Source organism: Nannobrachium achirus (assembly GCF_963921795.1).
Source record: "Nannobrachium achirus genome assembly, chromosome: 24".
Taxonomy (NCBI): Eukaryota; Metazoa; Chordata; class Actinopteri; order Myctophiformes; family Myctophidae; genus Nannobrachium; species Nannobrachium achirus.
In genome coordinates, this window is record NC_137831.1 from 18,699,000 (window position 1) to 18,771,088 (window position 72,089).

The 72,089-nt window shown below is 41.7% G+C and overlaps 2 protein-coding genes across 2 annotated transcripts in view; one reads left to right on the forward strand and one right to left on the reverse strand.

Annotated features, from left to right (window-relative positions):
• Window positions 1–6,704: 6,704 nt before the first annotated feature.
• LOC308280381 (transmembrane protein 131-like) lies at window positions 6,705–56,650 on the reverse strand. The gene is made up of 41 exons (XM_080720643.1): window positions 56,382–56,650; window positions 53,441–53,502; window positions 51,516–51,550; window positions 46,476–46,544; window positions 45,331–45,451; window positions 43,482–43,598; window positions 43,123–43,245; window positions 42,424–42,504; window positions 41,655–41,805; window positions 39,380–39,436; window positions 38,640–38,701; window positions 38,378–38,486; window positions 38,114–38,222; window positions 37,096–37,249; window positions 35,962–36,132; window positions 35,194–35,304; window positions 33,652–33,786; window positions 33,400–33,504; window positions 32,532–32,618; window positions 31,668–31,820; window positions 31,131–31,206; window positions 30,771–30,885; window positions 30,248–30,398; window positions 28,738–28,847; window positions 27,451–27,517; window positions 26,447–26,598; window positions 24,816–24,958; window positions 24,185–24,371; window positions 21,626–21,811; window positions 20,658–20,819; window positions 19,693–20,027; window positions 18,852–19,024; window positions 18,624–18,748; window positions 17,953–18,083; window positions 17,100–17,258; window positions 15,699–15,837; window positions 13,813–13,931; window positions 12,577–12,658; window positions 11,913–12,019; window positions 9,255–9,421; window positions 6,705–8,383 (listed from the first exon to the last, which is right to left on the reverse strand). Exons 1-41 carry the CDS (start codon window positions 56,491–56,493, stop codon window positions 7,889–7,891), a joined length of 5,505 nt encoding a protein of 1,834 aa, XP_080576769.1. The 5' UTR covers window positions 56,494–56,650; the 3' UTR covers window positions 6,705–7,888.
• Window positions 56,651–70,815: 14,165 nt separating this feature from the next.
• LOC308280123 (cyclic nucleotide-gated channel alpha-3-like) overlaps window positions 70,816–72,089 on the forward strand; it is a gene marked incomplete at both ends in the record, with an annotated part of 6,719 nt that continues 5,445 nt past the window's right edge. The window contains 2 exons of the mRNA XM_080720386.1: window positions 70,816–70,907; window positions 71,500–71,670. Coding sequence (XP_080576512.1) covers window positions 70,816–70,907; window positions 71,500–71,670 — 263 coding nt within the window. The remainder of the gene's footprint in view (window positions 70,908–71,499; window positions 71,671–72,089) is intronic.

Sequence of the window (72,089 nt, forward strand, 5' to 3'; positions counted from 1 at the left end):
CAGCGCGGCACTCGGTGCCGCGCTGTGAGCTTGTATACCTGCTATTTTTCAACAGCTAAAGTATAAAATAATGAAGGCCCCTCCCTCCACCTTGGGCCCTAGTAACTCAGTCCCACTTTTTTCCCCCTGTGTGATGCCCCTGCCGGGGCGGGCCCACAGGTTGGTAATTGCTGACATAAATAACCCCACAAGGACAGAGCCACAGTGTGCTTATAGAAATAAGAGAGGTCCAAGTCATCACCATCCTCTGAATGGAGGCCATTTATTTATTATTCTGCTATGATTTATGGGAGACCCTGAGTCTCTTCCTATTCTCTGAGACCTCTCTCTCTCTCTCTCTCTCTCTCTCTCTCTCTCTCTCTCTCTCTCTCTCTCTCTCTCTCTCTCTCTCTCTCTCTGGAGAGGGATGTGATAAAGTGTATCAACAGTTCAACACTCCATACATCCTGCCATGCAGAATAAGGATGACAAGATTAATTCATTGGTCATTTAATCAATCGATTCTCCATACCCTCTTGATCCAAGCCTGGGCAGCAGGCACCGAGTTACAGTTCATGCTAGTCCCTATAGTGCAGTTCCTAAGCAAAATTGACTGATTTTCTGTAATCATTGTTGGAAAGTAACTTAGTAGTCAAGTACTTAACCACTTAAACCCTGTATGGTTGACCGGAGTCCAACAGAGTTCTATGCTAGTGTTTTTTCTGTTATTCTGGAAGGTTTTCACTGAAAATAGCCAATCGACAAGCTCACAATGTGTTGTCGATCTGTGAAAGCTTTTCCCACAATACGAATACTTATAGGTTTAAGTGGTTAAGTACAATCTTACTCAAGTTTTACTTGTACTTGTAAGTATCTGCGCAGCCTACAATTTTAATATAGGATGCAATCTTTCCTGATCAAGGCATACACTTCAGAGAGCTAGGTATGGTTCGGTACGGTGCAACAAGCAGTGTTCGGCACTTGAAGCATGTGCAAAATGTGCCAGTCTAGTCCAGCTGTCATGACGAAGGTGTCTTGTTTAATAACGTGACAACGAGGCAAGGGACAGGTAATCTAATACACACCAGGGACGCCCTGCGGAAAATATGTCTGCTCTGTATTCAGAGAGGGCCGGTGTGGAACACACACGGCATGACTCATCCCTACCGCAACAGTACTTCCGACACACACACGCGCACACAAGCATACACACACTGGCAACAACATAGCTGCAGTATTTCTGCCATCTCGCCATGACGCCATCTTTCTCCAGTTTTCTCTCTGGTAAGCTACATCACATGTCCACCATCTATTCTACAATGTCACCTGCACAAGCTCTTCTCAAACTGTTTCAGCAGACCCAAAATAAAAATAAAAATATTGTTAAAAAATAAAAACATCATAAATGAATCACTTAGCTAGCCTATCCCCGATTTAAACATTTTTTTGAAAATGGTAGATCTACAAGCTCGCAACGCGTCACATGCCATCGGGAGCTTGTTTTTTGTTTGTTTTGGTCATTTGTATTCCTGAAACCTTCCTTTTGATTTTTTTTTAGAATCTTTAATTACTGAAAATCTTTTTATTTCATTATTTTGAAAAACAATTGGGTAAAAAAACAAATGATCCCACTAGTGGCACTGTAGTAACATTTGGCACCACCACCACCAGAAGCTCAAGAGAGGCCAAATTGGGCCAGTGATTAAACATCTTAATTTGAAGGTATGCATTACAGAAAAGTAAAGCAAAGAGCATCAAGATCAGGGATGTCATTCTTGAAAGCATTCGCGGCCCTAGCATTTCACAACTTAACACAGTCAGATAGGTGGGCTATTTTTATGACCAAACAATCGATTGGGTCCCGGCTTGGCTAGGCTAATATGAAACTTTAAGTTCCTATATCACAATGAACCTATTTTTTCAAGGTTTTAAAGAAAAAATGCCTTCTTTTTTACGTGAATTTTATATTATCAATGGAATTGTGGCATTTGGCCAAACATTTGGGGGCCCACTTGACATAATCCTCGTGGTCCACGAGTGGGCCCTGACCCACCGATTTGGAATCGCTGCTCGAATGACAATATGACCGCTATGATGAGAGCATGGGATCCGACAATGTCACAGGCGGCACCAAGTCTAATGAGCTTGTTGGCGGCGTCCAAGGATGATTTCATGGCCAGGTCACCTTCTGCAAAGCCTCTGTCATATTAAAAGGGTCCCAACTCTCCCATCCACCCTCGCCTCACATAAATTGGCTCGATACACAACACCATTCTTGCTTATCAGGGGGCATAATGAACTGAAGGCTGTTCTCCCATCAAAGGCCCTCTGTGGAATAGGCTAATGGGATGATCTGAGGGTGGCGTGTGTAGTGATTCTGATGCATCCTGTTTCACACTGGGCTTATCTTCTGTTTTATTGGGGTGTGAGTGGCTTAAACCATTGGTTCTCAAAGTGGGGTCCGGGGACACCCAGTGGTCCTTAAGGGAGTTCCAGGGGGTCCTCGGTTAAATGATAGTTAGGAACCAAATGGACCCTTATGATTCTGTAACTCAGAGAGTGTACAAATGGAACCAAATGGACATTTGTACACTCTCAGAGTTAAATCAACATTGATTTTACAATATAAATTGGTGAACGTGTGAACCCGGCCTATGCTTTCCTTAAAGCTGTCCTTAAAGGCCATGTACACAGAAAGTAGAAAACAAATGTTGTTTAGTTGAAGGGCTGTGGGGGGCGTTCCACTAAAGACAGGGAAATAATTATTATAGTCAGAAGATACCGATGCCCACTTGGGTAGAGGCCTTCACGGGTCCAATTTTAACTACCCGAACCCAAATGGACTCGGGGAAAATGGAGCCGGACCCAAATGGCCCGTCTATTATTTGGAATTTGAGAACCGTTACCCGACTAGCCCCGAGACGTGATGGATCTGATCCGGACGGCCCCGCGTGTTATTATAAAAATGAGATCCGATACCCGGGCAGAGATGTGGGAACCGGAGCCGAGATCCGAAATGACCGAATGTCAAACGTTATTATGAAGAGGTTTTGATCTGGCCGCCAGCCACGTGTATCAGGGTAACCGATTTCGATAGGGCACGAGTTTTGGTGTAGCACACACATAGAGTAGCACATTCCCATAGAGTATGAGAACGGTCCATGCACTACATGAAAACGGGTGCCCCTATTTTTATTTCTCTTACTGTTGATGTTGCATGTTTCTGCTCGCCCCTGGACATATTTCCCAGTCAACGTATTTCCCAGTCAATAATGCGGACAGGAACAATAAATCCATGTTTTCTTTAGATGTCTATATCTTTCTTCTTAGCCATTGTTAATGATAATCCACTGTTAATTTGTATTTCCCAGTCGATCAATGCGGAAAGGAACAATAAATCCATGTTTTCTTTAGATGTGTAATCTTTCTTCTTAGCCATTGTTAATGATAATCCACTGTTAATTAATGTTGCAGGCTGCATACAGAGCATGTTTGTTTATCATTAAAACTAGTGCCAAGATAGTTCCTGACAAGTCACGTGACGCAGCAAGGCAGCCAATAGCACTGACCGGAGGAGAAAAAGGGAGGGTGCGGGGGTGACTGACAGATGTAACAGCCAATCGCCGGGTCCATTCGGGTATCAGGAACCGCTGTCCTAACGGTCAGAGAACCGGAGACCCAGGGCAGGCGATAACGGCCCCGCCCGCCCCGCGGTAAATGGTCGGAAATGGCCCCGTTACACGGCTCAGACCGGGTCGGATCCCGGGTAATTTCGGATCTCGGATAGACCCGAAGACCTCTACACTAGGGCATACATAGCCTGGTACACTGCCCACAAGATGGCGGTGTACTCTAGGGTATAGCATCAAAACACTGGTATAAGTAAAAGTCACATGCCAGTCTTCTGTCATGTGATTTGCCGCAGATTCTGATGACATCACTGAAACTCACCTTCACGTGTCATCAGGTGAGGTTTTTAGTGCCTACAAGAAAACCTGCGCTGAGCAGGAAATGCCCAAATAAGGCATTTCCTGTGTAGTAGTCCCTTTAAGCCACAGAGCAAGATTGTCTCTTCAAAACATGGGTGGGGGGGGGGGCAGCATAGCTCAGGGGTAGAGAAACCGTTATTAGAGCACGAAGGGTTCCCAGTTCGAATCCGGGCTCCCCCTGAGTTAATGTCAAAGAGTCCTTGGGCAAGACTCTGAACCTCTAATTGCTCCCGGTGAGTAGGTTGGTGCCTTGCATGGTTTCCTCCGCCACCGGTGTATGAATGTGTGTGTGAATGGGGGAATGTAATGCACAATCTATGTAAAGCGCTTTGGATAAAAGCGCTATATAAATGCACCATTTACCATTTACATGTGACTTCCATAGGGAATGAATTGGATGCTGCTTCTTTACCCCCCGCCTCCCCCCAGGGAAAGCATAAAGCATGTGCCTTAAATGTGTGTACACGGCCAAAGAGTAATTTTGCAACACTTCAGACATGTCCCACACTCGTTCCTGGAACGCTGCAATAGTCGTGACAACTTGACAGATGATCACAAAAGCGAGGACGAAATCAAACAGCCCCAAAACGCCAGGATAAGAACATATCGCTGACAGCAGTACCACTTACTGCTGGGGATCCTATTATAGCCAGCCACCTACCGCGCGGAAACTCATTTACGCCTGGGCGAAGATGAGCCCTCTAATCCCATTTCATAAAGGCACAGATTTGACAACACATTAACCAGGGGTCCATCAGGGCTCTATACTAGTACATTTTCTATTTTCGCTCTACATTAAATATCTTATCTGAAAATAGCCAATCGCTGCGCAGTGAGCTTCTTCTTCTTCTTTCGTGTATCATCCTTCGTCCTTGATGATTGGTTTTGACGACATTTTATTTCACAAGATTCCTTGTTACTTAAAGGAGGCCATGGGGCTGGCTGTCATCGTTTCCCCCTTGCTGACGTCAGCTTAGGCAGGGTTTGAATCACTCACCTTCCGCATGAAGGGCATCACTACACCAACGTCGTTGTCAATCTGCTATTATCGGCAAAAGCAGTCACCACAATACGGATGATGCTGGGGTTTAAGTGGTTAAGCTACTCTTTTCCAGGTCGATTATGGCAATAGGAGGGAGTCCCTCCTCATCATAAAATGTGTCTGATATCTGCACGTAGATAAATCAACACAATGTTATAATGATGACGCATTGGGTCTAATTTTGTTGAGACAATGAGTGGTTGGCAAAGGGCCTGGTTGACAAATTGAACAATATCTTCTGTACGTCACCCGTGCGTCATATCATACATAATGTATCTATGGAGGCCCAGCAGTGACACACAATGTGTGAGCATCAGACACATCATCAAAAACCAAGTACAGTAATACCAAGTAGCCTACTGTAGACAGTGACACATTATTTTAGGCACCGGCCTACTCGGGAACATGCAAGTTGGGAAGGATGCAAATAGGTAAATATAATTTATAACAGCACCCTGTTATGCAATTCCTGTTACACCGTTGTCAGAGTGCCAGTTGTGCCTCTGTCTGTGTCCCTTTTATGTCTATATATGGATATCTCTACATCCATTTGTCCTTGTCCCTTTTATGCCCATATATGGAGATCCCTGAAAATGTGACGTGGGAAATTTGCCAAATTAAGCTTGGGCTGGCGTTGCCATGGCAATCAATTGCTCATTTTAGACACGGCCAACAGGGGTGTCATACAGTACCAAATTCGGGGCCCTGTGTACTAGATATACAAGCTCGCAGCGTGGCACCGAGTGCCGCTCTGCGATCTTGTGGATCTGCTATTTTTGAAAAACCTGTTTCTATGTCAGTTGTGCTAAAACCTTTTCATGTGAAGGACCCCCAAAATGATATGTATTTGGCCACGGACCCCCATCTAAAAATATTTAATTCCAGGGTCCCTCCCAGAAGCAAAATTGGAGTTAGAAAATGTTTGCGTAAAAATATATATGTATTTTTATGTATAATATCTTGCACACATTTTCAAACTTTTCAAAAATAGCAGATCTACAAGCTCGCAGCGCGACACTCGATGTATATCTGCCATTTCTTATTTTTCAATAGCTAAAAGTATAAAATAATTCCCCCCCCCCCTTTTCTGCCGGTTCTGGACAACCAATACTACCAACAAATACTAGAAATTCAAATGGCATTAGGTTTTAGAGAAGATGGCAAACCAAGATAAGACATTTGCATAATCTACCCACACTCACACTTAAAAAGGCCAAAAAGGCTACATTATGACCCCAGCCATTTCATACTGTACTGGTGATCCATTGTCAGACATATACTGCCATCTTGTGGCCTTCAAGAGGAGTGACTGTTCAGGGAATCCAATGCATTGCACAAGGGCAGCACATGACTGATTGTATTACTACAGGGAAGTCGTACTGTATACAAAATGTCTTATTTATAGCGACAGCAGACTGGACTAGCAGTATTGTTGCTACATATGGTTGAGATTCTCATGCAAGCTTTTCATTTGTAAGCTTTATATGAAGGGTTGTGTGATTAGTCCTAAATGGATTCTAACATATCATGAATACATTAGTAGGCTTCATAAAAGTCTGAAAAAACAAAATGTGGAAGACTTGAAAGGGTCTGAAAACTATTCATATGCACCGTTATATACTGTATATAGGCTTCAGGGTCTATATTCAGAATACAAATAAATCTCAACATTTTCCTTGTTTGATGTGTTTTAATTTGAACTTGTTTTTTTGAACAACTTTAAGCCATGACAAGGAGCTGAGACTGTGGCAGAAATAATAACATTGGAAGGACTTAACAAAATCCTATGGAAATTTTAAAATAACCATGACATGAAACCAGGTCAATTTTAAACATTAAAACCAAGAGTCAGCTTTAAAATAATTTCTCCAACCAATTTGGACGAACATACAAAACTTAAAAATGCATTTTTGGCTTTTATAATATATTTTTAAATTATTTGAAACTTGAAATGCCAGCAACGTGGACATGAACAAAATAAAAAAACTTTTTAAGTGTTCCCTTTCCAAACTTTTGTCCAAATAACATTGACTTCAAAACATAAGTCCTTAAAAAGCAATCTTCATGTCAACATTTCTCTTACATTTTCTTTTACATTTTGCTTTAGCTTGCTGCCAACAGCACACATCCTCTAAACAAAACTTGGATTCACTTGTATCCCTTTTGATTTTGAATTTGAAAAACACTTTTTAAACTTTAGAATTTCAATGGAAATCCTTCTCAGAACTGGCTGCAACCAGAAGTGTAGCAGTCAAATAAGGTTTTCTGTGTAGCTATGAATTTGCCACGGTGTCAAAAGAATAAATAACTGTCTTGTGGTGAAATTACATTTCTTTCCTACCTGCTTTTGTAGGAGAAGTGATAGTCATTTACAAAAGTAGCCCATCGTACAAAATAAAAACAAAAGGCAGAGTTTCTCAAACTCTGTGGACCCAGAATGCTGAAGGTCTTCAATAATAGCTGGCTTATCAGGTACCCGTTTTTACCTGGGTTCCCAGGTTAAATGCTGTTAAACTCCCTGGGAGAATTAAATAATAGCAGGTTCAACTCATCACCTCCCAACCCCACAGAGGAGGCAGAACCACCTGAACCTGGATCAGAGGGGAGAGGAATTAACTTCCCCATATCCTGCATCTTTCACAAGTAAAACGCACTCGTCACCTCAACGGGGCGAGGGCCGGTTCACCACTTTATACTTGGGAGAAAACACACCTTTGGTTTTTTCTTTTTTCTTTTTTTTTAAATTGAAAAGGAGTGGAAAAAGCTCGTACACAAAGACCAGACGTGTAGCATGGAGACATTTGGCCACCATCGGCCTCATACACGCAAATGCAAACAGGCACACACACATACGCAGGAAGCACGAGAGCTTTTTTTTTTAATTGCCGTTGTCTGAGGAGTCGGGCCACGGCTCGGAGCTGCGCTGGCCGAAGGTGGGTCCCCATGTGCTCCAGGGGTTGTAGGTGGGGCTCAGCTTGCCGGCGGAGTCGCGCGCCACCAGCGAGGGGGCGGGACTCCTGCCGTCCACGACGCAGCCCATCAGGTCGGCCAGGTGGGAGGAGGAGGCGGCCGCGGAGGGTGGCGGCGGGAAAACCGACGCAGAGGGTGGCGGTGGGAAGACGGAGGAGGGTGACGACGGGAACGACGTGGTGGAGGGTGGTGATGGGAAGGAGGACACCGAGGGAGCTAGCGGGAAGGAGCTCGCAGAGGGTGGAGGTGCGAAGGTGGAAACGGAGCCCGGCGGTGGGAAAGAGCTGGCGGAAGGCGGCGACGGGAAGGAGGAGTGCAGCGGGGCGGAGTCCACACTCGTGGACCAGATGGAGGGGCTGAAGGGAGGACTGGACGACCACAGGCTACTGCTGCCCAGAATGGACTGCAAGATACCAGGATAACAGTTATGTTTCAGTTAAGAATGTTAACAAACCCTGCATACTTTGTCGACTGGGATGCCCCAGGGGGCTATAATTGGTACCCTCCTTTTTTCCGCCCTCTATACCAAATCTCTTCGGCAGATCTAGCACATCTAAAAGCTTGTGACGCACATTGCAAAAAATAGCTAATCTAACAAGATGCAGCATGTCGCATTGTGACGTGTAGTTTGATTGTAAAATACCTATTTATTTAAGTAAAGTGATCCAACTATATACCAAATGGTCATGGTAACACTGAGGCTATTCACGAGAAATGCACTGTCAATGTCTGTCAATACAGGAAATGACACTGCTCACTCACTGATGACGAAGTGTATGTTTTTTAAATGACTGTGTGTGTTACATCAGTGTTTCTCAAACTTTTAAATTTCAAATGTCTTCCCTTAACTCTGACAGTGTACAAATGGAACCAAATGGACCCATTAGGGTCCATTTGTACACTGTCAGAGTTACAGACTTGTATGGGTCAACTTAGACCCTCCTAAAGGAACCCACAGAGTCCCTGGAATCCACTTTTAGAACCACTGTGTTCCATAGTGTGTGTGTGTGTGTGTTAGTGATGGGACGATAATCGTTATTATCGTTTATCGAGAATAAAAAAACACTCACAATAATCATCAGATTTAAATTTATCGTGAAAGTATCCTCTGTCATGCACTGGGATCAATTCACCTTTTGTTTGCCGAGCTGCATATCCAGTACCAGTCTTTTTTTCCCCACTCTCTACCAAAAAATAGCCGATCTCCAAGCTCACTAGTGTGTGTGTGTGTGTGTGTGTGTGTGTGTGTGTGTGTGTGTGTGTCTCTCTCTTACAGTGGAGGCAGTGGTGGTGGCGGCCCTGGGGGGCCATGGTTCCTGGGGTTCGCTGGGCCACATGGAGGTGGGGGAGGTGGTGGTGGTTGTGGGACGAGAGCTGCTGCCGAAGTCGGGCCAACTCTGTCGGGGCTCGGCGCTCCTTGAAGATGTGATCCCACTGAACACTGTGGCAGAAGACATTCATTAATAATGAATAGTGAGAATAAGAAGCTAGCAGTCAAATTCATCTCAAGGTGCTCCATCTACAACACTGGAAATATACAATGTAAAGCTCTGACACCAAGTTGGCAAATTACATAATACTAGAAGCTGGGCCGCCCTTCGGGCGGCCCAGCGTCTAGTCGGCGACCTGGCCAACTCGGAACAATGTAAATAGGGAATGAATGCCCCGCCCTTTAATGCGAACCCCATTATACCTGTTTTCATAGGACCCGTTTTGACCATTTGTCTGCCTGTGTCCATTTATGCCCATATATGGAGATATCTGTATCTGTCTGTCTGTCGGTGTCCATTTTATGTCCATATATGGAGATCACTGCAGTTATAGTTCTGGGTCCATTTTATGCCCATATATGCCCATATATGGAGATATCTGTCTATCTGCGTCCATTTTATGCCAATATATGGAGATCTCTGTATCTGTCTGTCTGTGTCCCTTTTATGCCCGTATATGGAGATCTTTGTGATTCTGCATCCATTTTATGCCCATATATGCCATATATGGAGATATATGTTTATCTGCGTCCATTTTATGCCCATATATGAGATTTCTGTCGCTTTTTCAAACAGATGGTCAAAACGGGTCCTATGACAACAGGTATAATGGGGTTTGCATTAAAGGGGGAACCGGCACTGTGTCTGCAACACAGTCGGAGGCACAGACAGATACAGAGATCTCCATAATGGGAATAAAGGGACACAGACAAACAGATGGAGGAGGAGACAAACTTAATGCAAACCCCATTATACCTGTTGTCATAGGACCCGTTTTGACCATCTGTTTGCCTGTGTCCATTTATGCCCATATATGGAGATATCTGTATCTGTCTGTCTGCGTCCACTTTATATGGAGATATCTGTATCTGTCTGTCTGCGTCCACTTTATGCCCATATATGGAGATCTTTGACCATCTGTTTGCCTGTGTCCATTTATGCCCATATATGGAGATATCTGTATTTGTCTGTCTGCATCCATTTTATGCCCATATATGGAGATCTATGCAGATGTCAGACATCAGAATCCGAACCTTTCGTGCTGGTTCCAGAAAATCGTGTATCGGGTCGGGTCGAGCACTGCACTACCTGCTGCGGTGGGGAACGCACGTGCCGAATTTGAAATAGGGAATGAATGCCCCACCCTTTAATGCAAACCCCATGAATGCCCCAGCCTTTAATGCAAACCCCAATATACCTGTTGTCATAGGACCCGTTTTGACCATCTGTTTGTCTTTGTCCACTTATGCCCATATATGAAGATCTCTGCACACACAGTACCGGTTGCGGAAAACTCTGATGTCAGACTTTATGCCCATATCTGGAGAACGCGCGTGCCGGTGGGAAGAAGGGTTCTCGAGATCCGCGGATTACATACATACATACACATTCACAGAGATTTTGTGTTGACTCATGTGGCGTACGTGATGTCAGAGCCTTTTATGAAGTGATGTCACAATGACTCAGCGCTTGCGCCGATTTCCTCCGGAACAGCCTGATGTCAACAATCAGCTCCGCATAAGGAGATTCCGAACGTTTCGCGCCGGTTTCGGAAAACCGCGAGTCGGGTCGGGTCGAGGCCCGGCACTGCACTCCGCGCGGCGGCGGGGAACGCGCGTGCCGAATCTGAAGCCGGTGGGACGAACGGTTCTCGAGATACGCGGATTACAAACAAACAAACAAACAAACAAACAAACAGACAGAGATTTGTCGCATTTATAGATAGATGAGCTTGTGCACTCAACTCTATTAACAACATCCACATTGAAACATGTTGGTGATTCCCACTATGTTTGTGGATATGCTTCACTGAAAATTCATCATCTAATGGTTTTCAACTGGTGGTCCTTGAAGGTAGAGCATGTGGTCCCTGACTATGCTTTTCATTTAAAAATGGGAAAGTGAAGACTAGTTGAGAACCAGTAAAGCAATAAATGACTGGTGACCTATGATGATGCGTCAATGTGGTCAGTTACTGGGAAGTCACATGTCAAGAAATTCCACAGAAAAAGGAGTGGTACTGTTGCTCAAGAAGGGAAAGTGCATCGGATTCACTGGTTGAGTCGTCATTATTAGTAAATGTGCCCATATAATTGCATGTGTCTGCTCATAAGTTACAATCAGTTAACATTGAGTGTAATATACAAGTTTAAAGTCGAAATGAAATAAAAAATACCCTTGTCACACTTTTAGAGCATATCTATAGTGATAATATGGCCATACCTAACACTGGATGCCAAAAAAAGTGAAAATTCCAGTATTTGTGTAAATCAAAATAATATTATCACCCTTAGGAGAATAGCAAACATGTTTAATCAGTATCGGGTCCAAAATCGTTTTCATTTTGAGACGACACAGCGTCGTGTAATTCCACTTTGTGCCCACTAGATGGTAGTGCAAGCCCACCATAGAGCAGGTGCAATATTCAGTGATAAATCTTACCCGAACCCAGGTTGAAAAGGGGACTGGTCCCAAAAGCTGAGAAGGGGTTGCTCAGACTGGGGCCCCTTCCATTCTCAACAGGGCTGAGTAGTCCAGGACTAAGGAAACTGAGGAATTCAAGCAAAAACATACACGATCATTGACATCACAATATACAGGATATATACCGGTATATATATATTTTAGAATGTTCAAGGTTCAAGGTTGTGCTTTATTGTTACGTCTTTTGTACAGGTACATAAGAGTAAAATGTGTTTTTGTTTGGCATCCTTCAGACAACGCAGTGGTATATCAAAATAACAGCAAACGTCTTTGTCCTGTTTTTTTTTTTCTTTTTCCTGTTACGGGTCTGAGGGGAGGGTGGGTGGGATTTGTATGTTCTCTGTTGTTTGTTATTTGCATAAAGAAAATAATAATAATAAAAAGACCTTCATAAAAAAGGGGGGGGGGGGGGGGGAAGCAAACAATATAATAACAGCAAACCACATCTAAAAAAAACACATCTAAAAAAATAACAAGAAATAATCTGAAAGGGGTAATAATAATAATAATAAGACGTAGAAAGATGAAAAAAGAGAGTGCAAAAGGCAAAAAAGCAACGGGAAAAGAAAAGAGCATCTTCAAATGTACATGTGTTGAACTGTGAGGATGGCCTTGAACTCACCCGTCTGAACAGTCACTGTCCAGAGATGACACGTGGCTGAGCCCAGATCTACACACGGCCCCGCGATTGGAACTGCTTCCCCCTGTGGGACAACAAACAGCACACGGGAGCACACTTTGAAACACTTTGTGTACTCGTTACGTTTGACAGTGGGGACAGTTGAGAAGAAGAACTGGAAGAAGAGGAGAAACAGCACTAGGGCTGTTATTACATAATCGTCTAATGGCAATTATTTGACATAGTCGCAATTATTTTGTGATAATAGTTTTACATGTTGAAAAAATGTTTATATATGTTCAAACATTTAAAAAATAGTGGAAATATCAGATCTACAAGCTTACTGGACTCGCTGGACAACAAACTGACTTTGATGCTCGTGTTCACCACAAGACAGATAAACAATGTAGCTTTCAAAAGGATACTTTACAAAATGTTCAATTTAGGTAGGAAACGCACTCAACATGATTATTTAGGCCTAAAGGACACAGCCAATGAATGACTGTGAATGCAAGCAAAAGCATGTTTAAAAACAGGGTTCCCACACATTTTTACCAATTAATTTCCAAAACTTTTCCAAAATATTTAACCCAATTTCCAGGGAGTGCATCTCTCCACTCCGACATGTCTCCATTCCGACACTAACCCTACCTCTAACCCTAACCCTAAACCGAACCCCCATGGGAGTGTCGCCACTCCGACAATAAGAAGTCAATTTCGGAGTGGCAAGCTGTCGGAATGGAGAGAGCCTCCCATTTCCAGGACTATATAACATTAATTTAGCTCAATAACAAGTCGCTTACTCCTATGCACAATGCCCAAAGACAGGTAGTGTATGCCAGTGGTTCTCAACCTTTTCAGGCTGTGACCCCCGAAATAATCATATTTTAACTGGGTACCCAGCACCCTGACGACCACTAAGAGTTGAGGAATTTTGTATAACACGTTTCTATTGTGAAAATAGCAGATCTACAGGCTCACAATGCCTCACGTTGCGAGGCTTTGTGAGCATGTAGATCGCCTATTTTCACAATTTCTGCCTCTAATATTTGACAATTTGGCAATGCATAGCTATTTTTTCCAGGACCTTCTAGGACCCTTGATCAATTCCAAAACTTTTCCAGTACTGGAAAAATATTTTTCTAATTTCAAAATATTTCCAGGAATTTCATGACTGTGGGAACCCTGTAAAAAGAACAGGCCAGGAAAACAGATCCTATGGGCAGGCATGGCACTCACCTGGGCTTTTGTCGTATCCTGCAGCCACAGCAGCAAATGTGGGGTTCCCATTCTGACCGGGAAGTGAAACCGACTTGATGAGTTTGCTTTTACTGCCCACTGCTTTAGGCTCCATTTCACTGTAAACAAACCACAAGGTAGGGCATTCACCAAATATTCGAATATTCTAATATCAAAGTCGCTATTCGACGTTGTTCACCAAAGTTGTTTTTGTTTTTTTCAATGCCCCTGGTGTATGAATGTGTTAATGCCCTATACCAGGGGTTCTCAAACCTTTTTAGGCCGTGATACCCAAAATAAACATATTTGAACTGGGGACCCCCACCCTGACAAGCACTTGGAATTGTAGGTATTACATTTAATGTGACTCGGTTCCCCAGATAAATATTGTGAAAATAGCAGATCTACATGCTCACAACGCCTCGCAACGCGAGGCGTTGTGAGCATGTAGATCGGCTATTTTCACAATGTTCGCCTCTTGCTTACTTAATATTTGACAGTTTGGCCAGTCCTGTCGAATATTCGACTATTCGAATACTTTGAGGTCGAATAATTCGAATACTAAAAATCACTATTCGTGAATGCCCTACCACAAGGTAGATGACGACGACTCGAGACATCTTTTTGCACATTTGTCTTGAAAAAGCAATGATTGACATGGATTTGTTTTATCCATGTTGTCTGACCACAACATTAGCTGTGAACGAGTAGGACACATTTAGGAACATCTGGCCTCTTATTCCAAAAATAGCCCCCACTCTATCGTCAGTGTTCAGGGAAACTTGGAGGAGCTCCATTTAAAACAGACACAGATTTGGACAATCTGCTGAATGACATCACAAGTCCTAAAATATGTGACCCCAGCAGCTGTTTTAATCAAAGACTGTCGAGGAGCATATCAGGGCTTTTTCCATGATTTTAGCCCACTGACTACAAATCATGTATACTTTACATCAGTGTTTCTCCAACTTTCAAATGTCAAGGTTTCCCCTTAACTCTGACAGTGTACAAATGGAACCAAATGAACCCGTTAAGAGTTCATTTGTACACTGTCAGAGTTACAGACTTGTATGGGTCAATTTAGCCCCCCCCCCCAAAGGAACCCACAGAGCCCCTGGAATTCACTTTAAGAAACATTGCTTTACATTACTGTTGACCATTTTACCAAGCATACCACCGTTTATATTTTAGTTTTTTGGAATATGTTGATTTCCCCATTATTTTATTCAAGTGTGATAAACTCGCCTAATAAGAATGATTTGCTTTCCCAGCTAATAATAACGTCCTCATTTAGAAGCCATGGACATTCATTCAGGTTTCACAGACATCTGTGTCTGTGAAACCTTCTTTTCTCCATGGAATGCTTTTAACTTCGTTGTCACACAACAAGAATGTAATTTAGACCCCAAAAGATAAAGGCAGCATAAAGGTCAGCGTTGAATTGTCTGAAGCAAGTAGTTTCTGCAAGTTGGTTTTTCACATAGTACAGAAAAGAATGAAATCCAATGGCTTCCTGTACTGTGGGCAAATGCATAAAAGAAAAACAAAAAAACGATGGTATCCTTTGGGAAATTGTCAGCATGTGATGTATAATATCGTCACTGTCGGGCAGAAACCTCTCCAAGTTTCAAATCTGTAGAGAAAACTCCTACTTCATCATATAAGACTGTCGCACAAGACTAGTGAAAATAGCAGATCTACAAGCACACAACGCTGTGTGCTTGTAGATAGTCAATTTTCACTAGTTTAAATCATTTTCAAAATGATAAATACGAAACATTTTTTTTGGGACATGCTAGGTTTCCACCCGACAACGACGATATACAAAGTGATTTGTAGTCCTTGTAATCTAATTAGCATAGAGTAAACTATGGTTGTGGGCTTACATTGGGCTATAGCTTGAGGGGCTGCCTGAACCACAGGTGGAGGTCCTGGCAGAGCCTGGCGGAGGGGTCCCGATGGGTCTCTTCAGGAAGGGGTCTGCATTTATCGTCTGCATGGAGATCTGCTGCAGGCTGTCCAGGCCTGGGGAGAGAGATGTCGGTGACAGAGCTGAAGCTGCCATTAAAACAAATACAGTGCATCTAGGGCTGTCACGATTATGACATTTTGATTCTACATGATTGTCACTGAAATAATTGCGATTATTGATTTAATTGTGTATTTGTCATTGACAATTACATTTCCGTTTGGCGTGTAGGCTTTGTTGTACATTGCAGATATGACACATAACCTAATATACAACTTTATACTTAAATAGTATATAGTATTGATAGTGGAAATTGTATTTCCAGTGTTTTTGAAAATGTTTGAAAATATATGAACATTTTTCAACATGGAAACGATTATGACGATTATGTAAAATAATTGCGATTACCTCAAGTAGTTGCGATTAGACGATTATGTAATAATTGTGACAGCCCTAAGTGTATCTTAACCACATCATCCCATTCTAGGCGTGTCATAATAGGGTAGGTAACAACACTGTGCGACAACAGCAGTTCTACAAGCCAACAATGCAGCACGGCGCGCTGAGAGCTTGTAGATCGGCTATTTTCGTCAGAGATTTGGTGCAGAAGGAAAAAAGGAGGGGGCCGAATCCAGACCCTTGAGGGAAGAGGTATAGGGTTTAAGTCAGGGGTCTTCAACAGGGGGTCCGGGAACCCCAAGGGAGTCCTCAGAGTTACTACAGGAGGTCCTCCAAATCTTTGTGTGATAGAAAGTTTTTTTTCTAGCGTCCATATTAAGAACTTTAGCCAAAAATAGCAGATCTACAAGCTCACAACGCCTCGCACTGCGAGGCTTTGTGAGCTTGTAGATCAGCTATCTTCGGCAAAGAGGTTTGGTGTTGAGGGGAAAAAGAGCAGACTAAGTACAGAGTGAAAGGTCAAGTGTATTAAGTATTGACGGTTCAAGTGGTTAAATATCTGAAAACACAAATTGACATGAATCCAAAATACATTGTGCTGTCAAACGATGAAGCTATATGGAATCTATGATAAGGTTGTGGGGGTCCCTGCTTCATCTCTCTCAGGGGTCCTTGGCCTGAAAACGTTGAAGACCCCTGGTTTAAGTGATTCTAGATACTGCCTATTTATTTTCTCCCACAATCCTTTGGGTCATTCATTCATCCATTCCTTCAACTTTGTACAGTTTTTACGAACTGCGATAACCCGCCTTTCTTTGAATTCTCAGCTGAACCGATTGATTGGAATTCAAAGTGTGACGGCTGCAGCGGCGGGGTTTGATCTATTGATCAACTTGTGAGCGATGGAGCGTTCACTCACCACTGCTGCTTTTACACAGCGGCACACAGTCCCACTCCGGAGGCGGGGAGATGTTGTTCTCTCCTTCTGATCCGCTGCTGCTACTGCTGCTGCGGGGCCCCCCGGCCAGGAACTTGGACAGGGGCGAGGGACGAATGTCGTCCAACTTCCCGCGAGGCACTGGGGCATTGGGGTGAGGCAAACAGTCACCAACATTTACTGTTCAGGTTCTGCATGAGTGTCTACTTGATAGGACAGCACAAGCTGCAACACTGCGATGCATTTTGCATGGCAAATGTTAATTCTTGTAATCTTTGTTTTGTTTCGCTTTAATGAGTCATTTCATGGAGTTCGATCAGTGAATATTTCCAACTAATTTCCGCTAATAAAAAGCAGAATGAAGCTGGATTTCAGTTAACTACTGTATCACCTCTCCAAACACCCGGGAGGAGAGGAGGCTCCACTCACCGACAATAGAAGCGTCATCAACCCGTCCACTCGCATTCGGATAAAGAGCAGTTTGACCCAAATCGGACATTACCCGGACTTAAGTCAAGGGTCCTGCTCGCATTAAATCTGTTGCAAGTCCGATCCTACTGATCCACAATGATGCGTTCATACATACAGCCCCACCGTTTGAACTCTGGAAAACTTCCATAATACAGTGCATGACTGAAAGTGGCTTTACTCATCCTGAGTATAGGGAAACAAATCAAAAGACACGTCTGTACTGCATACACAGCTTTTCATTTCCCCACTACAAATTATCTAATGAGGATTAATGGTATAGACAGTTGGACTGCATTTTCTTTTCTCACAGAAACAACAGTGTTCAAGTATGGCTAAAACGAACAGAGACAGAAGAGAGACTGACCTCTTGGTATTGAAGGTAAAACTTTGGTATTTGCTGATGAAGTGCTGGCTAGTGCATTTATAACACTCTTGGAGGAAGTAAACGCTTTTCTCTTGTTCTCCAGTGGGGTGACGTATGGCAGCTCCAGTGAACTGGGGGTAAGAAAAGAAATTTAAGAAGACAGTCTTAATAACAGTGTGGAGTCCCTGTCCAGTCTTTAGCTATTGATAGAAACAGGGTTCGCACACCATTTCCAAAACGTTTCCAGAATATTTAAGCCAATTTCCAGGACTATATAACAATAATTCAGCGCAATAACTTGTCGCTTACTCCTATGTGCAATGCCCAAAGACAGGCAGTGTAGCAAAAATAAAGCGCGCACGCTGCAAACGGGCCGTGGCGTGCATGCGGATCGTGCACGATGGACACGCACGTGCCTGTGTCAAAAGGTTAGAAAATTGTGTCAGGGAACCCTCGAAGTCCATTTATGGTTGCAGTAAATGAGTTAACAAAATCAATAACCAAAAACAATGCATAGCTATTTTTTCCAGGACCTTCCAGGACCCTTGATCAATTCCAAAACTTTTCCAGTACTGGAAAAATATTTTTCTAATTTCAAAATATTTCTAGGAATTTCATGACCATGGGAACCCTGTAGAAAGCTTAATTCCATGAGTAAAATTGAGGCCAACCTTGACATTTGGCTCTTTTCCTTTGTATTGACTGGCTTCTTGTTCTTTGACTTTATTCTGTGCTCTGTCATTTCTTCTTTGTCCTTTTCCAGTGTGAGTGGTCTGCCCTTCTTGTTAGCCAGCTCCTATATGGAGGAAAGAGACATTTTAGAGTTGCATGCAAATGGCTGACTAGAACCCTATAGTCCCGACCCACTTTTATGGACCCGGGGTTCTAACCAGCGCTACCTCTTTGTGGCTGGACTCTGTGTCTGTGTGAGAGGCTTCTGTGGTGGTGGAGGAGCTGTCATCATTGTCATCCCGCTGCGCCTCCTCTCCCTGAGCCTTTCCCTTTGGTCTCCCGTCGCCCTCATCCGCCCTCTTTGGGGTTTTGGGCTTGCGTTGTACCTTCCCTTTAGCTCCTGAAGAGGTGGTGAAGTTTCATGGTTAAGCTTAACAAGTCTAATTCTGACACTAGTGTGAACACATGCTACACACAGACACAATGATATACACAGGTTAGGCTCACTTTAAATCAGGGGTCTTCAACATTTTCAGGCCAAGGACCCCTTAGTTGGGAGAGAGATGAAGTGGGGACCCCCCAAATATAGTTTCATCGTTTGACAGCACAATCATCAGTGTATTTTGGATTCATGTTAATGTGTGTTTTGAGGTATTTAACCACTTTAACCGTCAATACTTAAAAAACTTGACCTTTCACTCTGTACTTAGTCTGCTCTTTTTCCCCTCTACACCAAAGCTATTTGACGAAAATAGCCGATACGCCTCGCAGCGCAAGATGTTGTGAGCTTGTAGATCTGCTATTTTTGGCTAAAGTTCTCAGAATAAGGACACTAGGGTTCACGTACGTGTTTGATATAAAAAAGGAGAAAATAATTTTCTATCACACAAAGATTTAAAGGACCCCCTATGGTAACTCTTCGGACCCCCTAGGGGTCCCAGACGCCCTGTTGAAGACCCTTGCTTTAAATAAACAGCTCTGAGAGGAATGAATGTCTGAAAAGAAAAATACAAATAAATAATAACTATGAGAGAAAGTGTTAACCAGTGGCACCACTTCCTGCAATACCTTTGCCCTGAGCACCAGAAGCCGACTCCAGCTCTTCGGCTGTGATCTCGGGTCTGTCCAGGTCCTTGTCCATGGCCTCCACCAGGCTGGCGTACTCTTGCTCCTCCTGCCCAGGGCTGGAGCCCCTGGCCAGGAGAACGGGACCCTGTTGGCCGGCTGTGGAGCTGCTGGAGCTCTGCTGTGGCTGTTTAGAGGCTGCGCTTCGAGCCTTGCGGTTGGTGATGTGGTTTGGGGAGTGGGTGCCGTCGGGGGCTTTGAGCCCCGGCTGAGACGAGGACACCATGGGCTGGGCTGCCGAGCGGTTACCGCCTCCCCTGGAGTTTCTTGCGCTTGACCTAGAGAAGAGGGGGAAGAGGAGGGATAACACAATGAGGAAGTTTAAAACACCAAAATGCAGGTATTAAGAATCCTTTGACAGCTCAAGGCAACGTGCACCAGCTGCAACATCACTACAAAATGACTATTTCTCAACAAGGCATCGCTGCATGCAGTACAAGCATGATATTCTATTGTGCAAAACGTCCCAATTTCATACATGTTTGGGCTCATCAAACAAATACATTAAATGTATAATATATTGTCTCTTTCGGGTGGAAATGTCATATGTATAAAAATAGCAGATGGTAGATCTGCTATTTTTGATACTTTGTGTGACACTGTAGTGCCATCAAGTAGGGCGCTAATGTATGACAAAACAAACAAATTGACCGCCACAGATACAATATACAGATATGTACTGTATATTCTATAATAATGACAGTAAATAAATAAAAGATAATCCCCAATATTATTTAATCAGCGTAATACTATATATTTTGTGTGTGTGTGTGTGTGTGTGTGTGTGTGTGTGTGTGTGTGTGTGTGTGTGTGTGTGTGTGTGTGTGTGTGTGTGTTTTAATATATATATATGTTTTTTTTTAAAGAGATACCAGTTATTCATCTCTAAAAAGGGTTGGGACACCTACTGTGCATTGCTGTTCTGGAGCCGCACTATTTCCCTGAGGTCAAACGGTTTGCCGGTCTCCATGGAGGTGGCGGACGACTCAAAGCACAGGCGCTTCTGGAACAAATCCCAGATACCCAGGGCCTCCAGGTACGCCGTCACCACCACCAGCAAGAACATGGAGCTACGGGAAAGGAAGGGAGGGTTAGAGAGTCAGAGCTACGGGAATGGAAGGGAGGGTTAGAGAGTCAGAGCTACGGGAATGGAAGGGAGGGTTAGGGAACCAGATAAACTGCTATTCCAGGGCTGCCCAAAAGGTAGATTGTGATCTACCAGTAGATCACAAAGGCTGTGCAGGTAGACCACATGACATGGCCCTAAAAACTATAATTCAAATCTAAAGAAAGATATTTAAACAATTTCCCAAAACACCTCTTTTTTTGCAACTGTCACTTGAATTAAGGTGACTTGATTGATTGACATCAAGAAGGGCCTGTCAGCTCCCTTCATGGCTTATAAAGTAGGCAACTCATGCAACACCAATGCAATGCTTTGTTTTCAAGCGTCAGTAGCATTGCAAAGAATCTGAAAACATACCACTTCCATACATAATGGGATGAATACTTTTTTCCCCCCACTATTTGCCATTTCAAGTGAGTTTGTCTTATATGCAACTCCAGTGTGCCCCTGTTCCAAAGCCCCATCATGTACTCTTTCTTTGCGTGGGTAGATCATGTTGAGCCCTAACCCTTTTCTAAAATATGACACTTGATGCTTTACCGGTTTGAATGGGTTGACAGACACTACTATAATTCCCACCACCCACAGGTGAAAATTTAAATAAAAAATACACATACAGCATAACATTCTCAGTGTTCATTTAACTCTGAGCAAAACAAAAGTAAGCGTTGCAAATGGATAAATAAGTGAACAAATGTGGATTTAACGCTAATCTAGAAAACAAAGCTGTGTGTGTGTGCCTGTCCTGACCTCATGGTGAGAGAGATGAGGACGTAGAGCTCCAGCTCCCAGGTGGGTCTGGGCAGGGTGGTGGAGCAGGCTGCCAGCATGTGGTAGGGCAGCGAGGCGTTGAGGGAGAAGACGAACTGAGAGCCCCCCGCCGTGGTCAACCTCATCTCTCTGATCACCCTGGAGGCCGTGAAGTCCGGCGTGAAGCTGGGCGGGGGAGAAGAGGGAGCGCACCATCACACATCGAGAAATCAGAAAACAGATGAGTGGCGTTTGCGCATACGAGAGGTTATTACTTGGTAGGTTACAAGCGTGTTCACACAACGACCACAGAACTATATCGTCACTGTCGGGCAGAAACCTCGTATCTCCAAGTTTCAAATGTGTACATTTTTTCGCAAAGCAAAGCCCTGCTTCATCATACAAGGCCGTCGCACAAAAATAGTGAAAACAGCCGATCTACAAGCACACAACGCCTCGTTGTGTGCTTGTAGATCGGCTGTTTTCACTAGTTTAATTCATTTTTTAAATGATAAATACAAAACAAACGGTTTTGGACATACAAGGTTTCCACCCGACAACGACAATATACTGTATAAAGAAATATGAAATATATTAACCGCATTCCGTTTACTGGGGTCCTCTACTTCAGTGGTTCTCAACCTTTTCAGGCCGTGACCCCCAAAATAATCATATTTTTACCGGGGACCCCGACACCCTGACGAGCACTAAGAGTTGAGGCATTACATTTTCTATAACATGGTTCTATTGTTGCAAGGCGTTGTTGTGAGCATGTAGATCGACTATTTTCACAATTTCTACCTCTAATATTTGGCCAATGTTTAATTTGTCATTTTAGAGGTATTAACCAATCCGGTAGCACTTTACAATAATGACCTGTTATAAATCATTTATAAACATTTATAAGCAGTTTATAGATGAGTAATAAACATGAACAAACTGTTTATTGACATTTGTAAATGTTTACCTAAACATTTATAACTGTTTTAAACATCATTAACATGTTATTAGTAAGGTATTAGTAAGTAGTAAACTAATCATGAATAAACCATTTATATACATTTGTAAATGCTTACTAAATCATTTATAACCAATGCTAAAATTCACATAATGTGTAGGTAGGAATGCATTTACAAATGTCTGTTAAGGTGACCTCCATGTGTTGTTCATGTTTAATATATGCTTTGTAGATGTTATCAAGAGCCCTAATGTAAAGTGAAGGCTATTCATTAAGTTACTATACAAACCTCCACCGGATGTCCGTCACGTCACGTCACGTCACGTCACGTCACGCCACACTTTTGGCCCTACTCTTATCTCTGGCACCGTTGCCCCTATCCATGCCAAACTTTGCACACACTCCTTGGCTGCCAAACCACAACCTCCACCCCTGATTTCTCACATGCCCCTCTTCTAGCGCCACCATGAGGTTGCTTATCTCCTTACTGGTTATTTATATCTGTCTGTTAATGTGGCCTCCTTGTTTGTTCATGGTTATGCTTTGTAAAACATTCCTTAAATATCTATAAATCATTAGTAGATGTTATCAAGAGCCCTAATGTAAAGTGAAGACTATTCATTATTTACAACTGTCTGTTAATGTGGCCTCCATGTTTGTTCATGTTTAGCAGTTTGGCAAGTTTGGCATGGATAGGGGAAACGATGCCGGAGATAAGAGTAGGGCCAAAAGTGTGACGTGATGTGACGTGACGGACAGACTGACGGAGGGACTGACAGACAGCCGGGGGAGGTTTTCATAGTAACTTGCAACCTGATGGTCGCAATGAATAGTCTTCACTTTACATTAGGGCTCTTGATAACATCTACAAAGCGTATATTAAACATGAACAACACATGGAGGTCACCTTAACAGACATTTGTAAATGCATTCCTACCTACACATTATGTGAATTTTAGCATTGGTTATAATTGATTTGGTAAGCATTTACAAATGTATATAAATGGTTTATTCATGATTAGTTTACTACTTAATAATACCTTACTAATAACATGTAAATGATGTTTAAAACAGTTATAAATGTTTAGGTAAACATTTACAAATGTCAATAAACAGTTTGTTCATGTTTATTACTCATCTATAAACTGCTTATAAATGTTTATAAATGATTTATAACAGGTCATTATTGTAAAGTGCTACCAAAAATCCTAAAATTGACACTTTAGAAATGTGCAGATACCCTCTATACTGCTTACTGTTGAGTGAGAAAAGAATGTTAACATTAAGTTAAACATCTGGGGACCCCCCCAAAATAATTTGGGGACCCCTGTGGGAGTCCCGACCCACAGGTTGAGAACCACTGCCCTACTTCACGTGTAGTGAGCTTGTAGATCGGCTATTTCCACCAAATGTTTGCCCATTACAACATACCCAGAACAGCGATGGTAGGTAAACAACAACAACAAAGAATTTAACACCAGTGAGTCATAATCTCATTGGCTCCCTAAGGACTGATCAAGTTGCCCTGGTTGGCACGGTGTGGTGTATAAAATAAAAATCCCCAAGTACAAACGACGCATGATAACAAGCGTGTTACTTACAGAATGAGCAAGTCTCTTGAGGCATTTGGTTGTAGGGAGAATTCTTGGCAATTTATCACTTTGAAGCCGTATCCCTCACACGGCCGTCCATTTATTTCTATGGATAGGATATCTATTTGCAGCTGGCCCGTGTTCTCCATCTTGAACGATCTCCTGAGGGTGAGGTTGGGCTCCCTTGGTTTACTTTCTGAGGACGACAAACAAATTGTCTCACATGTCTCGCGTGCTCAGAGATGGCAACTCGATAATCAAATGACAGGCCTGCATTGGGGCCAAATTGTTTGAATGAAGGTTACTACAAGCCAATGTCGTCCACAGCTTGATTTCTGTTTTGGTACTGGTTATGCATCTAGTGCAGTGGTTTTCTAAGGTTTTGTGTCCAAGTCAAAATCTGAATTTGTCATTTTGACAACAAATGTCAAGAGCAAATACCTTAGCATTGGTTTAAAATTAACCCTGAGAATTCTAGGCATCTATGCCCGACTTTGTACATTATTACAGTCCAATACAATGAGGGGTCTGTTTTGTTGGAAATGTAGAATATAGAATAGAATGCAATATGTAGTGTATCACAAAAGTATTTACATGTGATGGATTGTGAGCATCAGCCCCTGAAGGTGGAGATACCTACTGTCTGTGCATTCTTTTAGATGGGACTCCACCATCTTAAACCTGAGGAATCCCCCAGGGCCAGGGGACTTGCCCCCCAGTTTTATGCTCTCATAGCAGCCGCTGCCCTGGACGACCACAAACTCAAGTACCGTCAGGTTGTTCCTGCAACACCACACACACACACACACACACACACACGATAAGAACACAGGAGTTTGACATCTTGACAACTCAACATTCTGTAGAGACACGTTTTTCCAGTTCACAGGTTTTCTACAGGTTTTTAAAAGCCCAAAACAACTACATTTCAAGCACCTCCAAGGAGCGTGGTGAATTTCTCCAGCACCTCACACCTTTAGACACACTATTCTCTAGTAATGAAATAGGAATTATGTACTCCGTCAACCTATTGACCTATTGTTTTAGTGTTGTGTGGGTGTGTTTTTGTCACATACGCAGTGTCTCATGGCCCATGTAGACTGCGAGCCGTCTTTGCACCCGTTAGTTTTATCCTTAGATTTAATAATGTTTCATATGCTTTTTAATCTGCCTTTTTTACAACCTTTTCTGCAACTTACACACTTCTAGGGTCTAACAGTTCAACTGTATTTTTCCTCATTCTCTTAACCACAAACGGTTTCAAATCCAGGGCTCTGGCAACAGGTTTCCTGCTCTGATGCACCTGCAGTTGGAGTCGTTGGCGAGGGGCAGGATGTAGGCTGTGACGTGCACGTGCTGTGTAGGCAGAGATCTAGAACTTATTTAAACTCCGACTTGTACTGTAAGCTTTGCTTTTTGACTCTCATCAACCTTTATGGCTTGATGCAAACTGGCGACATCAGCCGATTATAAAATCTCCCTTACCACCTTTCCCCTTGTCTCCGGGATTTGGTTATCACAGAGTTAAGTCACTGGAGTATAACAGTAATTTCAGCGCTGTGGCTCTGTGAGAGGACATGTGACAGAAAACAAGCAACTTCCCGTCTTTAAAAAGAAACACGTTTAAACTTGCAAGCATGTTCAAGGCTTTGCAGCATCTGTGTGAGCACTGTGTTCATTAACTTTAGTGGACATAAATGATCCCATCTGTGACCTATGATGGAAATTCTGCTTCAAGTTACCAAGACATAGTTGTGCAATCAGCTACTAAGACACAAGAAGAGACCATTTGCTCAAAGAACAAAGGCTACGCGAGTGCTCTCAGAATTCAAACAGTGACAACTTCAGTCCATATGGCAAAGGTGTGTTCACAGAGTCAATAACAGTTCATAGTGTTCCCCCACACTTGCGGAGATGAATGATAAAGCCATCACACGCTTAGCACTGTCAATAACAAGTGACACTGATCATCCTCTGTATCTCTACTTCGACCTGTTGCCTTCGGGTAGTAGATATAGAACCTTGACGTGGCACAAGGTACGGTTTAGTAGGAGTTTTGTCCCCTCAGCCATCGCTGCACTAAACAATCTGCTAAGTAAGCGCCCCCCGTCGCTAGGATGGTTTTCTGTGACTAGTGGGGACCTGATGATCTGTCCTGTGATGTTTTGTGTTATATGGTTTTGTGTTGTTTTTGTGTTGAACAGACTGTGAAGACCCTCGGGGATTATTATTAGATGAAAGCTCTATTGTTAGCAAGGGACTATTTGTTACCTGAACATGAGTAGAGAGGTGACCGTGTGGTTGCTGATGGGAGAGAACTTCACTGTCAGGGTTTTGACTTCATCTGGCTGCAGGGGCAGGTTATAAACGTAGGGCATACGTGACCCCTCCACAAAGCCTGCCTTGCTTCTGGGCACAGTTCCCTGGTGAATGAAGAGAATGCTGATGAAATGGTGCATATCGGTGGGACTATCGGTGCGCCTCTGCATATCTTCGCATAACCTTTAACGCTTTTCATTGGTTAAATATTGATCAAATCCGCAGACCAATTTAACTGCTTTCAACCTGGTGTCCCTATTTTTCATCTTCGTCAGGGGGACTGCCCCATAGGTCGAACTCTTGTCGGCAGGTTAGCTATTCACCAGCGTCGGCAGGTTAGCTACTCACCAGCGTCGACAGGTTATTTACTGAGGTTAGGGTTAGGTTTAGGCATAGTTTTACTGGGGTTAAGGTTAGGTTTTGGTGGTCGGACCAAAGGGTGTTCGACCTAAGGACATGTTACCCTTCGTCATCGTAGATGAAGATTTTCAAAATCTTTACAGTTTCCATTTTAAAACGGAAAAAATATTAGATTTTTGGATGACTTCCTTCTTCCAAAGTGTATCCACGAGGACCCTCGGATAATAACACAATGGTCTGACAAAAGGGCCTAGGCCTGTTTAGATAGGGTTGATCGGAAAGTATCAATGTGCATGTTGTGAATTAACGTGTTTCCTACTTAAGACTACCTCCACTCATGAAATCTATACAGCCTTGCACTCTGTTTAAGAAATCGATTTAAGCCAGAGTGATAGGTAGACACTGATCATAAAGGCAGGACTCTGTATATTTAACTACTTTCCCATACAGCTAAATGTGTCAAACTGACTGCAGCTGGGGAAAGTCACATAGATGCGTGCTGTCATAGTGTAATAGTGTGCTGTTGACATGGAAAGTAAAAACCCTAGAGCTACAGAGGGTGAATTTTAATAAGGGTGGGACTTCTATAGACAGACCTGGTTTCCGACGACTTGAAACTCCAGTGTTCTGGGGCTGAAGTGCGGTAGCCTCTCCAATGGGAACCTGGCATGGAGGAAGGTAGCGTAAAAAAGAACAAACGTTAAGAGCCACATACCTGACTTTCATCTGTCTAAAGCAGGCCCTGACAAGTCTGTTAGGGCCTCGGGCCAATATTTTCCTAAACCATTAAGATTGTGGGCCAGAACATAGACGGCTAGTTTAAGAATTATGACAGACCACTACCATATATACAATAATAACTAAATGGCTATGAAAGTTGATAAAGATCTGTGTGGTATAACTTCATACCGATAGAACTGTGTTTTTCCAGGTGCAGATAGAAATGATTGTGTAGTCCTTTTGTGCAGGCCACAAAAGGTCTACACAGTGTCAGTGTTGCACATACAGAAGGTAGAAGGACATTAAGTTAATTAAAAAGAGTGAAAAAGAACATTTTATCTGAAGCTCTTTCTTGGTTCAAGGTCTCTTCTGCGAAACCAGGTGCTACAAGTGAAACACAAGGGCCCGTTTCTCTGCCAAACACATTACTGGAAAATGTTTCCTTTAAAGTTATGGTACTAGGGAGGCGGCCCTTACTGTGCAACACATGCCGTACACACTGCTGGAAAGAGCTTTTTTCTTTTTCATCTTATCTTCCCCAGACAATTCTCAGTTTGTACTGTGGTTCCTGTCATGGGCAACCCCCACACTATTGGCCTGGGGAGGGTGTAGACCAGTGGTGTCAAGTAACTAAGTACATTTTCTTGAGTACAGCACTTGAGTTGTTTGTACTTTACTTGAGTATTTCCAATTTCCAATACTTTTACTTCTAACTCCAATCTCTCTCGGATCCAAATACTGTACTTTTACTCAACAATTTTTTTTCTTTAACTTTAGTTACTAGTTACTTTGCAGATATAAATGATATTACAAAACACAAATTAAGCCCTATTTTATACCTATGCTTTTTGAAAATGGCTGATCTACAAGCTTGCATCGCCATGCGTTGTGGGCTTGTATATCTGCTATTTTCAACATTGTGTACTTTTGCTTTTGGTACGTAAAGCACACTTTGATAACAATACTTTCATACTTTTAGTCAAGTACATTTTTAATTCCAGACTTGTAATTGAGTATTTCTATATTGCAGTATTGATACCTTTACTTAAGTAAAACATTTGAGTAATGTTTTCACCACTGGTGTAGACTACCATGTGCCCCCTCAAATACACCAGCAGCTTCTTCAAATGTACATCATAATCTCGCACTTCACTGCCACTTACATTTGTCCCAGCTTCGCAGTGACAGAGCAAAGGTTGGGGTAGTGGGCAAGAGGTAGGATCTGAATATAGAGAGGGCTATCAGCTGGATTCTCCAACACCACCTCAACCTCCTAGACAGCAGAGAAAGAAGAGAAAGAAAAATATATTTCACCAAACTGATTTTTACACCAATTTCCTTTGTTGCTTCCCCTTCAACCTGTGTTATTGTATTTCCTGTTTTTTTAGCAAATAAAGGACATATCAAACTTGGAGGTACGGTGTTGAATTTATGTAGTTAACACCAGCTCTATGTTGAGGTGACCTTGACAGATGAAGCCTGACGTGACTCATTAGAACACTCTCAGCATTGTTCAAACTCGGCTCTTCTCAACAGGGGCAGCGTAAAGGCCTATTATTTTAGTTAAAAGAATGCCAACAACTACTGTAGCTATCTCCTGAGACCACAAGATTAAAGAAAGACTATGTTTCCATATCGGGTACAGGATGTGTGTCCAGTCCACTTCAAATAAATTCAAATATATTTCATCCAATCAACCATAAAAACCGAGGCTATAATGTACAACATCCGAAATCCCCCTTGAAATTGTAACTTTCAAATGTTTCAAATTGATTTGATTGGCCTCCGAACAAAAAATTGTCAACATGTCTGTTTTCTCAGGGTTCTTCCCACGGGACCTGAAAACTGGCAACACCAAGCCACACTTATTAATCTAGACATCTAGATCAAGAACAATGGTATAGGCCCATATCAAAACGTACAGATTTTGAGTAAAATCATTGAAAAACTTTCAACAACTGAATAACAATCATAACAAGAACCATAATTATGCAGATGACACACACATTAACATAAGCATATCACAAGGGGAGGGGGCTATTATACAATACAAGCATTAAGTAAATGCATTGAACAAATCAATGCGTTCACATCGCATAGGATTAGCATACTATGACTCCCGCAACATACCAAGATTCCATCAAGATCAAAGATTGTGACTTCTATTGTGTTCTTAGCTCTGGGCTCTTCTTAGCACATACTACTTTACATATAGTTAAGCCAGGTACTACAAAAATGTGAATCTCATTAGAGCAGGGGTCTTCAACAGGTGGTCCGGGACCCCTAGGGGGTCCTCAGAGTTACTACAGGGGGGCCACCAAATCTTTGTGATAGGATCAGTTCTTTTAAACTTTAGCCAAAAATAGCAGATCTACAAGCTCGAGCTTGTAGATAGGCTATTTTTGGCAAATAGGTTTGGTTTAGAGGTAAAAAAGAGCAGACCATGTACAGAGTGAAAGGTCAAGTTAACTAAAAACACGAATCCAACATAGACTGATGACAGTGCTGTCAAACAAGTCTATGAACCTATCTATGAAATCGATGAAAATTTGCATCACACATTTCTACAATATGTTTCATCTGCTTCATCTCTCTCTCTCTCTCAGCTAAGGGGTCCCTGGCCTGAAAACGTTGAAGACCCCCCTGCATTAGAGGATCATTTGGTCCACTTACAGAGGAGCTGTTAACACTCGTGAGGGGGAAGAATACACCAAGTCTTCCATTATCAGAGGATTTGATAATGGAGGGCCACTTCAGCTGAGCAGACACTCTGGTCTGCACGCTTTTCTGGAGGTCTGCGTTGGCCTCGAACATCGCCTCGGCCCTGGTGAGAGGGTGGAAGGACAGACAAGTAGGGAAGGAAGGTCTAGGATGAGAATTAGTTATTCCCAACAAAGAGGTGTAGTCTGGTGATTTGCAGCATCTTGCAGAAAACTATAAAAATATTCTCTAGGTATTACTATGCTAGCACTAGTCTGTTCTTGTTAGAATATGTCACACTTAAATACATCTGATGGTTAAACCGACTTTGTCCAGCAACCCCTTCTGAACCCTTTTACCAGACCTGACATGTTGCAATGCTTTCTTGTCACCAAAATATAGAAACAGAATGCACTTTCAGTAATATACTTGTCTCACTCTTCCTGTTGCAAAGTGCCAATACAAATACATTTCGTGTTTGTGAATTTATACATACGTATATTGTTGGCTTTCGTCCAGCTCTGACCATCTTTTGCTCAGCGTTTGAAATAAATCCACATCTGTGTCCCACATATCCTCCTGCATGACCATCCCTGGTGGCCGTGCCTCCGCTGTAAACAAGACAGAGAAATGGTTAAGCTCTGTGATGAACATTCATATTTTGTGTAGTGATATTTTTTTCTTTCTGTGTCAATCTCAATGTTAAATGGAACTATATGCATTTGTTTATATACTATACAGGTATACTATACAGGTAGATATTATTGTTTAATACGTTTTAACTTATCTTACATGTGCAGAATAACGACAGTCACACAAATGTCATTAATTGTTTTTATTTAAGTTAAATACTCACATTTTGGAATAAACGGAACTCCTACATAACAGGAGTCACCGCAGCCAAGACTGGCATCAAAATATATTTTTGCCACCTACAAAAAAAAAAAAGCACAAAACAAATTGTTTAGGGTGTGTGTATTATGTACCTATATACAGTATACACAATTATATATTTTTAAATGTTTCTGTATTAGAAAACAATCAGAAAACAATACCATTTCACCTTGATATGGGTGGTAAAACTATGCTCACAACGCCTCGCGTTGCGAGGCGTTGTGAGCATGTAGATCGGCTATTTTCAAAATTTCTGCCTCTAATATTTGACAATTTGGCCCATGTTTAATTTGTCATTTCAGAGGTATTAACAAAATCAATAACCAAAGACAATGCATAGCTATTTTTTTCCAGGACCTTCCAGGACCCTTGATAAATTCCAAAACATTTCCAGTACTGGAAAAATATTTTTCTAATTTCAAAATATTTCCAGGAATTTCATGACCCTGGGAACCCTGCATAGGAGTTGTTAGCAAAACATTTTTCGTGCAGGTGTTACCTTTGACTTGCGTTTGGGATCAAGCTCATCTCGGCTGGTCTTGAGACGTCTGTAGTAGAAGCGCTTATCGTTGCTCGTCGAGTGGATGCGGAGAAGCCTGACACTCTGAGAGAAGGTGCTGATGATGCTAAAACTCTGGTGGACAATTTTACCCTGGGGGAGGGTGAAAGAAAGAGAGAGACAAGGCAGGCTAGTAAATACAAAAGTCCACATTGAAGGGAGGTTTGACTCTGCACATCATTCATGAACAGAGAAAATGGCTTGATTTGGACTTGGTGTCTCATTCAACAACATTGCAGTTGTTGAATGGCAAGGATGCTGGTGGATGAAACAAAGAGAAACTAAACTAACATAAATGTGATTTTGTATTCATTCTACTTTGACTGGGCTTCAAAAATAATTATTGATGTAATTCATGACTATGACAAACATGTAGCCTAAAACCTCTAGATTGTCTGACCTACCAAATAGACTAATTTCCTTTATTTGTTCCATTGTGCATTCTCATGGGGTCTAACTAAGGACATGTGCTTAGTTACTTTTCACTACTGGAATAAACTGCTCGTTTCGGTGCGTTTGGTGATCCTCATTGATTAACAAGACTTGGAGTTGCTGCGATTGAACTTAATTTTACAGTAAACTACAGCATTGGAGATGGAAAGTTGCAGGGAGGGGGGCAGCACATCAAGACTTTGCACTTGTGTATTGGCTGTTACTGGCTGCAAGGAAGAGCACTTCTTATTCACACAGGCTACAATAATTGCATATATACTGTATTACAAATAATATGTTGTGGCCAAACAGTTATGAACAAGTCCCCACATAATGCCTCATCCAGTTTGGCTACAGTGGCCTCGCTCTTACCGGGAAGGATGGCGGCAGCACCATGAGCTTTGGGAAGCTGGTCAGCGTACCAACCGCAATAACAGCTTTAACTGGTATGGTCAATATCTGTGGATTGGAAATAACACAATGCATAAACAAACGAGACATGCATCAACATACAATACAGTAAACAATGTATTGTATAGCTGTTTTTTTTTAATTACACTGTGGATCTGTTGCCTGGTTTTATAAAGCCCTTCACACACTCTTGGATAGAAGAACAGTTTTGAAAGGACAATTGGAAGACTGCTAAGAAGTACACTGTAAAGGAGTCCATGCTAATAACTAATGTATACTTTGTTGCAAAAATGGCTGATATTACATTTCAGTTAAAAGTATTGTTACTGAAAATAATACACTTTGGTATTATGACATAATAAAATTAGGTATAAATTAGCCTTAACTCATTTGCTGCCATTTAACAATACCTTCGTACTCTCATATGCCCCTGTCTCCATAGACTTCCATGTAATTCATAGTGCACGGATCATGCACACCCATGCCTAGATAATGCACCACGTGTGTCCACATTGCTCACAGCTTTCAAACAAAAAAATCAGAATGGAAATCCGTTCAGGCATTCATGAGATAGCAGCCATTATGTTTTCCTAAAATGTAAACAAAGATGGCTGCCATGTTTGAAAGATGGGGTTGCTATGGGGGTTAAACATGCAATTTCGCGATTGCTATCATGCCTACTACATTTTTGGGGGTCAATTTTTTTGACCCCCAAAATAGCTGATCTCGGGTTCCTCGGGCATGGCAGGGCCATACATCGGGATTTTTTCGGGCTCCTCGGCCATAGCAGCAAATGAGTTAATTGAAAAAAAAAAAAAAAACAACATACCTCAAAGTCTGTGGTGATGTGTATGGCTGCATTGTAGTGACCCTCCAGGTCTTTGGCTAACAGCGTGACACGGAACACAGCATAGTAACCTGAGGCCAGGATCACCTTGGGTGGGCAGAAAATTAACTTAAAGTCCAATTTGTTCATGTTTGTTAATGTGATAAAAGCGCAGTTTCACCAAACAATAAATCAATAATGATCTGTACTGATGGTGATTCATGGAAACCAGTAAAAAGGGGGTGGGGGTGGTACCGTTTTATGTGCGGAGGAGGTGATGTTATTGAACTCGCCGGCCCTGGCAATGACATCGGTCCTGTTGCCTCGCTCCGTCTTCAACAGCTCCACGCTCACACTTTCGCCTGTCACCTGCCACGGCTGCAGCACCAGCTGAGAAAATGGAACGGCAGAGAAGAGATGTGTGTGTGTGAGTGTGAGAGACATACAGTACATAGTGAAAGGGATAGTGAAAGTGAGAGAGAATCAATTTAACCCTATGGGGGTGTTAAATTGACCAGACTTGCTAGCTGTGTCCCACATTTTCAGGTGCTGCGTCCTTCAAAGACTACATTTGAAGGCTGATCACCTTCACAGCTGCAACCAAGGCTGTACTATTGAGAAGGCTCCCTAAAATGAGCCTTCAAATTTGGCCTTCTCTTCACGAATTTGAAGGCTGCAAATGATGCAAATAAAACAAATGACTAATGTTTTGACGTTACAACATCTTCCTCAGAGGCTGGCTACTCCAGGGTATTCTTTCACGTTTGCTAGTGGTATACTAACCCCTTCACTCACATAATCACAGTTCATTGTTCATTTATTTCTATATTTTTGATTTCATGTAATCCTATACTTTTTTTATTTGCACTACATATACAGACAAATGGACTGAAACATACACCCAGCCCATTAGATCAGTTTAACAAGGTCTGGTTCTGGCTTTTGCATCCTTCGAAGGAGGTGGCCTAAGCAGCCTTCGTAGGCTGCAACCTTCGAAGGACGAAGTCCCTGAACTGGGACACAGCTGCTGTCGGTGTAGACATCCTGTTGAGTGACTTTTTCGGCTCTCAACAGTATGACTCACTTCCTTTTAACCACTTATGCCCTGAATACTTTATTCTACAACATTGTACACTTTTTAAATACTGTAAATATGACTATTTTTTTTTATTTTTATGAAAATGTAAGTAAAAGGAAGTGGAAGAAGTTTGCTACAAATCACTGAGTCAACTGCAAAACGGTTATATCGGACAATAGAAACAGTGGATACGTTTTACTACTTAATTTGAACCATACAAACATTTTAAAGGACTCCCATCCATTTCAAGTGGCACTTCCCATCCTGTCTCTTGAGCAATTCTGAGGTCACGTGATTTTGCCAAACACAGCACAAGATCTGCCAATTGCACTCGTTTTTAGTTTGAAGCAGCTATCCATTTTTAAGTTAGCTTGTGGGCTTACTCATGATGCATCTCTGTGCAAAAAGACATCTGATCTTGACTTCCTGTAGCGCATGCCCTCGCGTGCCAAAACAAGTTAAGTCTCATATCGCTTAGCAAGAAATATGTGGCAGTTCTGCTGTAAGCCAGATGTATTCTCAAAGCGTCACATCACAATCACGTGTAGTGAATTTTAGCAAATCGGCTATTTTGGGTGCATTACACAGCAGGCAAGCTAGTATAAATTATTTGTGGGATGCAGTATCATTGCAGAACTACTTTTCAATGTAATTTCTTTAAGGACCCTCACTTCTGCAACATTGTGTAACAAAACTCTTATCTTGAGTCGGCTGCATACCTCGATGGGGTTACTGTTGAAAACCACGAACAGGATGCTGCTGGCATCTGTGGCGCTGAGGACACCGAAATCCAGAAAACGCTCACTCAGACTGGGAAGCAGAACCAAGGGCTGGCATGGGCGGAGAGAGAAACCAGACATTACATCCATGAATATCTATGCATTTTAAAAAGGGACAATATATGGCTTTTGGCGTGTGTTTCAGTTAACTGTTGATGCTACCATAGTCTACAGAAAGAAAACATTTACAATATAATATTGTTTACAGTGGGAATTCCAATTTTAGCCTTTCTTTTTGTTCCTACAAATCTCATAATGCATTTCACAGGTAATCACAGAGCAACCACACCCCTATGGTCCATGGCTGCCACTACATCAACCTGATTGAAGTCAAGATCGAATAACCTTTCGGCAGCCAGAATTTCAGACATAACAAAAGTCTGATCAGATTTATGGCTACTAATGCAACAAATACCTGTATATACAAATAAGGGAGTTGTATACAAGTTAGGTAGGTTCAGGAGTAGAGACCACACTCTGCTTATTCACAGCCACTCCCCCCTCACTATCAGCTTATCACAATCACCTGCCCTCTCTTGTCACTTACTTGTTCTTACTGCTTTCGTAGTCGAATTATATATTATTAATATTTTTATATTTTTACACTTCGAGAGAGACAGAAAAGGAAAGAAATGGTGTCATAGCATGATCAAAGGGTATTAGGCTCCCTAAAATGGAAGGTTTGGAAGGTTAGAACAAGGGAATTACCTCCAGAAAGCCTGTGTAGGCCCTGATGGGCAGGTGGAACTTTGAGGCATTCGTCACCAACAGGATGTTGCTGTCGATATTGGTGGAGGGCCGTAGCGGACTGAACTCCAGGGAGAAGATATAGCGCGACGCCTGGGGAGGGATCAGCACCGGCTCTGTGAAGTTCAGCACCTGAAGGGGGTAAATGTGCCGAACAGCAACTTTAGCATTGTTCAGACTCCCATTAGATGCAGTCACAAAACGGCTGCTGTTAACTCTTTTACTGCTTTGAATGAGCGCTCGTTCATTCGTTCTTTTCCCTGTCTGAGCAGATGAGGGGTGGTCGCGGGTCTCTGCGGCAGCTCAAGTAACGGTTACACCCCGCCTTTCCGAAACACCGCCATTCCGAACATTGACTTCTAACCCTAACCCTACCCCTAACCCTAACCCTAACCCTTACCCTAACCCTAACCCTAACTAACCCTAACCCTACCCCTAACCCTACCCCTAACCCTAACCCTAACTCTAACCCTAACCCTAGTCAATGTTCGGAATGGCGGTGTTTCGGAATGGCGGTCTGACACCCAAGTAACGCTAGTCTCAAATCTTGACCACACATAAACAATAATGGCGGCGGGATCACTTTTCTGGTTGTTTTCTATGGCTGGATCTAGTTTCTCCACTTCTATGCTTTAAACAACTGGTGCGAGCGAGGGACAAACGTCACGACTCGATGACAGATACGCTTGTCTTTTACAAAAGATTGCGGTTGGAAATCTTTGAGGCAGTAAGAGAGTTAATGGGTAATTAATGTGATTACTATCATGTCATGTGACAATAAGGTTAAAGGATGGGTAGGGTACAAATAAGTTAAAGCCTAATGAGGCAAGTTGTTCAAAGACTAATCGAGTAAAACCCATGTGACTACAGAATTCATACAAAATGGCCATACGGCATTAACATTCTCAGCTTTTCACAAATCGACTTTACACCTGCTTCTACACCTTATGGCTCAATGCACATGCATGAATCTAAGAGCAATTATTTATGGCATCTAATGAGGGAACTACTTTAGATCTAGATAACTCATCAAATGATAAAATAGTGAAAATAGCAGACAAGCTGGATGGAGTTGTGAGCTCAAACAAAGCCCACCTTAAACATGGCGTGGGCTTCTTCGGGCAGGGCCACATCATGGACGCTAATGTCAAAATGGAAGGTGTTGGTGAGGTGGATGGGCTTCACCACAGGTTCTGTCACACTGTCCCGGATGTGGAAGAGCGTGATCGTATGGTCAAAGCCCAGATACCTGCCACAAACAACAAAAGAAGAACCGCTGTCAAAACTGAGAAAAGGACAAGAGGGGTGTTACAGTGCTGCTCAATCCACTACTATTGCCCGTGTGTGTGTGTGTGTGTGTGTGTGTGTGTGTGTGTGTGTGTGTGTGTGTGTGTGTGTGTGTGTCAAGTTTATTATATCCAAACAAACGTATTTGTGTAGTATTTACAGTGGCCACTCCTGTAGTCTTAAATATGACACCCTGTGTGGTGGGTTGGCCTGTGAAAGCGTTCACAGCTAAAGTAGAAGAGGAAGTCATGTGAATGTCAAGTAACTGAGTAGATGCCTGCACAGTGCTGTGGTTTCGTTTTAACTATGATGGCTGTTGGGTTCTATTGCAATGTTGGTCCACTTTGGTCTTAAACATGACATTATGAAAACTACTGGCTGTATTGCCATGGAATAACTTGTACACCTTTATGCATGGGCAGTTAGCATGGTTATAACATACTGGCCACTAAATGTGATTAACATGGATGTTTTGAGGAAGCGCAACCAATTGACTTTGGAAAATGACACACTCCGTATAGTTCTAAGCCATGTGCTGCGAACCGTGCTGCGCAGAGGTTGCTGCCATGTTCCAAAAAACCTTTGCGCACCGAATTATGGTGAACTCTCCTCCAGTCATATAGAAACGAGAAGTCAAGTAGGGGAAGTGTGAAAAATCCAGGATAAACTCATTTTTAGTTTGATTTCCCTGGCCTATTAATATCTGAGGTGGAAAGCTATGAAATCTCAAATGTTTAAGCACACGTGTGTATATGCAGTCATATGCAGACAGATTGATAGACACTCAAGATTTACACATATGTATGTAAAAGTGAAAGAGACATACCCATCTAAAACCTCCGCTTGATATGGGATTTCAAGCTTGGAGTAGCTTTTCTCTTTCGCTTTCACAGTAATTTTTCCTGAAGACTGGGTGGTCTTTTGAACCTTGGAAGCTGGAAGACACAGATTATGAGCACTTTGTCATTTGTGGGGAACAAACACACAGCACGAATTGTAGCACGAAGATGAACAATAAGGTCCAAACCATATTAAGTTTAATGTATGACAAATTGCGATCTGGTATCTCCTGAACCTCTCTTCAACTTACCATCAAAGCTGATGCTCGCAACTTTGGTATATTTATGCTCGGCCGCTTTGAGCGTGACCGCTTTAAAATCTATTGTCACAGCATCGTTTGATGGACTCACTCGAATACTCTGAAAAAGAAGAACAAGTGCCAAATTCAGCAAATGTGTGTGTTTATACAGTATCAGTGCATATAATATATGCAAGTGTTCTTCACTATAGTTAAATATAAATTGGGATTCTGATAATACAAATATGTCAACTGTTCACCAAAAAGTACTCACTGTAATCTGTACATCTTTTGTCCCGGAGTTTAGGAGATGTAAATTCAATAGCTTTGGTTTGTCTGCGAACAGGGAGAACGGTACATTTATTTCCACATTCAAAACAATTCAGAGCTGACAAATTGCTAAAACAGCACTTTTTTTGTGCAAAAAAAAATCATAACAGTCCATTCATACTAGACATGGAACAAGCAAAGTCAATCATTATTTGTTATAATTATTATTGTTTTTAAAAGGAGCTATAGTCAACCTTTTCATTGTAGGGCCGACACTTTGTTTACATCCTAGTCTATAGACTAGAATGTAAACAAAGAATAGAATGTGACAATGGCCAAAATTATTATTTTATCATTATTTTACGCTTTTTGTGGTCATTTTTGAATAGAAACACATATATGAAGCTTATTTTTTTATAAAATATTTTCGAAACATAATTTTTATTTTAGCATCTGTTTTTCAAGAAAGAGTTGACTATAGCTCCTTTAAGTACAGAATAAATAATAATTTCAATCTTCCAGAAACACACACCCCTCTCTCTCTCTCTCTCTCAGTTTACACATGCAACCACTGTTACAAAACACGTGTACCCATGGTCACAATATGATCACCGCCAGCTCAAGTTTCCTCCCAGCTTCTAAAATACTGAACCCTGTGGGAGTGAGGTGTAACAAATATGCATACAGTGTAAACAAAATTCTTCTGTGAGAGGATAAAGGTGGAGTAAAAGAAAGCAGGTTTACCTTGTGAGCGTAGGGTGCCAAAGTCAAGCATTTCTATGGAGGAATAGATTCCTGGTGCTGTGCACAAACAAATGAAATAAATAATAAGAACCAGTGAGGAGATTCCTGGAGAGGAATCAACAGTGACTCCTCAGAAAAGCATTCATGGACACAGCAAATTAACCATGTGAACCTTATTGTCCCTTTTCTTGGCATAATATTCTCTGCAAGCTCACAACGCACCACAATGTGACACATTGTGAGCTGCTATTTCTGGCAAGGAGATTTGCTGAAAAGGAGAAAAGGGCCAAGTACAGCCCTGGTGTACATCAGTCAACAAAGTATATAGGGTTTAATTGGTTAAATGAATCCACTATCATTCAAGCATTAAAAAAAACATTAAAAGTCCACTTGAAAAGAAAAGATGCCTTCACTATAAATTAATAATCAACTGAGCAACATTGCAATTTTAACACTACTGATCTTTAGTGCCTTGACATTACACAGGAACGGATGTGGAAACATCGGCCCACAGTCACACCACACCCACCCCAAACCACCGCTGCTTGTTAGCAGCTGCAGAGAAGACGCCGATTACTTAAGGAAGAATTCAGATGTTTGCTGCGGTGACATTGGTAAAAGGTGTCGCATTTCACTGAGACGGACCATGTAAAAACAAGACTAGATCAAAACCTAGGACAGGGGTCTTCAACGTTTTCAAGCCAAGGACCCCTTAGTTGATAGAGAGATGAAGCAGGGACACCCACAACCTGTTCATAGATTCCATAGTTTCATCGTTTGACAGCACGATCATCAGTGTATTTTGGATTCATGAAAATGTTCAGAACCAGTTGAACCATCAATACTTAACAAACCTGACCTTTCACTCTGTACTTAGTCTGCTCTTTTTCCCCTCTACACGAAACCTCTTTGCCGAAAATAGCCGATCTACAAGCTCACAACGCCTCGCGCCGAGGCATTGTGAGCTTGTAGATCTGCTATTTTTGGCTAAAGTTCTCCGAAAATGGAGGCTAGGGTTCAAGTGGTTAATATAAAAAAGAAGAAAAAAAGTTCCTATCTCTCAAAGATTTGGAGGACCCCCTGTAGTAACTCTGAGGACCCCCTAGGGGCCCCGAACCCCCTGCTGAAGACCTCTGACCTAGGATATAAGGCTGGACCGTATATAAAACACTGGAGAAACAACTGACACTTGAGGCAGTGACACACAGCCAGCATAACTTCAATCAATATGTCATGCCAATTTAATAGATCTTCCAAGCTGACTGGAACCAAGCATTGGACATATGTACGCAACTATGTCCCTGCCAGTTGCACCAGCCCCAGTGTCTAATCATAAGAAAGGGACAGTTATAGGGAGGGATGATTGCTCTGTGATTGGCTAGATCGTTATTATGCCAGCCTACTGCCCAATTGAGCAACTTCATTAGTCAGTGACTCAGTAGTGTCGCGTAGTCAGACAACTAGCCTGTTCCCCAGACAGTATGACGGAAGCATTTACGAATTGTGGGAGGCAACAGTCTGTCCACGTGATGTAGCTTTCGTGCCAAAGGAAAAAAAAAACAACAACAACACTTGAGACTAACTATCAAAACTGTGAAAGGAGTGGTGGGGCTTGCTAGCCAAAGGTCTTTGGTATCAAATGGTGGGAAGAAATCTGGGCGAGTGTGCGGGCAGAGTTTAAAAGAAAAAGGGCGTCTGTCTCTTCTAATTACACTAAGGTGCCTTCGAGGAAGGCACCTCGAGGAACTTGATCCCTGGACGTTGCAGTGGAATGCTGCTCAACAGTTGACAGAGGGAGGGGGGTTGTATGCGAGAGCTGTCATGTGTAATAAGTGGGGCAAGAACTTGTTTACACATGAGAGTTTATCTCCATGCAATGATGGTTTTGTTACAGTTAGTGGATGGCAGAGATGACTCGTGTGTTTGTATGTGTGTAAAGAGAAAATAAATATCTACTGTATCTATCCATCTATCTATATACATACATACATACTACATACATAGATACACACACACCATCTATCCTTACTGAGATGGCTTTGTTTTCCTGCTTTATTTAGCAGCAGTGTGCGAGACAAAGATTAAAGAGAAAAGGATGACATGACAAAGGTCATCATGAGTCGAATCCACAGCCATGACATCAGGACCATGGCTGTCAATCCGATATACAATGTTTACTAAGAACAGCCCTGCGTGTGTGTGTGTGTGTGTGTGTGTGTGTGTGTGTGTGTGTGTGTGTGTGTGTGTGTGTGTGTGTGTGTACGTCTGTGCCTACCTGAGGTGACTTCCACCTCCACGGGGAGGATAATAAACTGGTCTGGGTCTGATGCGTTGGTTTTAATCCTGATGAAGGCGGTGTGGTTGTCTGCCTCTCGTGACGAGAAGCTAGCCCGCATAACCCCTTTAGTCTCGAACGGGGGGATCTCCTGAGAAAGAAACAGGGTTTTCTAGGGGTTGTCTTCAGAAAGTCAAATTCAAAGACATTTTAAACACCCGGCATCTCCTGGTTTCAGAAACGTCTTATTTATGAGCTGCATTTGCACGTTTTTGAGAACCCAGAGATTAAATCAGTACTTGCACCGTGTAACTCGACCATTTTCAAGCACTCCTTGCTGAGCTTGGAGCATGTGACACATTTAAAAAGCCAGATAGGGTTATGGGTAGAATTCCTTCCTCAATAAACAAAAATATGTTTAGTTATGTTATTTATCCAATTTGTTTCATTTGTTTCATTTCAGTGCCTCTACTCCACTGCTGGTATTTACAGTAAATCTAGGGGAAACACTGATTATGTAATGAAAATTCAGCTTCTAAAAAGGGAAGGATTCCAGAATAATAGAGGCATTAGATTCAGAACAAGCCATCACGGTATCGCGGCCCATGGAATGGGTACAGTATAATGCAGATTTTCCAGATTTGTTGGTTCACCGCCAATGCAGAGCTATATTAGTACACACCGAGTGTACATGCACGTGTAGCGAAGACGGGACGATAATAAATCACACATTTTATGGTTCATAATTCCTGTCTATCCTTGTACGCACCCACAGGTTTCGGGTGCCGCCCTGTTGCCCTGTGGGCAGCTCCAGGTGCAGGTCACCTCCACTGGAATACATTTCCACCACCTGTGAGAGCAGGAGGGAAACCATTTAAATTAGACAAAAGCATATGAACTAACTTGTCATAAAGGAAACAATGAATCATGCAAGAGCTACACCTGACTCCTCAACATTCTATCATCATCATCAGGTACATTTGTATCATTTTGAACATCATGTTATTCAAGGAGGAGACTGCAAATCAGGTATCCAGACGTGGCGAGTCACGGGCGTTCCATTAAAAGCTTGGGCAACAAGTTTTTCACAGACATCCTGGAGTTATTTCAGAAATTTGATTCGTGAGGGATTTTTTTTTTGTAGTTATTTCAGTCAAACAAAAGAACATTTGTGTGAAGGAGACTCATCGCTGAAAGGAGCCTTTCATGACATGGGTCAAAAGGAAACTAGAGGAAGACTTAAGATGATTATGTTCAAATTTGCCTTGGCTGTCAAAGTGGTTTCCATAAAATTTAAAGCAAACAAAATGAAGGAGACAAGATCATGGATCATTACGCAACAACCAGAAGACACAAGAGGCCATAACATAACTGGCAGTACACATAGATTCCAGTTCATATTTTCAAAGAACAGTGCAAAATGTTTACCATTCCTGACTGCAAGTACCAGGTGTGTGTTTGAGTTTACCTGTAGCGGTTCGCTATGTGGGTTGTGAATGTTGATAAGAGGAGAGAAGCTGCTATTGATAGGCACCCGGGCCCCAATGAAGGGCCGTAATCTGTATGGGTTGGGTATGCCCACTCCGAACACCTGGAGAGAAATATGGACAAATGCAAAGTAAAAAAAATGTCTTCAATTCGGCGTTGCACACTTTTTTTCTCCACTGCATTTGAGTTATGTTATAGGGTATGATCAGACAACAAGAGTGGGCATAATATCCAGGGCTCTCCATTCACCCATCAATCTATTTTGTTGTCAACTTTATTTTCTCCATCATCCTATTTTTCATCATCCAAAAGTTTCAAAATAAATGTGTTCCCACCAACCTGATATGTAAACACTCCATGATGTGAGGTATTAATAAATAAAGTATTCTCTACGTTGCCAACTACTCGTGCCAGGAAAACGACGTCAAACGACGTGTTCCCCCCCGGATGAATTATCTGTAGAGAAAGGAAAGAGAAACAAAGAAAAGGGATGTGTGAATATTTATCTAAGTTACAATACAAGCTCGAGACACTTGACCTTCCAAATGGAATGAAAATCTGCCTAGATTTGGGACCAGGCAAAATGTTCTCCTTTGAGAATTTATACCGTAGCCATCAATCTGTCCAGTAACCTCACCAAAAGATAGCTAAGGTATAAATTCTCAAGGGAGAATATTTTGCCTGGTCCCAAATTTAAGCAGATTTTCATTACATTTGGAAGGTCAAGTGTCTCGAGCTTTGGTTAGACCACCTAAACCTAACCTTAACCTCAGTAAAACTATGCCTAAACCTAACCTCAGTAAAACTATGCCTAATCCTAATCCTAACCCTAAACCCTAAGTCTAACCAAAGGAGGTCTAACCATGGGGCAGTCCCCCATTTGGCAGGCACTTACAACAGTCATTTGGGCCTACATTTACTGTACATTCCATTAGTGTCTAAATGTAGAAATTAACACAAATTACTTAAGTCTGTAATTATGTTTTGGGGCATTTGGACTTTTGGAGATCAGGCACAGTGCAAAGGGACTTCAAACTATTCCATGTCACTGACCCCAAACTGATTTCCATTCTTCCATGGACCCCTATTTCAAATGATGATTTGGTTTAACTAAAGCATGAGCAATTGATTCATAGTGGGGACAATGAATCATAACTAATAATTTGATTGTGGACTCCTAAGTACAATGTGAAAACCATTGGCTAGAGTCCGACTATGGAAGCTGTACTATGTGTACAATGTGATTCATGCTACACACTGAAGTCATTAGACTTTGGACTGCTTTATACTATACAGTATATTGTATACACTTCAAGTGTCGCTCGAAGGTATATAGGTCATCATAAGTATGTGTCAACAGAAAGCTTTGACCCAGAAAAACACATACATTACAACAAAATTCTAACTAATAATGATGCTCAAGGGTATTCTTAGTAGACTATATATCACTGGCGAGCTTTTAGATACTTGTCTTGTCTATTGCTTGACTCCCATTGAATTCCATGACAAAACAAATGAAAACAGCCACTGATGCTTCACCTGTTAATTAAGCACATATTCATTAATTTCATACATCTTTAAGCTATTTTGGGGGATTTTTTGGGCCTCCATTTGACAGCTAGTAGAGAGACAGAGAGAGAGACAGACAGACAGACAGACAGACAGACAGACAGACAGACAGACAGACAGACAGACAAGGGGAGTGACAAGCAGCAAATGGTAAGGCTAGCCAGGAATCGAACCAGGGACAGGCATTAGAGCATTAGGGCAAATTGTATATATATTTTTTTTTTCTTTTAAACATTGAGGGCTAATAAATCAAGATAAGGGGGTGTAGGCGGCATCTTCTTTGCCTCCTTCCAGTGCGATTACACTTGGGTTTGTCGGTAAGAAAAGTTTAAGTGTTTTGTGAAAAGCCAGTTTCTGTCACTGGGCTGTGAGTTCTGTCATATTTAGGTTGAGGTGTTTCTGGTGGTTCCTGCTTGAGAATGCCAAACTAGCACTTAGGGCTGAACTGGAAGGTCAGGCCCCTTGATCACAGTTTGCAGAGGAGAGACAAGTTTATTGTGCCACAAAACTTCCTGCCGAATTTTGAAAATAGAATTCACAAACTTCACCAGGGCGTGACAATGACTTTAGATGTACATATGGCAGGGGGGTAAAGTGAGAAACAAAGACAATCACCTACCCTGTTTTGAAAGAATGACGCATGGAAATGCGCAGTTGTGGCTGATATCGATATTAAGCTTATTTCCTCTTGGCTTGGGTTGTGCAAGTAAACTTTTTCCATTTTTGGCATGCCAACAGGCCTGGAAATATAAAAGCAAATACAGAGAATACACACAAAAGCACTTGTCAATAGTGTCACTAACATGGTGGTGAATAAAAGCAATAATAGATCCAGAGACCAAATGACAGGTTTCAAAGCAAACAAGCTTAGTTGATATTATCAGTGAAGTCTAAAACAAATCTGGACCAGTTGTTCTCCACTGGTTTGGAAAAAGCTGCGTGAATTTGACAGCCTCAGGACTCAACATGTTAAATAAGAAGAGTTGTCTGTTGAGAATAACACTTAGGAGGTTAATGATGCTGAGACAAGATTCAGGATTAACGAAAATAAGAGACAAGGTGTGAAACACTACAGGCTACAAAATGTTTGATAGTGGCCAACAGGAAACAAAGTTTAAAGGTAAAAATGTTTCTTTGTGTTTTCTTATTGTTGGTCTGTGAGAACAGTTACAGCTTCCTTTTTGTCCACTCTTTTGTCTTCTGCTTGGGCCTTATCTAGAGTGCTGTGGTGAAATCAACTAACAGATCAATATAAATAGGTGCTACAAACATGTGCGCTTGTTGGGTCAAGTGGCCTGGAATAAAGTGAATAAGACACTCATTCATCCGTGAAAGTTGGTAATTATGCAATTACATTCCGGGAGTCTAGCCAAAACGTAAAAATAATCATCTCAGTTTCAACTTTTCATTTATTGCAGTGGTTAACAGGAGGTCTTCACATTTGTCAAATTGCTCTGCGTAGCTGGTGGTCAGTGATGGCATCATGAACAGGTGGTCGGTCAAAGAAGCCCACCAAGAATCCACTGTCAAACCTTGCTATGTTTGTGTCAGACATTCCAGTCATGTTATGTTGCACTGGCCGATTTCACAGATTTAGCAGCATTACGTCCGAATAAAAACATGAACACACAGTACAGTTGATACACAACAAAGATCTGTGTTTTCTACATGATGCAGTACAGTAATGCTCCGACCTACAGTACGTAGCAAAAAAAACGACAGACGATTTTCTGGGAGTCGCTGAACATTAAGGTGTGTACTCACTGTTCATGGAAGTCGAGCATAGGTGGCTCGAAGCGTATGGGCCTGGTGTTCCCCCTGTGCAGAGGTAGGCTGAAGGGACAGAAAATGAGACAGGTTAGGAGGATCCAGACAGCGGTGCACAGCTCTGTGTCCATGTTGCTGCCACAGTGAGTGGTGGCACTGTCAAAACAGACATACCTCGGAAGTTAGAGGGGTTGTGTGTGTGTGTGTACGTGAGTGCGAGTGTGTGTCTCACAGTAACAGGAAACCTGTCAAACCTGCTCAGCATGACGACAGGGCAGTGCATTTTATTTCTCTCCTTTAACAGATAATTACCTTCTATAGCTCACCTAGCATGAGTTGCATTAAAACGAGTGCCTTTTGAGCTTTAACAAAAACAATGGACACAGTGCAATAGTTAATGCGATGCCTGCGCAACACTAATGACCACAGTCAGTCTGCAAGGTAGCCTGGAGGTTCGCATTTTGCATGCGTGTCGCAAAAAGGCCTACAGCATAAATACATTTGAGAACGCAGGCCGTTTGAAATCTCCAGATTTCTGCAAACAGCGCATCAGAGCTGTAGGGTAAGGTTTGCTAAGTCATATATACTGTGTGTGAGTGTGTGTCCACACGCACAGTATATACACAAAGTTCCTCCAGAGGCAAGATGTTTTCATGCGCCATCATGTTAACATTTTAAATAGTGAAATGTCATTTTCTGATTGGCCCACGACAGCACGGTGACACAAGACAGAAAATGCATGATGGCAGCAGATGATTGGTGTAATAGAGGTGCTAGCAGAAGGCAGGAAGGTGTGAAATGGCCCACTATATGTAGAGGGCTCCATCGGCTCTGCAAAGCGACCGGCAAGCTGACCACAAGCCACTTCCTGTTCTACATGAGCGAGAGAGAAATACCCTATTCGAATTATATTCTAATTCTGTCCTTAAGGGGCCCAATGGTAAATGCAACGACTGCGACCATCAGAAGTTGAATATGTGGTTGATGCAAGCTTGTTTCAGTTCCGTGGGGGCTGAGGGGCGGCAACATTCATTTGAGTTAAGTTTGACTTTTCTAATCGTTGAGAAGAAACTTTTGTTTCTCCGTAAAGTATCCATTTCAGTAGAAAATGTTGACATAAACAAAGTGTTTCTTTTTTTGTGTGTGTGTGTTTCTGATAAGGATCACACGTAAAAACACAGAACATTTAAGCATACATGGAAATTTGCAGCGAGGTTAAAATAATATGTCATCACAAAACCATACATTGTGTCGATTGTAGCATTTCAAGATTATAACAAGACAGCCTGGGCTCTGCCAAGTTCCAAATACACTTTAAATAATGAGTATATTGCCGTTTTGGTTTACAAAAAAAAGAGACATATACAGGCTGATTCTGTAGATGATTCATAATATACACCAATGGAACATGGAAGCAAGTGATTATCAATGGGGAGCAGGCCATTACTGAGAAATAAACCCAGACACACATCAGGGTCTTCATCATCCTGAAAGTTACTTTGTCCAGTTGATACTCCAGATTGATTTTATGAGCCAGGTGCTCCGAGTCCTCGATGACTAGACAGCGGTCCGTTATCATGTTCAGCGGTCATTATTAAAAGAAATAACAGACCACTGAATTCAGTGATTGACCAATCAGAAATAAACATTCAACCAAGCTGCGTAATAAGTATCTTTAAGTTAAATGAACAAATCAGAGTTTAGATACAATTCACACAACCCTCCTCCTGAGGCAATAGGCAAATACAGACATACTCTATAGACATGTTTCTGAGGACTGTTCAGAAGAGGGATCTGTACAGTATTAGCCCATTCAGCAGCAGCAGCAGCAGCAGCGATACAGTATCCTCCTTATCACAAGAACTAATAAACACATGCTGGTCTAGCCGGTGGACATTGACCTCCTATTATCAAGCTAGCTTTTCAAACACATAACTTAGGCTACAGTGTCCTCCCTTAAAAATACACACATGCACGCTCTGAGATCTAGTGGCATATTACCAAGTAAAACTACAGCTACTGTATGCAAACTGAATTCAAAGCTTTGCCAATGAAAACAGGTCGAGGTGACATCTCAAGAGAAGTCTGATGGAAGCTACAGCCAGCATGTTATGTGTGCTTAATATGAGACATGATAATAATCGGCTTTATTTGTATAGCACCTTTCACACAAAACATGGAGCTCCAATATGCATTGCATTAAAGAGATAAAAACAGGAAACAGGAAACATAGAACAGGAAGGGGAAGACCTTAAACAGAAAACAGCTTAAAATGCTTACGTAAAACACACAATCAATGGAAAATAAAATTAAAACATGCCTCAAGACTTGTGAGACATGTTGCTATAGAAAGGCTAGATAAGGTTAAGGCAAACTTATTTGTATAGCACATTTAACGACAGGGCAATTAAATGTCCTTTACATAAAACATTAAGCTAAATAAACACGTGAGGAAGAAAGCTACAGCTGTTTTCTTTAAGGTTATGTAGCAAGGCTGCAGTAGATAATCTACATAAAACAGCAGGAAGCCTGTGATGTTGGCCAAAAATATAAGTATTCAAAGTATCTGAGATAGAAGCATTAATAATTATTTCAACATCTTACTGATTTATGAATAGACATACCTTGGCAATATTTCTGAAACAATGCTGTTGAGGCCACATGGACTTAAATAACAAATTAAAATAACACATATGCTTATTATTGCTTGTGGTTTGATGAAGGGAGTGAGTCAGGTTGCCAAGCATTTTAAAGAGCTTGTCCCTTTTTTCGGCCAACTAATAAGGTCTAATCCTCTTTCAACGTTTAGAGTTATTATTATTCATCCATTATATATTGATTGCAACAGCCTAGAAATAGAACAGTACAATCGTGTATCGTTAGCTTAGATATCAAAGCTAAAATGAATGATATCACCAAGCAGAATTATATGATATACTATTGAGAACGGCAAAAGACCAAGGCCCCTTGTGCAACACCACATTTTGATGTTCTCCAAAACAAATGGGAAAAAGTGCAATTATAGCTTATATGAAAAGAATTATTAGTGGAGAAAGTCTGAATGGGAATTCTATCAAATTGAAGCTGATAAAAAAAGATTGTGGGGTTCTCTCTCCTGATTGGAGACTGTATTTTCTTTTATAGCTTTATCATTTTGGGTAAACACAAGGGAGGGAGCGCACACCAGCACAGCATTGATGAGGTGCTGACCATGGCAGGTAATAATAATGTTGAGGGAGGATGGAGGAAGGTGCACAACTCTTAGCCACGATAGTTTAAAATAATAATAATAATAAATAAAGCTATAGCTTTAACTTTAATGATTTTTCTCCACTTTTTTATAAAGAAATATAAATTACACACCTTTAATCTAAAGTTCCCTCTATTGCTGTATTTGCAGGCTTTTCATCCTAAACATTGAGACCCCACGCTATGTTTTAGCTGGGAACGGTGGCTAAATCATCTATTTCACTGGGACAGGGGAGGGGCAGGTTCTCTTTCAACCCATGCCCAAGGTGATGTAATTCCTGAGGCATGCTGTGTCGGGTACGTGTGGAGGGATGCATCCCATTGCAAAAATGATCCCGTGTGCACACACACACACACACACACACACACACACACACGCACACACACACACACACACAACTCACCCAGCCAGATTCAAACGTGGGTCTCTATGGGCGTGTTCACAACAAGGCCAAGCTAGCGTAGGCCTCTGATCTGGAGGACTGTGATTGGACGAATTCCAGTGCAAGAGAGAGCAGGACTCGCTTTTAGGGAATGTAAAGCACCAAGGGGGGGGGGGGTGCAAACAATTGCGTAGAATGTGTGCGCACGGCCGCACGCACAGTACACGTTGTCATGTCGATAATCTTGAAACGTGCATACGTGTAAACAGACATCACATGCCTACAATAACTTCAAACGTGGTGGTTTCAAAATTCTGCCAGGGTTTGTTTTATATGCACCACAAGCAATCTTCCTTTGTTTTTGTTTGTCTCAAATCAATCATTTTCAAGGAGTCCAGACGTTCTCCCTATAACCCTGCGGTGTGTTTGTCAGATACTGTCATACTGATGCACCTTATTAGATCAAATGCTACCTGTGGAGAATTGAGACAAATCTCTCCATGGCCAATCGATTCGGCCTGCAAAACTCAGAGGCTGTAGGATAGCTGCGTTGGAAACGAGGACAAGGTGTGCTACTGCAAACGGTGACATGCTCCACTGCCACGCCACACCTACTAAATGCCAAGCCACTTGTGCTTCAGCCATGGAGGACTCGCAACACATCTTTTTTTTTTTTTTTAATACAAGTGTCATTTGGAGAAGTAGAATCTACACACCTTGCATTGAATCTCAACTTGCAAAGGCATGCACACAATTTGTGAATTTTCTAGTTACTGTAGAATGAACATTATGTTTCAGGAGGGAAGCAATTGCTGCTGAAATGGTGCCTTTATAAAACCCTTCAAAGTCATCCATTGTCTTTTCACGCTGATAACAAATTGGACCACATTTGGTCATGGGAATACAGCTTGTGTGCACGTGTGTGTGATGAGAAAGATAATCCTATCTGCATCAAACTGACAAAGGCTTTCTAGGCTAGAGTAATATAGCAGTTGCACATAATCAATCATATTTGCAAAGATCATAAACATTTGTTTCCACCTGCTTAGAGATGCAAAAGAGAGGTGTTTGTGACACGGGACACCAGAACATTTCGACCATCCCAGAAATACTTTTCAAAGTCAGCTCAACAGATTGCTGTGTACCTGACAAGCGACAACTTGCCTGACATTGCATTGTTCTGTCCTGGACTCCGGATGCGATGCAAACGCCACATACGCATCCCCCAACAACAAAAACCTCCCTCTGGACAATAAAGTCTAATCTAATCTATCTCGAGATTAGTTTAAAACAAAACACCAAGGATTATTTATGAAAACTGTCAGACCCGTCAGAGACAAAGATTCAAAACTATGCTAAACAAGAAGAGAACAAAAGAAAAAGAAAAAACATAATCAAGTATTACCTTTTTTGATGATATGAATTTATGTCAGACTCTGTCTGTAAATGAAAGAAAGAAAAGGTTGATTGGACATAACAGGAAATACAGTGAAAGTGAAAATGTAACTATAACCTGTTGCAGTTGATTAAAAAACATGATTAAAAGTGTTTAACTTGAGGAATTGTTCATAGAATAAGAGATGCGATTCATAATGCACTTAATTATATATTAAATATTTTGGATAAAGTGTGGTAATGCCCTTCTAAATCATGACCTACGTTTTCTGGAAAAAATAAATAAAAAATGATGCTGCTGTATAATGTACATAGCAACAAGAACCCCAAAAGGGGTTCCTGCCCTAAAAGAGTTAAAGGAGAATTTGCTGCTTTCTATCGTTTTAGTGATTTTAATAATTTTGATTTCAGTGGGTCCCCAACTACTACGTAACCCATTAACCCATGCGTAACCCATGCGTAAAAGTGTCTAAATTATGTATTTTTAGACACAATAAGCCCATTCCCAAGAGGGACCGGGCAAATGTGACTTATGGGGGCTAGCACTGTTACTGTAAATAGTAATAAAGAAATTGCTGGCTTATTGTGTCTGAAAAGACACATTTAGCCTCTTGTACGCATGCCCCCACCCACTGAAATCAAAATCCCCAAAATCGCTTTCTTTTCTCCAATTACAATCTAAAATATAAACTCTTGTTGTCCTTTAAGTGAGTCCTTCGATATGGACCCATGGCACAGCTCAGTGGCTGCCCACTGCCAAGGAAAGTTATGTGGGGTCAGGCAGAGGACACATTTCTCCACAGGGATCAATAAAGTATAACTCATCTTAAAAAGTCAGAGGGCATCTAGCAAGTCAGAGGGCATCGTTCAACAGTGCTAGGCAAGTCCAGACACAAATAAAAATCAAGCCAGTCAGAAAGTCTAACTCCTGGCTCCTTCCCCTATAACCCCAAATGCACAGGTTACATCTCCCCAACTTGTTAGTTGTTAGAAGGATTAAGAGCTTGTCATAGGATAGTTTAGTGAGAAAGCGCCAATGAATAATGAAAAACACAGGTGCTGCTGAACGATGCCTTCAGCAGGGCACGTGGGGTCAACTCACACTCACGTTAGAGACTCTCGGGCTCAAACAAGAATTGGCAAGTGAGAAGGTTAGGTTTCAACACCACTAGCTACAGTATTGTGTTGCCAGCCACCGCTGCTCTGCCATTTGTGCAGATAATATAGCTGAAATCAGGCGCATCCGGTGACAGCTTGGCTGTATGGAATCATAAAACATTGTTTATGATGGCAGGCAATGTGTTAATACGCTCGAGTTTCAACACCTCAAGGTGCACAGTTTTGAGTCCTGCTGTTTGTTGTTTGAGCAAAGAAAAGGACTTGACAGAAATTAGGCAAATCGGTGGTTATTAGTCTCTGCATGCCTTTAGCATGTCTTAATTCATCATAAAGTTAATATCATCAAAATGTAATTAGATTTTTATTAGCATAGGCATTCCATACATTCCATAGGGATTTAGATTTAGATTAAATACAGTACATTTGTTTTGGCCTTTCCCATTTCTCTCTAGGAAGGTCTGAATAGCAGAGAACAATCAGACAACATGTTTTTTCATCATAACTGGGGGTGCCAGGTATAGTTGATTGCAGCTACAGAACTAGACTAGCACTAGAGTTACAAAGCGCAGAGATCAGCGTGCCCCTTCAACATCTGAAAGCTTGGCATGCAACAGACCCAAGCCGCTGACAAATGGCTACTGATAACAGTTTTGCAGAGGAAGTGAAAGCTAGATGCACAGATGATACAGATCTGAACTTCACTCCCACGGACATGGACCTAGCCTACACAGGTCCAGATAGTTTATCATATACACCACCCATGGTTTATCAGACAGACTAACCAGGAGGCTGGACACGGGGGACTCATCTTCTTACCTGCAAGAGGCCTTCATCTCCAAAGTGAAACACCTCCAAGATTGTGTCTGTCTGAATAAAAGCTGTGGAGAGAGAATTGGCAGCAGTCATTTTCTGCATACAGTGTGTGTGTGTATGTATGCATGTTAGTTAGTTAACTTGACATACATACATATAATACATACAACCCGACCAATCTGGCTAACCGTCGTCAAATAAAATAAAGGGACGGAATGACTGCTTAACTAATAACTACTGCCAATACCGATGGTGTCAAAAAAGACAAATAATTACCTAATCAGTCAGGCGTGAACGTATACAAACATATTAAAAATGACCATCCTAACATTAGTAGCCCCTAAGAAGAAATAGCATCCCTGATAACAATGCTTAAACATTCATGACAACTTTGCTCTAATTGCTTTCAAGGAATAGTGGAAGTAAGCTCATGCTGTTTCTTTCACTGAGGAAGTGTGGCACTTCACAACAGTAGTGTAACCACCTGTCCATTTCACTCCATTATGTTTTCATTACAGTTTGTCTCACTGTAACACAGACTGGAAGGCCTAGCCTTCTTGCCCTTAAAAGAATCCTACATCCTTCTCGGCAATGGTTTTGTTTTTGTACTGCAGTATTACCTGAAAGACAAGTTGGCTTAAAGTCATCTAAGGTATGTGAATATAGGCCTATAGGCTAGTGATGTTGACCTAACACCATTTTCCAGGTAACATAGCATTTTATTCTTGTTAACTTTAAGCCAACTTGTAAAGTCATCTAAAAGGTAGGTGTACAATCATGATGTCGACTTAACCATATTATTCTCCAGCCAGGTGACATTGCATATTATTCTCATGAGACATCCAACCAGGCCTAGTTAGCTGCTACAAAGTGTGTGTGAGCATACATGTTTTTGCTTGCGTTTTGAACATAATTACAGATTCAATTCACATAAGGTTTACAAAGAGCTTGGATTTGTATTTACAAAGAGCTTGGATTTGTAGGAATTTGTGAAACTAAATACCCACTCAAAATAATAATAATAATAATAATATCAATAATCTAACCATCGATCAAGATAGATGTATTTTATTGATTTTGACATATCTATCATAGATATGCAAACGTCAAAATGGATAAAATACATCTCATCTCATCTCATACAAATATATCAAAATACCTATACATATAGGATCAATGCCTACACACATAAGGGAGTATTATTATCTCTTCTGTCTTCTCTGTCTCGAGCTGATCACCTTCCTTGAGAATCAAAACATGACCGTCTCCATGGATATGCTTTATTTGTGGTGGTGGGTGGTGTCGCTTGCCACAAAGAACTTATCTACACAGTAACATCTTGTAAGAATGTATCCATAACTCTGAGAGGGTACAGGTGAAACTAAAAGTGGAACAATTCACAAAGTTAAATGTCTTTCACTTTTCGGGCAAGCAACGCCGGGGCTCGCAGAGAACAAATTATGGTTGTAACTTGTAGGACAGGGGTCTACAATGTTTTCAGGCCAAGGACCCCTTAGTTGAGAGAGAGATGAAGCAGGGACCCCCTCAACCTGTTCATAGATTCCATATAGTTTCATTGTTTGACAGCACAATCATCAGTGTATTTTGGATTCATGTCAATTTGTGTTTTCAGATATATATTTAACCACTGTAGTAACTCTGAGGACCACCTAGGGGTCCCGGACCCCCTGTTGAAGACCCTTGTTGTAGGAACTAGACTTCTGCTCAGCTACTACTACTCTGCTCAGTAGAGGAACTAAAAGACTTACAGTCAGTGGGTGTAAAGTAACTAAGTACATTTACTCAAGGGATGTACTTTAGTATCTCATGCCAATAAAGCTCCTTTGAATAGTATAGTTTTGAGGTATATGTGTACTTTACTTGAGTATTTCCAATTTCCAGTACTTTTACTCCACTACATCTCGGATCAGCCTACTTTTACTCCACTACATTTATTTGAAAACTTTAGCTTCTACTACTAGTTAGTTACTACTTTGCAGATATAAATTATAATACTATAAAACATACAATAACCACTTTTAGCCCTATTTTAAACCCATAGGCCGTTTGAAAATAGCCGATCTACAAGCTCACAATGCTATTTTCAAACATTTTACTTTTGGTACTTTTAAGTACATTTGCCAACACTTTCGTACATTCACTCAAGTGCATCTTGAATTCCGGACTTTTACTTGCAACAGAGTGTTTCTATATTGCAGTATTGATACTTATAAAATAAGTCGAAAATAATAATATAAAATAATATATTAGAGTACTTTTTCCACCACTGCTTGCAGTAAAACAGTGGTTCTCCAAAGTGGATTCCAGGGACTCTGTGTATAGGTTCCTTTTATGGGGGTCTAAATTGACCCATAAGTCTGTAAACTCTGACAGTGTACAAATGGAACCAAATGGACCCGTCAGGGTCCATTTGGTTCCATTTGTACCCTGTCAGAGTTAAGGGGAGACCTTGAAATGTGAAAGTTTTGAGAAACAACACAGCAGTAAAACCCCACGCTAGCTCTGCGAGGCTAACTGACTATAACTTCGTGTCGCTACTCGCTCGCTACTAGATAAGGCAGGGCGTCCTAGCCCGTCCTGCCCTGCTGGTGAAACTTTGGACACTTTGAAAACATTTCCCCGTAAAAGCTCTAGTCTAGCTACAAAAACGACCAAAAGCCGTTAAAAGAATACGCGAACAAGCAGACAAAAACAAACCAAACCAACACACAAACAAACCCCCACTTGTAGGAGGCTAGTTTCCAATAGCTTTGCCAGTTTAAAAGGCTCGTTGACGAGCAGCAGAGCAGACACGCTGGCTGGGCGCAGTTTGGCTACTGCTTGCTGCTCCTCCTTTCCCCTCTCCTCTGGAGTTTACACTTTTCTTTAACAGTCGACTTAAAACCCCACTAACAGACAAAGAGAAAACAACAACTAAACACACCTTTCTTGTTCGCCTGCGCCACGTGGAAAAGAGCGACTAATAGAATCCGTGCGAGGGCGAAGAAACTCGTCCTTCTCGAGAACTCTGGGGGACTCGTTGATCTGTGCGCCATTATCCCTGGCTGGCTTCTTTCTGACTAAACTCTAACTGCCGTTCCTTGTCGTTGAGGAGGACTGCCTCCGTTTCTTGTGTGTGTGTGTGTGTGTGTGTGTGTGTGCGCGCGCTCACTCAGCAGCAGACGCGTGTTTCCTCAAACATGACAAGACGAGTTGTCTGTCTCTGTCTCTGTCTGTGTCTGTGTGTGGGGGGTGGGGTGGGGTGGGGGGGTCGACGGGGGACAACAGTTGTGACATAGGCATTAAGGCTCACGTGGACGCCTGGAACAGCAGGGGGGCCGCGTGGGACCAATGTTTTCAGAAGTTACACATCTTTTTTTTTATAATGTCATGTCAACCTTGACTAGGTCTGGTGGGGCCCAATAGAGCCAATAATAGTGTTAAATGGGCTACGAGTCAATAATAATATAGTGATAGTATTACATTTTAATTATAGGCCTAGGCCTATTATAATAGAGTATAGCTGCTGCTGAATAATGACAACAAACAATGGTGCAGTCATTGTCATTAACGAGAGTCTTTTATTGTGACAGCTTTTTGACTCTTTGTTTATCTTTTTATTGTGCCTTGACTTTTTTTTTCTACAACAGTAGGCCCTACTCCTTTTCTTACTTCTTTGTAACCTTAAACTGTTGTGCTGCCTCTGGGCAACTGATTTCCCCCCGTGGGATAATAAAGATCTATCTATCTATCTATCTATCTATCTATCTATCTATCTATCTATCTATCTATCTAATGATGAGAGTAAATATGATAATATGATTAAGTGAGAAATGACAGTAAAAATGATGAGTAGCCTACATATTAATAATGCTCAGAGATCCCTGGTATGGGGGCCTGTCTCTGATGTAGGCACCTAGTATTCATCACCAGTTAATTTAACTCACAGTTTACACAATAGACCGTTTGTCAGCCTTCTGATTGGTCCCTGAGACTCCCTGACTGGCCAACCAGAAAAAATCATTCACTTTTTGCTATCGGGGGTGGAGTTTGTGCAGTGGAGAATGTTGCTTCAGGCTTTCAAAAACTGTCCGCACTGCGCGACACGGAGATCGGCCGGTACGGTGATAGCGACGGCAAGCGTCAAGCGATCTCGCTCATCATAACGAATAAGCTTCAACAAACTAGTTCACATGTACCTTATCAATGGTCTAAGAGTCACGATTGGGTACATATAATTTAAATGGGCAGAATTACGAAAAGCCAGCCTATTATGTGAGGAGAAACATTCTCTCTGTCCTCTTCCTAGTACCCAAGATGCAATGCGCTTCTCTTTCTATCTCTGATCCAGAGGATTAAACTAATTAAAACATTTATTTTTCGGGGGAAAACTACTGTTTTGCTATGTAATTACTGTACCTTTTTCTTCCCTTTTTATTAATATCACGTAGATGTGTTTTTTGTGGTACTTTATATAGCTGTAATGAGGCTATGAAGGGAAAAAAAATCGCATCCACTACCACTATAAAAGAATCTGCAAAGAGGATTCTGTCCCACTGGGATTAAACAAATTAAAACATATATTTTCGGGTAAATCCCCTGTTTTGCAATGTAACTACTGTACCTTTGTCTTCCCTTTTTATTAATATCACCTAGGTGTTTTTCCTTTGGTACTTTATATAGCTGTAATGAGGCTATGAAGGGAAAAATAAATCCCATCCACTTCCACTATAAAAACAATCTGCCCAGGGTTAATGTCCCATCATAGTAACAGGGCAGAATGGGGCGGGATTTGCAAAAGGGTTTATTGCAGTTAACACATTGATAAATGAACCATAGAATATTGAGTGCATAAGAGTATAATAGATTATTCCTCTCTTGACTAACCCTAACCCTAACCCTTGACCCATACCAATCCATAATGGACTTTCTCATGCTCCAAACTTGTAACCGTTCTGTTGTGAACTTGCATGTTTCAGTATTCCCCATAGAGAATGTAATTAGCTTACTGCCTGTATTCAGAAGTATTATTGTCTGAGATTAAACATTTAACACCAATAATACTCCCTTGGGGGGCATTGGTCAGTGGTGAGTGAATGAAAGAATGCAGATGAATAGTCCAAACAACATTATGTTCAATTATTTGTGCATGCATGCGAAGAATAATTAAATAACCTTGCATTTTTAAAAAAAATGGAAGGGTTTCTGGGTTGTGCTGAGTCGACTTGGCAAAAGCCTGACTGTCGGGCGCCAGTACACTTTGTTTAGTCACCTCTCCAACCCCAACCATGTAGTGCGGTATGCTATGTATTCCCGTAGGATTTCTTTGCTAAAATTGTTTTTTTTGCTGTTTTGGCTTCTATAGGGACCAAACTATCAGAAAATGACGGGGGTCAAATTTTCAGACCCCTCCCTCATTTCCTGGGGGCGGGTCACTTCAGTTTTGGCCCTATTCGGCTATGTATCCCCAATTTTCCATAGGTTTGTTTGATAATATTGATTTGTTTGCTGTTTTGGCTTCTTTAGGGACCAAACTATCAGAAAATATTGGGGTTCAAATTTTCAGACCCCTCCCTCATTTCCTGGGGGCGGGTCACTTCAGTTTTGGCCATATTCGGCTATGTATTCCAATAGGATCTTTTTGCTAAAATAGATATTTTTTGGCTGTTTTGGCTTCTATAGGGACCAAACTATCAGAAAATGACGGGGGTCAAATTTTCAGACCCCTACCTCATTTCCTGGGGGCGTGTCACTTCAGTTTTGGCCCTATTCGGCTATGTATCCCCAATTTTCCATAGGTTTGTTTGCTAATATTGATTTGTTTGCTGTTTTGGCTTCTTTAGGAACCAAACTATCAGAAAATAACGGGGTTCAAATTTTCAGACCCCTCCCTCATTTCCTAGGGGTAGGTCACTTCAGTTTTGGCCATATTTGGCTATGTATTCCCAATTTCCCCATAGGATCTTTTTGCTAAAATGTATTTGTTTTCTGTTTTGGCTTCTATAGGGACCAAACTATCAGGAAATAATGGGGTTAAAATGTTCAGACCCCTCCCTCATTTCCTGGGGGCGGGTCACTTCAGTTTTGGCCTTATTCGGCTATGTATTCCCATAGGGTCTTTTTGCTAAAATAGATATTTTTGGCAGTTTTGGCTTCTATGGGGACCAAACTATCAGGGTATCAACTGACAGGGTTAACATTTTCATACCCTTCCCTCATTTCCGGGGGGGGGGGGGGGGGGGGGGGGGGGGGGTCACTTCAGTTTTGGCCCTATTTGGATATGTATACCTATATAGGATTTTATTTGGCTAAAATGTTTCTGTTTTGGCTGGAACAAACCATCACAAAATGATGGGGTTCAAATGATCAGACCCCTTCATCATTTCACTTCAGTTTTGGCCATATTCAGCTATGTATTCCCATAGGATTATTTTGCTCAAATTGATTTATTTTGGCTTCTATAGGGACTATCAGAAAATGACAGGGTTTAAATGTTAAGACTGATATCCTGGATGGATGGGGTAGCATTTACCTCTGTTTTTATTCTTGTCAAATACAGGATCTATTCATCATCACTGTTTCTATGCTCTCCCTTATACTGTTGGCACACACAGTCTCCAGTGCCATAACACTTGCAGAGAGGAGTGCAAGACAGGTGATTGTTGAGCAGCTGCACTGTCCCTTGCAACCTGCTTTGCAGACACATTTGATGAGCTCAAGTACTGCCTTTAGAACAGGTAGGGCAAGACTCCTAACTGGAACTTACCCTCCTCTCTCTGAATTACATCAATTCTCTTCAATTGGTGGAAGCTCTACTCAGGGCTCAGGGCAATTGGACATCTGTGTAAGGTGACCAAACACATTATGTCTCGCAAGGCACCATTAACAGCAGAGGCAAGGACCTGATTAGGAATCAGAGTATTAGCCTCTTCATGTGTGCACCTCCTCAAAATGTCCTTTGATGAAGGATATGACAACGAGCATGAAAGAACTGTCCCTTGAGAAATAATCAAGTAGTCCCTGGCCTAACACACAGGTCAACTTCTCCTTGGTTGATCAAGCAGTCAAGAGTTCCTTGATGGACATAGTGACCTTCATCTCTGGATGAAGACTTTGTATTCTACAGATTTAGTTGCCCTCTTCTACCGAGTCTTATTTTTTAATGACTGATCCATATACCTATCAAAGACAACTCGACCCTCAACATAGCCAGCCATCATCGTTATGATGCTTTTATTGAATGTATCTTGAAGATCTTACAGCTTCAGCATGCTTGGTGTCTTTTTCATGTTCTGAAGAACACCCATGGCCATCAACTATAAGAACTTTGACAGAATAAACTTCCTCCATCAGATCATGCCATGGGACACCTGGAAGATCTTCCTACAGGGGTCTGAAAATGTGAACCCTGTCATTTTCTGATAGTTTGGTCCCAATAGAAGCCAATCAGCCAAAAAATATCTATTTTAGCAAAAAGATCCTATGGGAATACATAGCCGAATAGGGCCAAAACTGAAGTGACCTTCCCCCAGGAAATGAGGGAGGGGTCTGAAAATTTTAACCCCATTATTTTCTGATAGTTTGGTCCCTATAGAAGCCAAAACAGCAAACAAATCAATTTTAGCAAAAAATATCCTATGGGGAAATTGGGAATACATAGCCGAATAGGGCCAAAACTGAAGTGACCCGCCCCCAGGAAATGAGGGAGGGGTCTTAAAATTTGACCCCCGACATTTTCTGATAGGTTGGTCCCTATAGAAGCCAAAACAGCAAACAAATCAATATTAGCAAAAGTTATATGGAAAATTGGGGATACATAGCCGAATAGGGCCCAAACTGAAGTGTTCCGCCCCCAGGAAATGAGGGAGGGGTCTGAAAATTTGACCCCCGTCATTTTCTGATAGGTTGGTCCCTATAGAAGCCAAAACAGCAAACAAATCAATATTAGCAAAAAAATATATGGAAAATTGGGGATACATAGCCGAATAGGGCCCAAACTGAGGTGACCTGCCCCCAGGAAATGAGGGAGGGGTCTGAAAATTTGACCCCCGTCATTTTCTGATAGTTTGGACCCAATAGAACCAAGATCTGCAAAAAAATCAATTTTAGCACAAAAGTCCTACGGGAGCTGTTTTTTCGACATAACAAACCGCACTAATGTTTGGCAAGATGTTTTACAGGTACTAAACCTTGTGCACAGGGCTCCACGTGAGTGGATTGAGTGTCCACTAATGCATGTCTCTGGTTGAGCACAAGAGGGCAGCAGAACAACACGGGAATGTTCAGTAAAGGTGGCAATGAAAGTACATCTATTTCCCCTGTTCTTAAACAAAGGAAAGATGTTGTCTTCATAAAATGTATAGAGAAAGTTTGATTACACTTTTTATTAAGGTAGGCCTACATGTATTCCCACATTGGCTGTTATTAATCATCTTCAAGCAAAGTAATGCCTTAATCTGCATTCTACAACTACCAGGCCATTAAGACTTTTCACTCAATAACCTCCTAACTGATTGCTTATTGATATTAAATTAGTTGTCCTCAATATGGAGCTTATAAGTGTTAGTAGGTTTAGGTTACCTCAATAATAGTCATTCTCCCTTAATAACTCTTAATAATAGGGTCTGTTTTTTATGTGACCACACAAAAGTGTTACCGAAAGTTCCAGTAGGAATGCAGATAGAAGCATTTCTGTTTGTGAGTCTTTCAGGTCTTGAGTTTCAAATTGTGCTACTTACAGGTGATGTACAGTATAAGTACTTGCAAGGTCCCTTTACAATCAAGCCCCAACCAGGTCAGACAATCAGCTATGGAATATTTGAGGATCCTTGTCAACCCCTTAAAATATTCCCCCTATTCAGGCTACATCCACACTAACATGTTTATTTTTGATCACTTGCAGAAACAGAACAAAGTCTGGACTGAATGAGAAATCTCTCCTTCCCCTTGTTCCATTTTACCCATATATGGTAATAAGAGCATGATGTGAGATGTGTGATTAGAACCATGCAGAGTACAGGAGGACCCTATAAATGTGTCAAGACTCAAGACGGCCACGGCAGGTTCAACTGTTGCTAATTTAAACTCTCACTTGCCCTGCATATGACCATCATATCTGGACAGATACTTGAGGTTTTATTGTCACATACAACACACACACACACACACACACACACACACACACACACACACACACACACACACACACACACACACACACACACACACACACACACACACACACACACACACACACACACAACACAGATGTGTCAAGCCAGAGACAAGGAGTTCACACTATACTCCAGCATTACTGGCAGTGAGATGTTTTCACTGACAGATCTTTAAATCACTGGTTCTCAAAGTGGGGTCCAGGGACCCCCAGGGTAGCCTCGCGTAGCCAGACACTGAATCACCAAGGGCAATTTTGTTTTGAACCGGCGAATTCGTCTGATTCCAAGCTACCCCCAGGGGTCATTAAGGGGGTACCAGGGGGTCCCCAGGTTGAAATGAGGAGATTAAACACTTAAGCCTGATGCGTTGGGAGCTTGTAGATCTGAAACAAATTCATGAATATTAACAAATGATGACAAATCTTCTCTTACAGGGGTCGCTGGCACAACTTATTTGAGAACCACTAAATCACAATCGTGAAGATAGACAGGCCTGAAAGACAGGAGGCGAGCAGTATGACCATGGGCAGTTGGGCATTTGTTATCACTGGCCTTAGATCAGTTCTGAGCACCATCACATCTCCCTACAGGCCTGTCAGGTGGACCATTATGGTACATTTTTACAATCTCTGAATAAAATCTGGATAGGATTTACCAATCATGTCAAGACACTTAAGTCAGTGAATCCCATGTCCTACAACGACAGGTTAAGTTCATGTAGAATGTGTTACTGTTAATTCAGTCGTGGAGTGTTATCTCTGTACACAGGTTAGAATAAACATCACAAATTATTTGTATTATTTTATATTTCACTTCAGATCTACTCTTTACATTACGATTGATCTCTATCACATAACAATGGTGTTCCTTCAGCAGTTCTTTGGGGTGGTTGCATAGCACTTCTACAAAGAAATGTCCCAGAGCATAACACATGACATTTTGCACTGAAAAACACTCCTTGGGACAAAAACAGCCACAGATAGGTCATCACAAACCATTTTTTGTGTTTGGGTCGCTGGGCTGTTTTAGCCCAAGGAGTGTTTTACGTGCAAAACAGATACTTGCAATGGATTCAGAATCATGAAAAAATCCTATAGTTTGACCCCTAGCATGTTACTTAAAGGAGACTGTTATTATTATTGATTGTACTGCGTTCAGCTGCGTATGTATATGTACATGTAGGTATCTGAGTGTGTTTAAGCCCGTAGCCCATCAGGAACCAGTTTTTCTGGCAACGTCATCATTAACAGCCAATGAGGGACCAGCATTCTCATGGCACGCTCTGCTGGCGCACAAGTAGGCTGGCTATACATGGCCTACTTGTACATAAGGCGCAATTTGGCGCCTCGACAGAGTGCAGTTCTAGTTATTATTATTTCCCCCCTGCATTGTAAAGTTAATGGTACCCCAACTTTGAGCAGCAGTCAGAGATTCCCTTAGGGAAACTGAATTTCAGTCTTCGTGAGATGCATTCCTAGTCACCTTTACAAACACATTGGTGAAGAAGGAATTTATTCCAAAATTAGACATAATTCTGATAATATTCCCTGACTAAACCCCTAAACGTTCCCCAGCGGCTGTATTAATAGTGCCAACTGCTCCTATGGTTTGTTAAAATTCAGGCCGGGAACACATTTTGCTGTTTGGGAGGGGCTTACAGTACAAAGTATGTAACAACATATTTGTTTTGTAGGCTAATTTCTGATTTAGCCCTATTCTATAGGTTAGGCCTAAATGGGTTAAATGCAGAGGATACATTTGTGAAAATTGATTTAAAAAAAACGTATATGGTTCTTTAAAGGTTCTCTATTGGTTCCTTAGCTTATAGGCATCTCTAATGGTTCTATATATATAGCACCATTTGATATGGCAACAAAAGAGGTTACCCTATGATTTTGAATCAAAGAACAATGACCATGACCGTTAGAAACATCCTTTACAGCTTTTCACCATGTTTTTACCGCTACTCTGTGCTGGCGAAGGTAAACATTGCCAGTGCCTTGTTATCAAGGGGGAAGAACATGACGGTTCTAATGAATTTAATTGTTAAGAGTGGTAGATGTGCTGTGGCACCAGCTTGTTAGCACGTCAGCAGCACTGGGAATTGATTAGACTGGTGATGATAGAAGCATGGCCTACTGAGACTGCCTGCTGTTTCTGCATGTTTGTCAGGTGACTCGGTTTTTCAACAGAGCTGGAGGTTTCAATACAAGGTTTGGAATTTTCTATCTTTGAGTCTTGTGTGTATGCTTTGCTTTAAAAACAATTCATCGAACGTGAGTCACCTGAGTAAAAAGCATTCATCCATGAATACGTATTTGGCTTTATTCAACTCTACTTAAGAGTGACTGAACTTACCCACAAATTGATTGAAGACTTTATTAGAAGTTTGCATAGGAAAAGGTACAGTTTCATGACGGTACAGTTCACTGGTACAAGGTCTACTAAAAGGAGATCCTAGAAAAGACTAAGCTTATTTCCACAGGAAACCATTAAAGTATCTCATATAAAAAATATGCAAATATTTTAACACACTTAATAGTAGTGAGTCATAATTGATCATTTCATTGCAGACAAAGGGGTGAAAAGTATGTTACAGAGCAGAATTAGTAATCGAGCACTCACACACTCTGTGTTCCTCTGTCTTCCTACACACACAGAATTAGGGGGCAACATATAAGTGCACCTGCTGGGAGCCTCAGGTGTCAGCAGACTGAATCCAAATGAGCAGTGGTGGAAAAAGTATTCACATGATCTTTTACTATTATTTTACTACGCTTTACAGGATTACTGACAAATAACTATGTGCATATAATAGGCCACACAAAACGTTTGTTTTGCCATTAACAATGCATTTAGATTAAACTTCTTTGAGTGTTATGATCGTCATGGCTGCACATCTCCCCAGCCAGAAGATTAGTTCCAATCTCATTTGTAGTGACTAATCTCTCTTGACAGTCTGGTAAGAAAAAGGCCTCCTCGGGAATCAGAAGTCAGTGTTGCGTCATTTCTTAGGAAAAACAATTGTTTCAACGTGTTATGCACTTGTTCAACAATAATATGTCACTTAACTTGATTTGACCATTAGATTGCTGAGATTGTAGTTTGCATTATAGGCCTACTGTAGATATTAACACAGATTGACAGGTATGACTTTACTTGTATAATATATGATAACAATCTAACTAAGGTTATATAACAAGGCATTCTGACCTGGCAGGACACATCTGAAAATGCCTTGCAGTGCGACCCAGAGGAACTTGGGTCGCACATCATCTTACATACTTCTCTTGACATCATCTCCAAGGAACTATTAAGACACTCAAGGGGAAGATGAGGCAATCTTTACTGCCTTGCCATATCTCAGGTCACCGGAAAGGCATGACAGATGACTATTAGAGATGTGTGTGCCGGTTTTATGATGTAGAGGAAGACGTTGTCACTGAACTTAATTTCACCCATTTTCAACCTATCTTCATATACAATTGGTCCTCACTGATGCTCAAGACACTCACTCTGTGTCTCAGAGGAGGGCTGTAGAGAGAAAAAGAGCAGAAACCTGCATATACCAGTGACATCACCAATTAAGATTCTGAGCTAATAGAAACTACAGTTCATAGACAAAATTGTGTGCACATCTCAAGCCTATATTCAGGCCAGGTGCTCGACATCAAATCGGATAATGGAAAGGAGAGGAACGCCCGCACACTGTTTATATGCTCCAGAAACCCACTTTTTGAGCGGTGGCAAACCCCTCCATAGAGTGGCTGTGCATGTGTCTGTAGCCACTTTTCCTCAGCGTTTTGCCATAGCAATGTGTTTTCCTCAGCGTTTTGCCATAGCAATATGTGTGTGTGTGTGTGTATAGCCATATTACATCACATTACATCACCAGTTACATCCTAGACCTATCTGTAGACACTTTTCCTCAGCGTTTTGCCATAGCAATGTGTTTTCCTCAGCGTTTTGCCATAGCAATGTGTTTTCCTCAGCGTTTTGCCATAGCAATATGTGTGTGTGTGTGTGTGTGTGTGTGTGTGTGTGTGTGTGTGTAGCCATATTACATCACCAATTACATCCTAGATCTATATCCGAGTCTTTTTCCTCAGCGTTTTGCCATAGCAATGTGTGTGTGTGTAGCCTGTATTACATCACCAATTACCAATTGAAGACGTTATGCAAGCACGACCACCGCACCGCTCACTTCACATTGGGTGTGATTTCTTTTTTTAATGACCATACTTGCCTACCGATGATGTCACTGGTGGGCAGGTTTCTGAACTGTCAACCTGACCACCACTATGCTTGCAGCTAGCTGCATGGTGCAGACAGCCAGACGAGCCAACCAGCAGTGGCATTAGCAGAGCTCAGGGATACACCACCACTTGATCTAAGATTAGCTTCTTCTCCTGAGCCACAGCCTGCAGGTTGCCAAAAGGATTTCCCTTGTTTTTTCTACTATTGGTGGTAGAAACCTTGTGGCTGTTTTTTGTAATCCAGCCACCAAAAAGATTTGGTGAGGGGTGCCAAAGGCCCTATGCCTCTGTAGTCACTAGTCAGTTTGTCCTCATGTCCGCTGGGCTTAGTAGGTTGTGAACCTCACCCAAATCTGCATTTTAAAGAGGCAGTGGCACCATAGGCCTAGCCTAGGGGCCATTTTGTGGTGCCACAGATAGAAAACCCATTAGTTTCCCCAAAATATTTGCTTAAATTATTTTAAGCCTGGAACAAAGCCATCCAGGGTCCTGGTGAATCATAACCATAAAACATTAGATTATGTGTAAAACATATTTGATTATTTAATAAATAGTAAATACCCTTTTTTTTCTTTCTTTTTTTTTTGCAGATTGCAAATATTTTTGGACAGAGAATCAACATTTCTCCAGCAAGTAAATGTAGATCAAATCTAGATCTGGTTTAACAAGGGTGAGAGTAGGTTGGGTTTAAAGTGTCTCCTTCTCCAAACCACATGCACGTGCCATATGATGTGGTGTCTTACATGCTCTTTCTGCTCCAAGAGAGTGCACAAACGGATTTGGTTCCACTAGTTAGACTCTCGGAGTTAAATTAACACTGGGTATTTTCACTGGGTATTTTACTGTGATAGGCTCTTAGTCTCCCTCCCCCTACCCTTTGAACCGTCTGGTGACTGCGCAACAAAGTGCGCTGCTGCTGAGCGGAGATCAGGCGTGCGTCAAAACGCACGGAGCGGAGCTGTCCAGGCGACGGTGCTGAAGTGCAACCTGAACCTTACCATTAAAATGTCACATTTTTGGATATTGATGAGGATGTGATTTATCCGTCTCTCTTTACGCGAACGTTATTTGATAGGCTACGCACGGGGAAGAGGTTGGAACTGACAAACATGTTGAGATCGTTAATCCAATTTTCAACGTGACAATTGGATAGGGTCACGGCTACTTGCACCAGACCGCATGGCCTTGTCAACAAAATCAAGGTAGGCTTAATCACATTTTAAACAGTGTATGACATGTGCTATGTTTGTTAAATCTGACTGCAAGAATCATACACTTAAAGCTTGGAGATCAACAGGTGTCACAGACTTGGAGATCTAAATTTAGCCTGCATAATCTGAGCGAAAAGGATTTGAGTTAAAGCTGTGCAAGCTAATAGGACTAAAATTGTTTGAACAATACTGCTCCAGTTCGGATAAAGATTGTGAGTTGAATTGAAGCACGTCCAAGGGAATGCACAGAAAACAGTAAATAGGCTATAGATAATTTCCTTTCTCTTTATTATTTATCATATAAAACACGAGAATACAAAAAAGACTGAACAATCATAATATAAAATAGGCTACATGGCATGCTGCATTGACTTTGCGACCACACCCTTCATCCTGACAGCCTTCCCACTATGGACACTTTGATATTAATACGTTTTAGTTATATGTATAAGTCGTTCCTTAGCCCACAGAATGACAGAAATAGTTGTAAACTATTTGAAGTGCTGTCCCCCTGGCCCTGACCCCTCATCTCAGCACTAGTTGCGACCATAGGTCTCATTTACTATGAAACCCTGCAGATCCTGAGTGCATGTGTCAGTCAGTCACAACTCATGTCACGCTCCATATATGACCAAGACAGAATTTGAGATCCCTGATGTCATCAATTGCCTAACCCTAACCCCATGCCAAAGTGCCAGCTTTCACCCAGCAGTCTGCCGGCACCCATCACTCATCACTTTTCATCACTAAACCATCGTTTTGTGGGGCCATTTATAGCCCAAGGAATGTTTTTTGTGCAAAACAAATGCTTGCAATGGATTCAGCATCATGACAAACCCCGAGTTAGACCCCGCACATCCTACTTAAAGCAGATTTATTTCTGGGTATTTTCCTCCTGCATAGAAAGTCGATGGGAGCCCAACTAGATTTGGCCGCTGTAGGGACCCCAAAGGTCGTCGACTCGGGCGCCCTAGCTAAATCATTAGAGCATGCCCTGGGCTACATCTGTGCAAAATTTGGCGCTATTAAACTAATTAGCACGAAATGACCATGTTATCTCTAGATCCTTACAGAGAGGTTAGGGCTTTGATTCCTTTTGGAGCCATTTATACAAAAAGTGTATGCATACTTGACTTTTGATTCTTACATTATGAGGATTCAAATGATCGCATAATATTGAACTAGGGTATCAGTAGCTTCCCTGTCTTCATCCTCTTTTTCAGCTGTCAAAATAGAGACATCATGCAGAGGGATGCACGTTTCCTTCTATGAAGTAAACAACTAAAAGTTCTTTATGGTGGTACACAATAAGGCAGTGGTTCTCAAAGTAGAGTTTGGGGAACATTAGGGCTCCTTGAGGGGGTTCCAGGGGGTCCCCAGTAAAATGAGGATCAGTTTAATTTAGACCTTATTTTATACTTTGGTTATTCGAAAATAGCTACTCCACAAGCTCACATGATGTGTCATGATGTGACACATTGTTGAGCATATAAATCTGCTAATTTTGAAAAAGAATTAAGAAATTGTGAAACATTTTGAATAGCCTATAATTTACCAACACAAATCTTCTTATGGGGGTCCCTGGCACAAACTGTTTTCATATGGGAGTCTGCAGCCAAATACTTGTTCTTGACATGAAAATGTTAGAGAACCTCTTCAACAAAGGACAGATGAAAAGTAAGAAAAAGGTTCAGATTCCGAGCCGCTTACTTGATGTCCTGTCCTGTTAAAACAAGCCATAGGCTAAGTCTATATGTTTCCATCATCTTTACATTTTACATTTGGTATTTTGTATGTTAATTTGCCCACCCATAATACGGTACCTTCTTCTAAAGCAGTGGTTCTCAACCTTTTTAGGCCGTGACCCACAAAATAAACATATTTGAACTGGGGACCCCCACCCTGACAAGCACATGGAATTGTAGGTATTCCATTTAATGTGGCTCGGTCCCACAGATAAATATTGTGAAAATAGCCGATCTAGATCTACATGCTTTGCGAGGCGTTGTGAACACATAGATCAAACATGGGCAACTGGCAACCTTCACTTAATGCGGCCCGCTGGTTGATATTGGAGTACTGATATATTATTGAGTAAGTTCAGCTGTTATAATTCCAAACATGGACAAATGACCCGCTTTAATTACTTCAGTCTATATTAGTAGCTTAATGACAAGTTTTGAAATGTTATTGTATTTTTTATGTCCAATGTATTTGTATTTAAGTTCATAAAGCTAACATAAGAATATATAATTGCATTTGAAATTAAAACATTAAATTAAATAAAAGTTACTTTTCAGGATTCCAATTTAAAAATCTACTGATCTACAAGCTCAAAAGGTGTGAAAATGTAGTGGCCCTCTCCATCATCATCTTGAAAGTCCTTAAATTGTCACTTTAGAAATGGTTTGTTTACCATTGTGTGAGAAACACAATGACATTAAGCTAATCATATGGGGACCCCACAAAATAATTTGGGGACCCATTTGAGAACCACTGTTCTAAAGGCTGGCCTGGACATGGCAATCAATGACCATATTCTCACTGTCACACCAGAGTATCTTATGTCAAAGGATAGTAGGTTGGCCCATGTTGCCTGATTAAGGAACGTTGAATTGGCAGTAAAGAACGTGGAGCAAATATTACCAGTGAGAACTTCATTGTTCTATCTTGTGCCCATGGTAGCTCTTCTGTCCCCAGCCTGATGTCTTGGTGAAGAGGAAGGCCAGCGAGACAACATGCCCAAGATTTGCACGGAGCACTCGCACCCCGACCCCCCTCAATCTGCCACCAGCCCTGAGGACTTGGAGGAAATGGAAGGTGGCAGCAGGTTAGAGCCATACAGAAGGTTTAAATGGATAAAGTGTGCCATTCAAGTCTGTGTGTTTTAGTCATGTTATGGGTTATACATTTTTGGTGAAGGCATTACAACTTGTATCAATAATGGTTGGTAGGTATAGAAGTTAACATCAAAGGGGGCTTGGGCCCCTGCCCTTTGATCCGTCTATAAAAAGTGCCCTCTCCAGACCATGAATGCAGTTTTTACTATGGTGAAAGAAATGCAAATGCCCCCTTTCCATGCCATACCTGAAGGCAGCATTCAAGAGAATTGCCTTTTCCTGAACTTGAATACAGCATCTTATGTTGAAAGAATTGCACTCTCTGTGTGGAAATCCATGCCGTTACGCCACAGATTGACTTGAATATGCTTAGTTTAGTGGGGTATCAAGTACCGAAAATAGCCGACCTCCAAGCTCACAATGTGTCGCAGCGCAATGCGCTGTGAGCTTGGAGGTCTGCTATTTTCAATATTTTCACCAAAAGGCCCTTTTAGAGAATTCAGCCCCTGGCTCTCTAACATTCTCTGCACGTCCCTGATACAGAATGTGTGCATGTCTGCGTATCCCCACCTTTACCTCCAGGCTGTCCCGCTTCATGCCATCCTTTGTGAGGGGCTGGGGGTCCCAGGGGGGCAGAGACTCCAGGGTTGTCCCTGCAGACTCCATCATGAACAGCCACACTGAGTTCAGACAGGCCTGGAGGGCTGAGAGCATGACTTCCCCAAGAAGCCCAGACCAGCTCCGCTGCAGGAAGTGAGTTCAGCTCTCGGTCAAACAGTGTTTTGTCTGCGTTTCCTGATGTTTGTTTTTAAGGACGGCGGCTTGCATTTTGCCCTGTATGACAACACAAACGAGTGAAAGAGTTTCGATAATGTGTTTGAAAACCAGCTCAGTGTCTGTTTCTGTGATTTGAGTAAACAAAATGTTACTCAATATACTGTGTAGGGTCAAAGAGTAGTAGTGTACATTTGACCTCTTGAAGGCAGGTGCTGGCCCTGAAGTGAACTGGGATAAAATAAAATAAAAGTAGCCAATCTTTTTTTATTTTGCAGATATAGAGTGACATTTTGAGCCCTTGCTCTTCTTCAGACTGGGCTCAAAACGTCCCTCTATGTCAGTGTTTCTCAAATGGGGGTACGTGTACCCCTAGGGATACGCAGAGGTACTGCAAG

Bases quoted from the DNA above. Each gene is read 5' to 3' on its own strand.
- LOC308280381 (XM_080720643.1), bottom strand. From the start codon at position 56,493: ATGGCGCACAGATCAACGAGTCCCCCAGAGTTCTCGAGAAGGACGAGT. The intron at 45,452-46,475 runs GTGAGTACACAC...TTATATTTCCAG, and splicing joins ATGCTCGACTTCCATGAACA to GCCTGTTGGCATGCCAAAAA. The intron at 24,959-26,446 runs GTAACAAATAGT...GTGGTGTTGCAG, and splicing joins ACCTCTCTACTCATGTTCAG to GAACAACCTGACGGTACTTG.